The 71,898-nt window shown below is 45.0% G+C and overlaps 1 protein-coding gene and 1 pseudogene across 3 annotated transcripts; one reads left to right on the top strand and one right to left on the bottom strand.

Moving 5' to 3' along the window:
* Nucleotides 1-27,057: 27,057 nt before the first annotated feature.
* Nucleotides 27,058-66,433, top strand: KCNS3 (potassium voltage-gated channel modifier subfamily S member 3). 3 transcript variants are annotated; one of them, XM_023252081.2, is made up of 3 exons: nt 27,058-27,202; nt 52,115-52,306; nt 64,422-66,433. In XM_023252081.2, exon 3 carries the CDS (start codon nt 64,481-64,483, stop codon nt 65,954-65,956), a length of 1,476 nt encoding a protein of 491 aa, XP_023107849.1. In that variant the 5' UTR covers nt 27,058-27,202; nt 52,115-52,306; nt 64,422-64,480; the 3' UTR covers nt 65,957-66,433. The 3 variants fall into 3 exon arrangements, with proteins under 3 accessions (XP_023107849.1, XP_023107848.1, XP_011279616.1); XM_023252080.2 differs by having other exon boundaries at nt 27,058-27,206; XM_011281314.3 differs by lacking the exon at nt 27,058-27,202 and adding an exon at nt 27,836-27,969.
* On the bottom strand, nt 36,608-36,959 carry LOC101082053 (annotated as a pseudogene).
* Nucleotides 66,434-71,898: the final 5,465 nt, after the last annotated feature.

Below are 71,898 nucleotides of genomic sequence, written 5' to 3'. Positions count from 1 at the left end.
GGAGTTTTGTAACGACTTTCGGGGGTATTTGTATGCCTCCAGAGGTATCATAAACCAGATTTCAAGAGATACCTGCTCATAGGGACTACAGCTTACACACTCTTTTCCTTCGGTTTCTTTTAGGCCCCAAATGACAAAACTGAAATGGCAATCATAATAACGGCCACCACCACAACTAATATTTACCGTGTGCTTACTCTGCGTAAGGCACTCTTCTAAGCACTTTATAGCAAACAGCTATTTTGACCCCCTATCAGGTAAGAGACAGCTCCTCGAACGACCCTATAAAACAAGGACTAACGTTATCCCCATTTTGCAGATGGGGAGGCGGAGGCACAGAGAGGCGAAAACTTATCTAAGATGGTACAACTTGGAGGCAGCAGACCCAGGACTGGATCCCTGGTGGTCATGCTCCACCCCTGGCCCTTACTACCACTCCACTGTGTCATCCCACTGCTTTCGTGATTACAAAGCATTTTACTTACATCATCCTGTTCCTAATCTAAACCTCATTACACATGAAGTTGAACAGGGACCGCCATGTCCCTTTTACAGATGAGGAGGTTAAGGCTTATCATGACAAGATATCACAGCGCTTAATAAACGGCAAGGCTGGCATCAGAATCCTAGTCTGGCTCGTTCTGGCTAAACGCTTCTGTCTCCTGAGAATATCTAGTTGTGCCCTGAAGCCTGCCCCCAAAGGCATCTTTCTCAAAACAGGTACATTTCTTCAAGGTGGGTTTTGCCTGAAACCTTTCCGAATTTTTGAATCTAATCAGCGCGCACTCAGAAAACAACCAAATCCGCAGGTAGGGTAGGGTGATGAAATCCTAAACCCTTGAACAGAATTTTATTCTCCCTCATAATTCAAGATTTTGCATCCCCAGGACCCCCCCACGATTTTTACTGTGCATCTAATTACTTCTAGCAGAGAAAGTAGACGAAATGTAAGTAACTTCAGGTCAAGGAAACTAACAAACATCACGTGTAAAGGCACGGAGGTCTGTCCGAGCAGCAGGATTTGGGGGATCCGCTGTGGGCTGGTTTGGCCCAAGCACAGGGTCGGGCTGGAGGCTCAGGGAGAGCCAGACGCTGCGGGCTCGAACATCCTCCAAGCTGTCACGGAGAGGAGCCGACTCTCAGCCTGGGGGCAGCCCCTCACTCACGGGCTAACTGGGGGGCCAGCTCCCCGGGGCCCAGGCACAGCAACGGGCGTAGAACCTCCCACACGCGGAGTGAACGATGGGCAGCGTCCCACGTGGCTCAGTCACTAAATGCCCGAGTGTTTCCCGTTTTGCTTCGGCCAGTACTGCTTTTCGTACCTGTGACGGAGAAATCCAGCGCTCAGTGACCATGCTTACAATCTTCTTCCTACTCGTGTCTGTTTTCTCTGCCTCTCACAGCTCCTTTCCTTCAAACCCTGCGAACAATTCCTTCCCGGGTGTGCCCACGTCACCCTTGTCCTTCACCCCTCTGTCTCCCCAGCACCCCCAGCCTTCGGTACTTGCCCCTCCCTCTGTTCTGCACCACACCTGCCCAGCCTAGCAGGGGAAGCCGGGAGACTAAGCAGACACAGCCGGAAACTTCTTTGGTGGCAGGTTACACTCATTCAACGGTCGTCCTGTCCCATTGGTGAGGACAGCACTGGGTGAACCGGCTTGCAGTTAGGGTCTCTTTCATGGTCTGTGTGCTGCAGATTATTAACCATACGTGTCTCTGGCTGAGTACCAGGCCTTGTGGCAACACACAGGTGGAGGGGGGCCAAGGCGCCACATATTTAAACACAAGTAACATTGTGTTCTTTCTTGACCATCGCGGTCTTGTTCAATCCTCATAATAACCTTGTGAGGGCAAAATGCAGTCTCTGTTCTCAAGATGTTTCAGTGGAGCTGGGAGAGATAGGCCTATACCTAAATAAGCATATTATAAGCAAAAAATAAAAGAGAGAAAACATTTTTAAGAGGTGTCCAAAACCAACGGGAATAAGGGAGGGAGAGAGGAATTCTGTCTGAGGGGGCACCTGGCTTCGTAGGTAAGCCAGCATTGAACTTGAACCTCAATGGGTAAGTGGAATCTCGGTAGGGCAGAGGGGCATTTCAAGACAGGAAGAGCAGCAAAGCAGAGGTAGAAAGGCAGGGATCGGCAAAAGGCAGAGCGCCTGGGCATGTGGGCTGAGGGCGTTTGGGAACAGGTTATGAGGGGCCAAATGTCAAGCCAAGGGGTTGGAGCTATAAAATAAGGGCAAATACCTTTATTTTTTGTTTGCTCATTCTGGCAGAGTATGTGATGATGATAAATCTATGCACTGGACAAGAACTTGTGAGTTCATGGCATGTTTCTTAGCCTGCACCTGGTACCTGGGAGAGAGGCAGGACCCCTGCGCTTTGGGAGCTTATCCCCTAATAGTGGAGGAGTCAGATTCCATGACGAGGAGAAAGGACTGTGGCGTGGACAGTGAGTCTGCTAGGAACCCTAGAGATGAGTATCTGCTCATCTGGGGATGAGCAGTGCAGACTGAGGGGTTGAAGGGGTTCCTGAATATGAGAACTGAGGCTGGGTGGGTGGTGGAAAGGGAGTGGAGGGTAGAGCGTTCTTAGAAGAACTGAAGAGCAGAGAGAATGAGGGGCCAGAAGTGGTGGGAAGGGAGAGGTAGGTCTCGTTTTGGAAAGCTCTGGAAAAGCCAGTGCCAAAGACAGCTTTCTGGAAAACTGATTGTACCCGAGCGTTATGTTGCTCTCAAATACTCACTTCAGTGAACACCTGGCCCTAATACACCGCTTACCGCACGCCTGGCACTTCCTAGCCCTTCCAGCAAGGCTGTGAAGTAGCTGCCATTATCCCCATTTTACAGATGTGAAAATGAGGCTCCCAGAGGGGAAGCAAGTTGCCTGGGGCCTGTGGCTAGTAAAGGGCTGTTTGGTCACAGAGCTTCCCCGGGCCCTCTCAGCGGAGCCACCCTCATTCAGACAAAGGACCCGGAAGTACAAACTACAGAATGATGATCACGAGGGACGAGTAACTGCTTAGGGCAGGTTCGAAACACAGGGAATACCTGTGATTCACACTAGAAATGATCAGTTCCAGGAGAGGGGGAGGGGCAGATTTCGTCCTCTGTTTACAGCTGATTTAAGGAAGTACGAATGCCTCCCCCTTTCGATCTTTCAGTTTTCCTGTTTGGAAAGGGCCCATTCAAAAATCCCAGGGGGTGAAATAGGTATATAAAACCAAATAAATGCGTCGGTCACTTCCCCGGGGTCCCTGGTTCCTGTGATGGAGGCCCTTTCGGTCTATCCTACTCTGGGGCCCCCCTGCCCACCTCTCTCCGCAGCAGGCCAGCCAGGCTGGAGGTGCCAAAGTGGGCCCCTAGGGGGCTGGAGGAACCAGAGGCGCCATCATAAAGGGCTCTACTTAAAAGGAGCAAAAGGTGTTGGGGAAATGCTAGGGCCTTGTTGTTTGTTTGTGTGTGTGGATTTTAAATACCACGGGAATGACAGGCTCACGGTGCCGAGGACCCAGTAGCAGAAGCGCATCTCTGTGGAAACAGGAAAACAGGAACTGGAGGCAGGTGCTCTTTCCCCCTCTTTTGGAAGGCTCTGCCCGTCCCATTTGTCAACAAACTGCAGGTAAGTCTCCCGAGCCACCAGGCATCCAGTCATTGCTTCTGGCCACCCCATGGCCCAGGCTCACCGTGAAGGGCACGGACAGATGTTCTGGCTGCCAGGGAGGCCCCTTGCTGCAAAACAAGGGATCCATTCAGAAAACTTTATTTCCGGGTGAGCAGGCAATCCTGCAGAACTGGTCCTGGGCTGCAGAGAGGCAAGAGCGGAAGGAATGGAATATTCAGGGAGGCTCCAGCATGCACCTCAGGGGCTGTGCTCCTGGGCTCCAAGGTGACAACCCTTTCTGCCAGCCAGGCTTTGAACAGACTGCCTACCAAGGCAAAGGAACAGCTTTGGGCCTCTGGTTGCACGGTCTGAGAACTCGAGACAGTGAGAAGCCCGGTGGTTTAGTGAAGTAACATAGCAATGTCTCCAAAGTCACAAAGTTCATGAAGTTTTTATCTGCAACATGTTGGATCAAAGCTTACATCACAGGCCAGTATGAAGATGAAATGGCATTAAGTTTCCTGCACAGTGACTGATGGAGTAAATGCTAGTTTTTTCCCCTCAAGGTAAGGAGATCTGGTAAACGATTATCAAAAAGTTATATCAGTAAGCTTAGTGGAGGAGAGTTAGCAGTACATGATCTTCCCCCCCCCCCCCCAGTGGGTAGGGGGTAGATGGCCCCATGATGTCAGAGACTGGGCTCACTATAAATGATCCATCCTGGAGGCAGAGATCCCAGATCAACCACAGAAAGAAGCTGCTGCCTTTATTTCAGTCTTGAGATGATAGAATTATTTAAGTGTTTGATTATGTAACCCAGTAAAAAAAAAAGTTCAAACAGTATGGACAAACTGAAAATGCAAAGTAAAACTTTTCCTCATTGCCTAGACATCGGCCATACTGTTTTATACTCTAGAGGTTGCCTTATGAGTTTAAATGCCTTATGAAAGACAGAGAAATTGGCATTTACCTATTTCATCTCCTAATTGTTCTTAATGACTTTTTTTTTTATATCAGTAAGATTTATAACATAAATTTTGCTAGTTACAGTGAGTTGTTCTGAATGATGTGTTTGGAGCCTTATGGAAACAGTATATCCGTGACTCTGCCTGATGCATAGTTTAGAGTTCAAATGTATACTCCCTGCATGGCCTGGGGACTCCCAAGCACAGAAATGGCCATCTTAATCTTTAGAGGTGAAGAAGAGGACCCCACGCTGTTCGGGGCTTATCTTTGCCACAACAGGGAAGGTCTTTCTGAGAAGGAAGAAGATGAAGTGAAAGGCTAAAAGCCAGGCATGCCTCAAGGGGAGCTCTAACTGAAGTTTTCGGTTTCCTGAATGAAGAACTTTCATTGACCTGGTTACAACTGGGGATCCGTTGAGTGCAACCAAGAGACCTAATGCAGGAATAGTCTTACATTGTACACTAGGCTAAAAAAGCCAGAGATTCAAATGCTCCCCAAACAGCTCGCTTTCTGTTACCCACAGGCAGACTGTGGCTGGGTGCACCAACAAAACCATCCAGCACGGCTTAGAGCAGAATGATCTGACAGTAAAAGTAATGCCTGGCATCTGCCAAGAATCACAAGTAGTTAGAATCCTGACAATTTGTTTTAAAGTTTGTTTTTGCAAGGTCTAAGCTGTATTGCTGAGTGGTTATAAAATAAATCCATTTGCATTTTCTATGCAAAATGTGTGTCTCAGAATTTTATGGGAAATAGCGTCTGCTTCTATTTGCAAATAGCATTCCACCTCTTGTCATTTAAAAGCCTTTTTGACTAAATAGTATTTTAATGGCTATTTGATGATGAAGAGACCATAGTCTAAACAATCTTAGAGTCTGAGATTTCAAACTTCCCTTAACAATGCCATAATATTTATATTTTCTATACTCAATCTATATATATGTTCTTTTAAGGGGTATCACAAGGTCAAGCAATAAGAATTTCATAACAAATTCAAACTGCTTTACAATTAGTGTTCCTATCATTAAAAACAGTCTTTGTTAATCTTGGGGGGGAGAAAAAAAAACTCTACAAGTTTTCATTCATAATTCATACATTGTTTTTATCGGAAGAAAAATATATTCTTAGATTTAGAAATTCACCCACCTTTAATTGGCAGGCTTCAGGGGCTGTGAACACAGCTCACAGCACAACCCTGATGTCAGTCCCCTTCAAGGCCACACACCTGGTGAAGAACGGAGGTGGGTTTAAATTCAAGTGGTGGTGGGTCAGACTCAAGTCTAAGTGCTCTCCATAATGTTTTGTGGTTTCTCTAAGATATAAAGCTCCTTTTTGAAGGGCGAGCCACCCCAAAACAGCTGTTGCTTATTGGTCAAAGTCAACTATTTACAAGCACGTATCCATCCAAATGTGACATCTACCAATTATTCCATGGCCAGAGGTGCAGGTCCCAGTGACGTAAAACTCTACAGATGGCAAATGGGGCTGGTTAATGCTAAGAAAGGCAAAAGGTACCAGGGATTTATGGGAAACAGGAGGTTTGAGCTGCCGTCCTTTGACAAAATGAAAACCAAGCAGAGCTGCTATGACTCACCATACCCCTGAGAATCCGGAGCAGTCGAAGCTGAACTCGTCAACTGCATAAAGGTCAGTTTACTTGTCTCTGCTGTGCGCAGGGCTCCAGGGTCATGCATGCCCTCCGGAGTCAGGAAGTCTGCATCTGCGTGTGTGGAGCAAAGTGAAGGGGGGTGATGGGGCTCTGAATACCACTTGTAGCCCCTCTGTGTCCAGGGGGACATAGAGTCTTATCACCTACCTGCGGTAGCAGCTCCATGTCTGAAAACCAAAGCTCCTAGGTGAATTAACATGCAATAAAAGCACAGATCTGACCATTAAGTCTGTCCACGAATGCCTTCCTGTCTCTGCTTTGAGAAGTGCTGAGAGAAGTTTACCAAACAGTCAGAGAAAGAGGGGGTGGGGGCGGGGAGGAGACGCACAGACATATATGCATAGAGAGACAGAGATGGACAGACATGCACAGAGAGACGGACGCACACACACTCACACCCACACACGGGGAGAGAGATTGAGAGAGAGAGAGAGATGATCAGAACCCTGAACCCTGAGGTCCTGCGGCCTCTCTCAGCCCCAATGTTAGAGCCCGGTGGGATCACTCATGTCACAAGATGTGGAGCCGTGTTACAGCAAGAAGCCCAGCCTTTTGGCCTTTTATCTCTGCAGACAAGCTCTGCTTTCTGTTTGGCCTATGAGCATGGAACTGCCCTCAGTGGGGCTTGCAATCATCAGGAGACACCATTACAGCTGCCCTTCCTCCCTTCCCAGCAATAAGACAGGATCCAGGAGAGCCGTCCTGCAAGGAGGTGCCACCGTTTGCTGAGTCTTTCCTACTGCTTCCCTTCAGCTCACTAGGAATGTTCCACAGACACTCCATAGAGGCCCAGGTAGGGCTGCCAGATAAAATACAGGATGCCCTTGTTAAATTTGAACTTCAGATAATGCTTGGAATATTGCAATATTTGGGACATACTTATAGTAAAAGATTGCCCGTTGTTTCTCTGAAATTCAAATTTAACAGGGCATCCTTCATGTTTATTTCCTAAACATGACATCTCTGCTGAAAAGATTTTGGCTTTATTGAGTAGAAAAGGAAAGCTTTAGAATGAGCTAGAATAACTCATACATATATATGGACAGTAATATATATATATACTGTATATATAACTATATATAGCTATATATATAACTATATATATAGCTATATATATATAACTATATATATAACTATATATATAACTATATATATAACTATATATATAACTATATATAACTATATATATAACTATATATATAACTATATATATAACTATATATAACTATATATATAACTATATATATAACTATATATATAACTATATATATATATATAAAACTAAATAATTTTTTTTCTGACACTTTTGGTCAGATGTAAAAATTAAATGGGTAACAAGGAAAGACCCGTGAGATGTTTGGCCAAGACTAGGTGAAATCAGCCAGGGCATGAGTAACCCTCAATATGTTTGTGCACACTAAAACATCCCACCGGAATGGGAACTTTTCCACGGCAAGAATATGTCATGGATGAAAACCCTACTATTTACCAGGGATTGTACTAGAGACCAGGAATATGGGCATGAATAAAACAATTTCTTGCTCATGGCTCACCCACTGGTAACTTAGCCCCTACGCCATTGGTATGCATCCTCAGGAATTGCCTGGGTGAGATCTGAAGCTGGCCTCATACACAGACGTCAGGGATAAACCAAAGAAAGAGGCAGGCCACTCCAGACTGGTAGGTGGTAGTTTTCCTACACAAGAGAACTTACGAGGCTTCTCCTGGGCACCACAAGATGAGGGGATCTCCACACCCATCCTCCAGGATCTTAAAAGTTTATATAGAGGTCTTAACTGGGTTCAGTCACATATCCTGTCCAGAAGCTCTCAGCCACACATTTTTTTCTCAAGTCTACATCCTTAATACCAGCTCCTAGTGCAGGAATGGTGGGCTGCACATACATTCCAAGGACAGGGGAGGGGGCCTCCGGTTGTCCAGGTCAAGCTGGAGGGTCAACCAGCAGTCACATCCTCTTGATGATGTCCTTCAAATCAGAGCTGGCTGGTGGGACACACCCAGGAAGCATGAGCTCTGTGTGGACTTATATACGCTCAGCTGCTAACCCGGGTTGGGCATCCGGTGCTGGCAGAAGGCTCAGTGAGCAGTTCATGGCTGATGGTCCTTTTTCTTTTCTTTTCTTTTCTTTTCTTTTCTTTTCTTTTCTTTTCTTTTCTTTTCTTTTCTTTTCTTTTCTTTTCTTTTCTTTTCTTTTCTTGTTTTCTTTTCTTTCCTTTTCTTTCCTTTTCTTTTCTTTCCTTTTCTTTCCTTTTCTTTTCTTTTCTCTTTTCTTTTCTTTTTTAAAGGTTATTTGTTTTTGAGAGAGAGAGAGAGTGTGTGTGTGTGTGTGTGTGTGCGCACGAGCAGGAGAGAGGCAGAGAGAGGGACACAGAGGATCTGAAGCAGGCTCTGCACTGACAAGTTCTGCTGTTCAAACTCAAGAACCATGAGATCATGACCTGAGCTGAAGCCGAAGCCGGATGCTCAACCGACTGAGCCACCCAGGTGTCCCTGGTGGTTCCTTTCTAACAGCCCTGTGGATGATGAGGGGGCAGCTGTCCCCAATCAATGTGTTACGGGCTCTGGTTTTTAATTTGCTGCCAGCGATGCGCCAGACAATGGAACTTTAGCCTTCCCCCCCCACCTGTTTCACATTTAAGACACTCTCTTAGGATCCACAATTACAGAGCTGCCTCTCGCCGTAACCTGCTGAGCACTTTGGTCAAGTCCCCTCAGGTTGCTGGGCTTCTATGTCCTGATAAATGCAAGGAGGTAGCCAGGCTGGATGGTCTCTGAGGTCCTGCTAGCTGGGGCACCGTGTGATTTCTCATTAAAGATGCTTCCTCCCATGAGGGTGCTGGTTCCTGAACTACGACTTTGGGCACAGGCTTGGGAGGGTCTGGCTGCCATCGAACAGGGCTTGGGGACTGTGGGGACACAGAGGGACTTCTTCACTCAGTTTGGGACTCCTGGCTGGTCACATCTGCTGGAACGGGTGCTTCAGCATGAGTGGGGAGGAATTCCCAGAGTTTGGAACGTCCCTAAGCCAACGGAGGAGCATTTTTAGGGAACAGGAGAAAGCAGACCCAGGAGTGACCCCTGAAGGCAATGCCAGTGCCTGTTGGGGGTCTGTGGGGGCGCCGAAGTCATTCTGGTTGAATGTGCAAAATTGATGAACAACGGCAGCGACAACTTTGGAAGCTGTCCCAGCAGATGTGATTCGAAGACCCCCTCGGTAGGGATAGCTGGAAGTTCTAGTCCGACAGGTCTAACATCTCAGAGGTAATGGGGCTTTGGGGTCATAGAAAGGTGTGCTTGATTCCTGCTCTTGATATCCTCCAGCTGTGTGACCCTAGGGACGTTATTTAGCTCTTTTTTTTAAGAATTAAAAAAAATGTTAAATGTTCATTCAGTTTTTGAGAGAGAGCGCGCAAGCATTATTGGGGGAGGGGCACAGAGAGAGGGAGACACAGAATTGGAAGCAGACTCTGGGCACAGAGTTCGACATGGGACTTGAACTCACAAACCGCGAGATCATGACCTGAGCCGAAGTCAGATGCTTAACCTACTAAGCCACCCAGGTGCCCCATTATTTAACTCTTCTGAACTGAAGTTCTTTATCTGTAAAGTAGGGCTTTCCTGTGCCACAATGTTCTCCTGTAAAAAGCACCTGGCAAATTATGGATACACATTCAGGAGAACATGTAAGAAATTCCCTTCTCTCTTTCCATCCCCAACTCCTACCTGGAAGAATAGAGATTCCGTGTGTGTGTGTGTGTGTGTGTAAGAAAGAGAGAGAGACAGACATACAGACAGTTGAGAGAATTACTGAGTGTATTATAGGTCATTATTTCCAGTAGTTCAGGAATTACTTCATAGTTTAATACAATAATTTTTTTATATTAAAAAATGCCCGAGTAGCAAAATTTTAAATTATCTTGGGAAGTTATGAGAAAAAAGAGACTTATAGATCTGCATTCTTTTTGTGCTAATGGAAAGGTTACTGGAAGTAAATACAACAGAATGGTAATGTGATGATTTCTGTGCTCAAGGTTCTCAGTCCTTAAAATTTTCAGTCGGCAATCTTGTGTCGGTGCAATGGCAGAGACAAGCCACACGGGGGCGCCCGGGGCTCTCTAATGGGTTTCAGGAGGCTCTGCATCACCGCAGGTGGTGATGAGAGTGGCGTAGGCCTCGGACAGTCCTAGTCTTTGGAAGGACCCCACTGAAATAAAACGTGCCCTAAGCCCTGCGATATACACCAGCTGGCTCCATTAGGGAAGGCGACATGCTAGAATGAGGCTGGGGTTGAGAAAGACGATCTCAGGTCTGAGGTGGTGTGGCTCAGGGTCAGGAGACCAGGCCTCCCCTCTGCTTTCCTGGGTTGACTGGGCTTCTCCTTTGGCCCCTGTGCATCTCTGGGAACCAAAGTGGAAGGACCGAGTCCCATAGCAGAGGCGAGTGCCCACCACAAGCTCGGAAGCAGGAAGCTCCAAGCATTCAGTAGGACATTAGGTAAAGGTGAGATTGGGCGACTGCCAGAGTGGAGACCTTGCAGTCCTGTCCTGAGCCATCCTGAACAAGTAGGAAGGCCACCGGGGAGAGACGGCAGAGAGGCATGGCCACCCTTTGGTGCGGCTTGAAGGATGAGTTTCCCACGGCCCTCCTGGATACCGCGGAGGACCCTGAGGCATGCAAGTTTGCCCTCCTTGACAGCCATCTACGGGAGTGGCCTCAACTGCAAAAGGAGGTAGCTGGCAAGGGGAAGGAAGAGGTGGCAATCTGGGTTGGAACCTCCTGGGTGAGTGACACGTGTGGAAGGACCCTGTCAGGTCCTCTGAGGGGTGCACACCCCTCATCTCCACCCACATCGGACACTTGTCACACAAGAGCATTGCTGACCAGTTGGCGGGAGTCAGAGGAGCCATGACCACTGACAGAGGACCACAGCAGTGGCCAGTTCATTAAAAACAAGGAAAAGACCCCAAATCATACCCCTATACACACATACACACACACACACACACACACCCAAATGCTTGTTTTTTTCCCCCTCTTTCTCTCCTGTCTGCCCCAATATGCTGGAGATGTTGGTGCTAGAGAAGGTGTGGGGGAGGGCTGGGAAACAATCACACCTCTCCACTCCAAAGTGTGTCTGACTCCAGGTCCCTCCAGATAGCCTTGTCCTGGGCGGATTTCATAGACTCTGGTTCTTTTATTAAGGCTAGTGCAACCCAGTTTACAATGCCAGACTCGTATGAGATTCAGAGCCGTTCTCCTTGGCCTTTTGAGGCCACTGCCATGCTCAACAGCCTCAGAGAGAGGAGGGACAATGTTCTCCTTTTCCTCCTCCTCGTCCTCTTCCTCCTCTTCATCCTCTTCCTCCTCTTCCCCTTCTTCTCCTCCTCCTTTTGCTTCTCCTGCCTCTTCTGGTCTTCAATCCAGCAGAAAGTTGGGGCAGGGAGGCAGAAAGGGGGCGGTGGTGTGCTGGTAAATAATGACCAGCTCTCCAGAAAAGATTCCCTGATTTGTAGCATCTGCCTGTTTCTGTGGGATAAATGTCCCACCAAGCTGCCAATGCGATGTTGCTGGACGTGGCGTTGGGGAGAAGTGTGCGCAGTCCCCCAAGCTGATGTGAACTGGTGTGAGCTAGCGTGAGGTGGGCTGAGTTGCAGTGAGCACACCCCTGGATGACGGATAAAGGGCTCATCTACCTGAGAGGGCACAGATCTGGTCCTCTTTCTGCTGACTGCCTCTGTTGCTCTGGCTGCCATTGATGGGCTCCCATGTCCTCTGTGGGCTGGCTCCTGGGGGCCCCACTGCTCAGCCCCTGACAGGGAAGACCTGAGCCTTTCCCTTCTCTTCGGCTCCTGCCACCAGAGCCCAGTTCAGGGCCTCTCACTGGTGCCCCCCACTGAGCTGGATGGGCAGCCCTCCCACGTGGGGCACCTGTAAGATGGCCCAAGCCGAGCTATGTTCCAAGTGTCTGCTTGATGCATGGAGAAACCATGCATCTCTGACAACAAATCACAGGAGTGCAGGTGGTTTCATCCCTGTCTCCCCACCTTGAACTTTCTATGAATGAGTTTTCACTCTCATACCACTTCTGACACCAAATGTGTGTGTTTTCCATTCCAAGTCAGTCCCCAACTTTTTGTGGACACTAACTAGATGTCCTACAAGTCAATTCAATTCTAATGCTAACTACCTGGCTTCCTTCTGTCTTGTGATGACACAGAGAAGACGGCTATCTATGACCCAGAAAGCAGGCTCTCACAGACACCAAATCTGCCAGCACCTTGATCTTAGACTTTCCAGCTTCCAGAATCATGAGAAATAATTTTTTTTTAAGTTTAGTTTTGTGAGAAACAGAGAGAGCATGCACACATGTGGGGGAGGAGAAGAGAGAGAGATGTGGGGCTCAAGCTCATGAGCTGCGAGATCATGACCTGAGCCCAAGTGGGATGCTTAACCAACTGAGCCACCCGGGTACTGCAATACATTTCTGACCTATGCAGAGAATCTTATAAATGCACATATCCAACATGGGTGTTTTAGAGAAAGTTGGATTCCTTCAGGAGAGAGGAGAGCTTTTAAGCAATATAGCAGAGACATGAGCAGCCATTGGAATCACTGATGGTCACACAGGGAACATGGACAAGTTCCAGGGCGGTGGTATTGGATGCTAGCAGTTCCCTAAGGCCGTGGATTTGTGTGCATAAGTTGGGGGTGGGGGTGGGCAGGGGCCATGCAGGGGATGCATTGGTAGGAGATAGGTTGCCAGATTTAGCAAAAACCCCGAAAGGTGTGTGTGTGTGTGTGTGTGTGTGTGTGTGTGTGTGTGTGTGTGTATATATATATATATATATATATATATATATTAATGTGTGTATGTAGTATCTTAATAACCATGGGCTGAATACTTATGACCTCCCAAGCTTCATCAGCCTCCACTGTGATGGTATTTGGAGATGGGGACTTTGGGAAGTATTTAGGTTTAGGTTAGGTCTTGAGGGTGTAACACTCATGATGGGATTAGTGTCTTTGTAGGAAGAAGGAGACAGAGAGCTCTCTCTCTCTCTCTAGAGCACACACCAAGGAAAGGCCATGTGAGTATAGACAGAGCAAGAAGGTGGTTTTATATAGGCCAAGAAGAGGGTTCTCACCAGGAACTGAATCTGCTGGCACCTTGACCTTGGACTTTCTAGCCCCCAGAACTGTGAGAAATAAATGTCTGTTATTGAAGCCACCCAGCCTATGATATTTTGTTATAGCAGTTAAGCTAATATATATATCTATACATATATCCCAGTTAAATTTTTTTAGTATAAATACATCCCATCCAATGTTTGAAAAATCTCCTGAGAATCATTCTATCAGAAAACAATAATTTAAGGACACATTAAAAAAACAATAACATAGGGGCACCTGGATGGCTTAGTCGGTTAAGCGGCCGACTTCACCTCAGGTCATGATCTCACGGTCCATGAGTTCGAGCCCGGCGTCAGGCTCTGTGCTGACAGCTCAGAGCCTGGAGCCTGTTTCAGATTCTGTGTCTCCCTCTCTCTGACCCTCCCCCGTTCATGGTCTGTCTCTCTCTGTCTCAAAAATAAATAAATGTTAAAAAAAAAACAATAACATAATATGTGAGTCTTAAAATTCCTATGCATCCCCACTCATGCTAGAGCACAAAATATCTGAAAAATTAAAACATGGTGTGAGTTATTGGACACAAAATAAATGCATTAAAAATGTCCCCAGGTTTGGATACCCTAGTCTGCTTGGCAGTGGGTCAGTGGTTTCAGGGTTAGATTTTCTTGTATTTATGTATTTATTTATTTATTAAGAGTGTGTACATAAGCAGGGTAGGGGCAGAAGGAGAGAGAGAGAGAGAAACTTTTTTTTTTAAATATGAAATTTATTGTCAAATTGGTTTCCATACAACACCCAGTGCTCATCCCAAAAGGTGCCCTCTTCAATACCCATCACCCACCCTCGCCTCCCTCCCACCCCCATGTACCCTCAGTTTGTTCTCAGTTTTTAAGAGTCTCTTATACTTTGGCTCTGTCCCTCTCTAACCTCTTTTTTTTTTCCCCTCCCCCATGGACTTCTGTTAAGTTTCTCAGGATCCACATAAGAGTGAAAACCTATGGTATCTGTCTTGAGAGAGAGAGAATCTTAAGCAGGCTCCATGCTGATGTTAAGACTTGATCTCATGAGCAGAAGATCATGACCTAAGCCAAAATCAAGAGTTGGACGCTTAACCAACTGAGCCACCTGTGTGCCCCTCAGAGTCAGGTTTTAGATGTGAGTATTACTAGATGAATTCATGGTTGAGGAAGAAAAGAAAGGAATAGGCTTCATTTTTTTTAGAATGATGGTGATGATGATGATTTTTTCCCTTCATTTTGGTCTTCTCCAGAGTGCTAGCCCTGTTCTAGCAGCTAGTTGAGAGAATGCTTGGGAGCATGAAGTGTGTGGTTGTGCTTGATACTGTGTTTTATAAAGAAGAACCTGGAGACCCTTTTGAAATGGTTCTCTGAGTGGTAGCCTGCCCCAGGAGACAGGGCTGGCACTTCCTGACAAGTGTGAATTCTCCAGCACGTCTGAGAAATAAATAGCAGAGAGTTTTCCAACTGGGAGTTAGCTCTGATTGGGAATGGATTCTTCCAACACCAGGTGAACTGGGCTCACCAACCAAGAGAACTAAATAAATCAGGAGTGGTGTTCAGAGGAGAGTTTGGATGGTTTGAAAAGGGTAAGCTAGAATTCCCAGTTTCTCACCAGTAGCCAGTCTGTCCGGGGGTCTGCAGGGCTGTAAGGGATGCATGGAACATACACCTTTGCACTTGCTCAGGAGACAGATGAATAGAGACCTGTTAGAAGCAGTCTGACTCTACTGGAATGGCTGGACAAGGGTTCCACATTAAGGTCCACTGACCTTCATGAGCCTTTCATAATATACACTGGTACCTACTTCAAAGGCTTGGAGAAGATGGCAGAAAACCTTTGTGGTATTTGTGAAATTTTGGGAGCTCATCTAAAGGCAAAGTCCAATACTTTCTTCATCACGTGAAGCTTTTAGTAATGACATAGGTTGTTATGTTCATATCAAGGCTAAGTTGGGTGCTGTGGGGGCAGCCCTGGGCTCCAACTTTAGTAACCATTAATTTTAGCATTTATCGTCAGCCAGGTGTAGGTGCAGAGGCTTAGGACTCCTGTCCTGCCAGTCCTACCCTCAGACCATCACTTCCAGTCAGAGACCACAGGCTTCTGCAATGGCAAAGGGACTGGTCTATCAAAGAAGGAGCCATGGGAATATCACCCAGGAGGGAGACTGAGTGCACATCAGTGACAGTTATGTCACTCAGACCGACCCAAGATAGGGAAGAACAATGGTTGGCAAACTGCTCATTGAGAAGATTCCAAGATGCAGAATAGTGAGGGGTTGGGGTGGGGTAGGAAATAGGCCTTTCTGGTGGCGAATGCGATTGTGCTCCTGGTTGCTAGTAACTGAGATGCGACTGGCCAATTTAATCAGACTAATTTCCTGAGAGCTCACAGAGTTCATGAGAGCCCAAAAGATTGCACTTGGGAATGAGCAAGAATCAAGGGCATTCTGGAAGGTCAAGGAGCAAAAAGCAGAAGCATGGCAGCTATGTCAGAACTGCTGCCACGGCCGCCACCACCGCCATCTGAATCCGGTTCCACCGCCTGCCTCACATTGGCATGGCCCACTTACAACACACAGCTTGGGAGAAAATGGCTGACTGGCCAGACAGAGGGCTCCATTCCATGTGGTTAAATTGTTCTCTTTCCCTGAGGAAGGATGATCACCCTGGCAGTCTCCAAGACCTGCCCCCCAAACCTGTCTTTTGCTCTGACTAACCTGGGAAATCCAATGAACATAGAAAGTAACTACTACCCTTCCATACAGCCTGAAAGCACAGATGACTAAATACTTAGTAAAAGGCTAGAATAGAAGAAAAAAAAGCTACTTTTCGACAAATGGAGCTGACAAGAAAGCTTGTCTGTGTCAATTTGGATTCTGGGTAGAATAATTTTTTTTTTCTACTCTCACAATTGGGTTTGGGACTTGTATTTACACTATCTTATGGTCCATAGAACTACCACACCATGACATTAACCTAAACATGGTCTCTGACGATAACATGTCTGAGAAAATAAAAACCCTTTGGTACACAGGCTTGAAACCAGGCCTTACAGACATCTTGGATGAATGAGTTGTGTTCATTAGGCTGTGTGTGAGGCTCCCTTATACTGTTGGAAGGAACTAGAACAGGAAGGCAAGAGTATCTGATAAGGCACTGGGGACCTCTATCTGTGCTCTTTTCATGGCCCCACAAATGGCATAGCCAGTAGAGGGGAAAGGGAATACATGAAGAACCAGCTTTCCTAGAGTTGATAGAGCAAGCTGAGAGATGGCAGGAAGACCTTGGAACTTAGATCTAAGAGAGCTGGTGGAGGCCCTAAGAAGGGGAGGAAGATGGAAAGTCCACGTAAATTTGGAAGAACCCCAGAGCAAGGGTACCACTGCCCATTTTTGAAGCCATATAGAGATACCTGCTCCCAGCATGGCCTTTGAGAGCAGTGACAGCGGAATAAGCTATCTGAAAATGTGGCCCTCGGTGTACCTTACAGGGGCCACATGCCCCATGTAGTTTAGGAAATGGGACCAGGAGATTTAGACCCTGCAGAGATAGTGCAGGCATGCTGAGATGGAGTGATGGCCCCAAAGTGCTGGGGTCAGGTCCACAAGGGAACAGGGTGAGTTCAACAAGCAACTGAGGGCCCAGCAAAAACATGGATACCAGAGATGTGTGATGGGGTGGGAGGAGTATCACTCAGTGGGCAGCTCAGTCCAGCGGAGGCCCATGGTGATGCTATACTTCACTTACTCCCACTGCTGGGGTGATGCACACACAGCCCTCCATGGGTCATAGAGATACTTCAGAAAATAAGGGAAGGGGGTGGAGGTGGGGAATTTAACTCTAGAAATCACCAGATTTACCTGGAATCACCAATATTGTTTTCTGCTGCCATGCAGAAATGAGTTCTCAAGAGCTATCGGGGATAGAGAAATAAAGAAAATTTAAAAAATCGCACCTTTAAATCTGGGTTCTTGAAATTCACATTCAAGAATCCCAGTTCTTTGCACTGATCCTGGTATAATATTAATGTTCAGAAAACCTTTGTTGACTGCGGGAATGAATGAATGACAACATAGCTCTTCTGATTGTCAGGGAGAACATATTTGGAAGCCACGCTGCCAGGCCTCTAGCCTAAGGGGTCCCTCCTGTCATCATCTGGCAGGATTTGTCCCTGGGATGGTTTATGTAGAATAAGAATGTGGTTCAACTAGCTACGTACAACCTAGTGCTTTATTGTTAGGAGGAAAAAAGGGTGTGAAGTTTATGTGGGATTTATATCGATGCTTCTCATTAACCAACTGGAAATTTATTTTGTTTATGAGAAATGCCTCTTTATATACAGAATAGGAGCATGAGTGCTATAAACCAGGAAGGAAAGTGGAAGGTAATTCACACTTACTATTCCTTCTTGTGCATGGTGGGGCACCAAGCCTCAAGATAAACTTTTAAATTGGTATTATTATTACCCCTCATTTTATAATGCCTCATGTAGCTATGGCTAGTACACTTGACACTCAATAGACCTTCAAATGTTGGCTGAAGGAATTAATAAATGAAAGTTGAGTCACATGCTCAAGGCTAAATAGGTGGTAAGTGGTAGACCCTGGAAATACCTCTGAAACCTACATATTTCCAAACTCCATATTTCCATTACACTCTGACATTATAGGATTATAATTTGTTCCTTGGTGGTCATTTATTAAAATTCTCTTTCTCTATAGTCTTTCATGTCTTGGTCACCATTATATTGACTCTCCTAAGTACTTCGGTATAAGCACCTTTCTTCAAAGCAGGAGAGAGAGAGAGAAAGTGTGGAAGCCTCAGAGAGACTTTGAGGTGGACAAGATGGAAGGTGAGGGACCACACCTCCCACAGCCTCTATCTTCTCAGTCAGCAGGTGGCCAGGTCATGTGCTAAGGATGAGACCTGGGGATTGAGTTGAGATGGAGACACTCCAAGGCTTAGAAGGGAGACTTGGATGGGGTTCTGTGGGAAATGTTGAAAAAATAATAAAGACTTGCTGAGCATCAGAAGATATCCCCGAATAAATAGCTCACAAGTTTCTGAGGGCAGAAATTATTATTCCCAAAGTTCTACAGGTAGTAAACATTATTTTAGATCTCCTAAATTACCCATACATTTTTAGAGCTGGCTCTCGACATTTATTTCTCAGTTGATTATCTGATAGAATGCTCACTTTTTGAGAGCATTGATTATGTTTCTCCTTCTTTGTGTTTCCCAAAGTCCTTAACACTATGTGCAGCTCTGAGCAGCCTCTCAAAGGACTGGGATCAGAGCCAGAAGTTGAGGTCTAAGTGACATCAAAATATACAAGCAGGGACTGAGTCAACTGATAAGCTTGTCGAGAAGAGCACCCTTGGAGAGAGAACAAAGGCTTGGATAGAAGCTTAATTCACACTCTCATGGAAGTGTCCTCCATGAAGGTGAGCCCTCATAATGACCAACTTACCCCCCAGCTCATCAGGATTCTTCTTCTGACTTTGACACCGTGTCTGGGAGGAGATCCCCCTCTTCCTGCCTCTCCCCGAGTGCACCTCCATGACTAATGATCGACTATCAGGCTTTCTTGCTCTTGCTGTTTATGACTCAGCATCCTACCGTCAGCCTAGTATACAAGGTTATTGAAATTAGTAACTCATAAGAGCTTAGTGCTTTGATGAAGGAGAGACGTGGGGACTCTGCAATCTCAGGGAGCCACTGGAGAGTGGATATGAGGGTGTACCTGTGTGTGGCTGTGTGTGTATTTGAAGCATATGTGTAACTTCCTGAGAGTAGGTGCACACCCATGCAGGTGTGGGCATTTTAGTGTGTTTGTGTGTGAATGAGGGTGCATATGGGCCCAAGTCTTGTACAGCAGATTTACTGGCCTGAAATTTATCCGCTAGTTCAGAAGAAGGTAGAATTTTCCATACTTTGCAGTCACAAAATGACCTGAGCCCGAACATTGATTTGGATCTCCTAAAGGAAGTTGTGAAAATGTCTGCGATGTAATGCTGTACCACCACAAAGCTTGACATTTCAGAAGCTAAAAAAAAAAAAAAAAAAAAAAAAAAAAAGAAAGAAAAAAGATCATGAAGCATCTCAATTTTTAAAAAACCTAATGACATCTTCAAGAGCTAAATAAAATAGTATGCGTAATATTTATTAATACGAAGCATTTGTTGTAACAGTTGAGATAAGGATCACTTGCCTTAATACACACACTGACACACAAATAAACTATTTATTTTTCTCTTAGATAAAGGAATTGCAGGGGGCACCTGGCTGGCTCAGTCAATTAAGCCTCCGAGTCTTAATCTCAGCTCAGGCCATGATCTCATGGTTCGTGAGTTCGAGCCCTGAGTCAGGCTCTGCACTGACAGCGTGGAGTCTGCTTGGGATTCTGTCTCTCCCTGTCTCCCTGCCACTCACCTGCTTGTGCGTGCTCTCTCTCTCTCTCTCTCTCTCTCTCTCTCTCTCTCTCTCTCTCTCAAAAATAAATAAACTTAAAAAAAAAGAATGGCCATGATTGGCCGTATATGGCATTATATAATAGTTCCATGAAGTAGTGGAGGCCCCAGATTTATGACTCTTTGAGATAGATATCTGTTCTGATCACCTCCTAGTCACTTGGTTGGTGAAGGAGGGTTCTTGCTATAAACAGGATGAGCCTTGAACACATGACACACGACACAGGACAGATGAGACTGACAACTGGTTATTAGTCATGTGTACTCCTGGGGGTGGGCACTGAGGAGAAGGACGCCACAACCCACAGGGCCACTTGGGAGCACTTGGGAGCACAGGGGAACCAGCAGGGGCTCCAAGGAGGCAGACTTTGTAGTGACAAGAGCATGAGGCTACTCTTGGTTCCTGCAGGAGAATGCGATTGGCTTTTTTGAACAATTCCACAGGCTGGCAGGGAGGCAAAACCCATTAGGTTGAGGACCAGATGGGGTGCAACTGGTCCATTCAATAGGGGAACCAAAGGGGAGAACCAAAGGGGGGAACCAAAAGGGAAGACTTTCCCCACTGTGTGGGGGACATATCTGGCCAGAGCAGGGGAATCTTAACTAAGCCTTGGGGACCCTGTGACACTCAAAGATGTCAAGGCAGCACATGGAATCTCATAATAATTGGGGGATACAATACAGTATAATTATCCCCATTTTCTACGGGAGAAAGAGAGACACGGGGAGGGCCAAGGTGACACAGCTAATTTTACTCTGAGTTGGATACCAAGAGGCTTTTTTTTCTTTCCTCTATATTGCTCTATATCATATCATTATCTTATTTGAACTCTACTCCCACCCTGTCAGGGAGCATATAGACAATGAGGAGACTGAAGGTCAGAGAGAGAGGTGAGATACTCCAGGTCACACAGCAAGAGAGGAACAGAGCTAGGGTCAGACTCAGGGTGTGGAGTGAAGGGTGCTTCACTTGCTGGCACGCTGCCTCAGGGGTTGGCCCTGATATCAGGAGAGTGGTCACAGCCTGCTGGCTCCCACACTTCTGCACAGGATTGGGAAGGATACAAGCTTGGTAATCCAGATATAGAAACATCAGCAGGATTTCTGCAGCTCTGAGAATTCCTTAAAGATAGGACAAGAGACTAGACTGAACCCTCGGGTTTCTTTTTGTTGTTCATTCCTTATGAAGAAATAAGGAATGGAATGGGGCGCTTGGGTGGCTCAGTCAGTTAAGTGTCTGACTTCAGCTCAGGTTTTAACCTCACGGTTTGGGAGTTCGAGTGCCACATTGGGCTCTGTACTAATAGCTTGGAGCCTGCTTCAGATTCTGTGTCTCCCTTTCTCTTTGCCCCTCTCCTACTCACGCTCTATCTCTCTCTCTCAAAAATAAATAAACATTAAAAAAAAGAAATAAGGAATGGGACCATTGAATCAAGTATGTGCATATTCAGGGGCAAGAGTCAAAATATTTAACAACTGCTAGAAAGACTGTCAGTTCTGGCTGGGCCAGGCATTGACCCTTTAGTTGTAGGATGGTGGGAAGTTCTAGGGGATCCTGGAGAAGGAGCTGAGACAACAGGAAGGATACTGAGGGAGCTTCAGGGCATGACTGTTTACCAACTAGTACATAAATATTTCAATATTTCTATCAACCCTGTCCATACCCTATGACCAGCAATCCTGCTGTTGGGTATGTATACACCTCTCCCATTCTTCCCAGGTCCATAAGGGGGCGCCTGTGAGGTTGTCCAGTCCAGGGCTGTGGTGGTGGTGGAGAATGTGGTGCATTTTGGGCACCTGTCATTGGGGAGGGGACGATGTGCACAGTGGAAAAGAGGAGCAGACCAGAGGCACACAGAGCAATAAGGATGGAGGTCAAAACCACCACAGTGTGGAGTGAAACACTCGAGAAGATTAAGATAAAGGACAAATTCCATTTGCATAAATTAAAAATGCATGCATTCAAAGCAACCTTGTACAAGGACACATGGAAACAGAAGGTTATCAATAAGCACATTAGAATGGCTGCCTGTGGAGAGTGGGCTGGCAATGCATGTGTGGAATGGGGAATAAAGGAATAAATAAATAATAAAAACAGGAGAGAGGCTTTGTGTGTGCTGCTGCTGACAATACGCCATACTTGAGGACGGTGAGGGATTTAATCCTCTGTGACCAAGAGAAAAAAAAGGAAAAGGCAAGAAACATGAAGTCATTGCAGCTGCCCAACATCCATGGGTAGTTGCAGCTACAATTAAAGAGGAAGAGGAGGACGCATTTGAGAGAGTGCTCTCCCAGCAGACAGTAGGGCACTGATTTTCCAACTTGCTCCTCCAGAAAGATCTTTTGGTTCCTTCTTGTCACCCTACCATTGCAGTAAAAAGTTGTGATATTTTTTCAAAAGAAATTTTAATACAAAATTCCTTCCGTCTCAGAGACTAAATAGACCATTTCCACCACCACCCCCTTGGAAAGAACTCAGTCATGTGCTCTCCCCTAGTGGCAAGTTCTCCCCCACAGGTTTGGACATGTAGACTTTATCCTGGGCATCCATCAAATGGGATGACCAGACCCTGGTTTGCCTGGACTAGTTAGGTTCCTGAAACCCTGGATTTTAAGGTTTTTAAAAGTGGGACAATCCTAGGGAAACCAGGAAGAGTTCGTCACCTTATGATCCAGGTGACCACTGGGGATATTATTACTGAAGAAACAGAAAAGATCACGGGGTTGTGCCTAGCAGTCTCTACCATGCAGCAACTGTTCACTTTTCTAGTTGGAAATAAAGGCTAGACCCTAAGTTCCATTGCAGGAATGAAGGATTATTAAAATAGGTGTATAACACCCCAAAAGAAGGAAAAACCACGAGGTTGACTCATTTGGTCTTTGGTACCTCTGGGTTTGCTTTCTTGTACTCTCCTTGAGGTCTGAAGGCCTTAGTTCATCCATCTATCCATCTACCTATCCACCTATCTATCCATCATCCATCCATCCATCCATCCATCCACCATTCATCCACCTTTTTATTCTTTTTTAAATTAAAAAAAATTAAGTTTATTTATTTTGAGAGAGACAGAGACAGTGTGAGTTGGGGAGGGGCAGAGAGAGAGGAAGAGAGAGAATCCCAAGCAGCTTCCATGTTGCCAGTGCAGAGCTCGACACGGGACTGGAACCCATGAAACTGTGAGATCATGACCTGAGCTGAAACCAAGAGTTGGATGCTTGACTGAGCCACCCAGGCACCCCTACCTTTTCATTCTTAAAGTAGGCACTGAGCATCTGTAATGCACCCAGCTCTCAAGATACTGAGATAAATAATACCACATAGTGCCTGCCCTCAAGGAGCCCACAGTTTAATTGAGAAGACTCAATCCAAAAAGGTGACAATATTATAAGAATATGACTGTAACTAGAGGTTTGTACAAAGTATAAGGGGACCCAGTAGAAGGAACAACTAAATATGATTTGTGGGTCAACGAAAGCTTCAAAGAACTAGTGATAATGATACTGCGGTCAAGTTGGCATTTGCCAGGCAGAGGAGGGGGCATTATAGAAATAGGATTCAGGCAGGAACAAGGCTCAGAGAGCACACAATGAGCACAGGGGAAAGATGGATCTAATGTGTCAGGATGGAATGTAAGAATGGACCATGCGTGCGTCAGGGCAGGGGAGGATTGTGGGTATGAGTGAGACAGGAAGAAAAGTGTGAAGAGCTTGAAATGTGACTGAAAAGGTAGGTTGCAGCCAGATTATGAGCACATCCCTTGGAGTGTTTTTATAGACAAAGCCTTTACTATGCTAAAGTGTATTATGAATATGGACAAGTGGAGCACAGTATGTGTTTGCCCAAAGTCTTTTGACCATGACACAGGTGTTCTATGGAACTCATCTTGGGAAATGCTCAAGGGTCCTCAGAGGAAACCTCCAATTCCCTGAGAAGAGGATTCCTTTGCGCCTGAAGACTTAAGCCATATTCTGTTACAGAGATTTTTTCTTTAATAATTTATAAATTTTGTCCTTTTATCTATAGAATTGCAAGGCTTTTAGAACTGGCAAACACCTTGGGGGTCATCTTGTTCAAATCCAAACAGAGAACCTGAGAGGAGATATCGCTGAGCTGATCAGAGGCAGAGAAAGATTAGAATTCAAGCTTTGGTCTTGAACACCACAAATATTTAAGGTACTTTCAATCTAAAAATAATATAGCAGGACATTTAAAGTAAGCTTACAAATACTTTGTGAAAGAAGAGAAATCATTGTAGCAATTATCTGAAATAAAAGCATTCTAGCTAATTAACTAGACTCAGTCTTTTTTTTAATCTTTTTTAAGTTTATTTATTTTGAGAGAGACAGAGACAGTGCAAGTGGGGGGTGGGCAGAGAGAGGGACAGAAGAATCTCAAGCAGGCTCTGCACTGCCAGCACAGAGCCCGATGCAGGGCTCCAACTCACAAAACCATGATCATGACTTGAGCCAAAACCAAGAGTTGGATGATCAACTGACTGAGCCACCCAGGTGCCCCAACTACATTTAGTCTTGACCTGCCTGGCATCCAAGCAGAGATTGATGTGATGGTTTATATGTTTTCTCTTTACCTGATGGAAGAAATAAAGTATATCACTTCCCATCAGAAGCACATGGAGCTGAGCAGTCCTATGACGGAGCCTTCAGTAATTCACTGCACAAATATGCAGACCCTATGAAAGGTCCTAGAAATTCAGCCTTCAAGGAGCTCATTGCCTGGTTGAAGATAAACAATGAAAATTCAATATGGGTGGGTGCTACCTAAGCAAGAAGCTAAAGGCATTGAGGGAGCATGGAGAGGAGGTACACAGCCCAGGGTGGGTGGGGGTGCGGGGAGGTGGGTGCTTTCCAGAGGGTAGTGATTAGAAACTGAATGGTCTCCTAAGAGAAAGTGAGTTGCTTGAGCAAAGAAGGCTGCAGGTTGGGAAGGATATTCCAAGCAGAGGGAGACCACTGTGAGTGCAGGGCGACATGAAAAACACTGGCACTTTGGGGGAATTGTGTTTCACATCCTGAGATGGGCTGGAGTGACACTCAGGCTGCTGTCTAAAGGGAAGCCAATAAGTGGAACCAATGGAATCAATGTTAGCCACTATTACCAATGCTTCCTCACTCACCATCTTCTTACCAGAGGTGAGAACACATTCATTTTCACACGTAGACCTTTTTCCATTTAAAAAGCAAATCAGTACTTCCCTTACTTCCAGCGGTGACATTCAGCTGGGTTTCTGTCATTTGGATTTTAGAGACAACGAAGGGTCAGGAAAAGGTTTGGGAGGGAAGAGGAGAGGGAGAACATGGACAGTGGGTAAGTGGGTAAGAGAGAAAGACCTTAAAAAGAGTGTCCAGAGCAGGAAAGAATATGGAAGCCTAGAAGACAAACTGCATTGGGCCCACATTTGCTTGAGATGTCTTCACTGACTCTGGGAGTCTCTTTGGAAACTATGGAGGAGTGAGTACTATCGTCAGCTGATGATGAACCCCTTATAGGTTAATGCATGGCTTGCCCAGATGCTTTTCTATGTCCATGGATAATGAAAAGGGGATGGGGTCATATCATGTGGCATAAAGACATTTAGACGGTGTAGGAAGGAGATGGGTGTGTGGGAGGAAAGAGGCAGTCAAGTGGATCAGAGCAGGCACTGTGGCAACAGAGACTGAGGTCAGAGGAAGAAGCCCTAGTAGGAGGGGGCGGTGATGGAGAGCATGGTTTTCTGTGTGTGTGTGTGTGTGTATGTGTGTGTGTGTGTGTGTGTGTGTGTGTGTGTGTATGAATGCATTTGCCACTTTGCCTGGCCCAACCTTGGTAAACTGTCAGGGGTGAACTTTGGGGGAATAGACATGTAATTTATGGTCCATACAATGCTTTCCTGTTTATTATTCTATATGCTTCACACGATCATCTGTAAGGGAGGAAGTTTTCTTCTAAAAGAAGAAACACCATGTTCACTAAGTGACTTGCTTATGGGGCTCCCCCTAGGGTACTGCATGATGAGAACCCCAGTCTGTCTCTTAAATCTGTGCCCCTTCTACACCCCACCCCCATATGGCCATAGTGGAGGCCTGTCCTTTCTGTCTCCAGATTTCACAGATGCCATGTGGGGGTGCTTTCTGACCTCCACCATGGGTGCCTTCCCTCCAGTTCACAGGTGCCATCCAGACCCATGAGAAAGACCTTGCTCCCTGACTCTTCTGCACTGCAGATGCCTTCTGCAGTGCTTGGAAGATTCTGAACATATTTCATTCTCAAGTAAACAATGTTGGACTTTTTGGATAACTTAGTGATTTAAAATGATTAAATAGCTAACTGCTGGGAGAGATTTGGAAGCATTCTTCTTAGGTGCTGATAAAATATAAATGTATTTTTAGAATAATCTTAGATCTTACCCTAAACATCATGATTGCATATGCAAATTACCTTCTTCAGAGGCTTGCAAACAGCAGTGTAGACAAATGCTTTGGATCCTCTTCCACAACAGGGGACAGGCTTGGGGGAACCAAAGAACAATGGGATTAGGGACAGAGGGCCCCCAATACCTGTTCTCCAGTCACTTGCGTCCCCATCTTGCCTTCCATGAGCCAAATGAAAATGCTGGTGTCTGAGGAAAGACTGTGTTGTGCTTTCTCTTCTCCTCTGCCATTCCTGCTTGCTACTATCCTTATCCCTGTAAGGAGCAAATTTCACCCCCTTTTAGCCTACCAGATACTGTAAACATTGCTCCTTTTGATTCCTATTGTGGGTTTTGATCAAACAAAAACAATGTGAAAATCCAAAGACATCAGCCGGTACTTGGATGAGGTCAAAGAAGGTGTCTTTCACCTTTTCCGTACATCCCTTTGCCCCTGTCCTCTCTCATGTGCCTGGTTCAGGGCCTGGAACTTCACTCTGTGTGGTCTTGCTAGGTGCTAGTCAGAGGCCAGTGGTCAGCAGGTGCTGGGTTGGGGGCGGCTGCTCCACTGCGTGATGTGGGGCGGGAACCCAGGAACACTGGGAGCCTACAGCTTGGAGCAGCTGGCTCTGAGGAATTATTGCAAGTCTGCACAACTTAAAAATCTGCAGTTTGGGGGCGGGCGGGGGAGCGCGGGGGTGGGTCCCCGAGCGTCCCATTTCTCCTCCGGGCGGTTCACTGAGTTCTTGCTCACTGCAGAGGGGCCCGCGACGCCTTCTGGACCGCACGCCGCCCTCGCTGAGGCCCGGGTTTGTTCCTCAACCTCGGCCAAAGGCATCTCCCTCTGACCTCTCTTCCATCCTTCGGGAAGGAGACTCGACTCGTCCCCCTTTCGCTCAGTGCATGTGACTTGGTAGGTAAGTCGAGGAACGGAGCGTGAGAAACAGTCTTGTTCTGCACCGTGCACGAGTCTTCGGGCAGCGGGGCGGCTGGTAAACAGGCAGGACCGGGGCCGTTTTTTTCTTCGCACTTTGTTTTAAAACAAGTTGGGGCCTCGGCACTTCCTAAGAGAATCCCGGCCAATGTACAGAGTGTCGCTTGGGCCGCGACTTCTGGAGAGGCAGTTGCCGGAGGCGCCAGGGCCGCGGAATGAGGTGGTCGGTCTCCCGCTGGGTCGCGGCTCCAGCCCGGAGGGCGCGCAGGTAGGAGGCACTGGGCGCGCTCCTGCTCCCACCCGGACAGGGCACGCGGCTCCGGGGGTGACTCTGCACTCGGGCCTGGGCGGGGGCGCGCGCTCCGCAAGGCCGCCTGTCTTTCCGTGCATCCGCGGGTCGCACTGCCTGAGTCCCGCAACCTGCAATAGCCGGCGTCTGAGCGCCGGGCCCTCCGCCTGGGGAGCGCGGGCGGAGGGCCAGAAGCCAGGCGGCTGCCGAAGCCCGACCAATGGGGCGGCGGCCGAGCAGCCGGCCCCGCCCCGTCCCGCCCCGCCCCGCCCTATTCGCGGCTCCCAGGCGCCTAGCTCCCGCCGGGCGGGACGGACCGACGGACTCAGGCGGGCCACCCCGCTCTCCTCGCCGCCGCCGCGGCGGGCGCGGGGCCGCGCGGCGAGGCCTGATTCCTGCAGCGCGGGCAGGCGGCGTCGCAAAGCGGAGCGAGCTCGAGGCGCCGGGACTCCTGCAGGTACCTGCTCCTGTCCCCTCCTCCGCGCGCACTCCGGCGACTTCCCCGTGCGACCCCGCAACTTTCCCCACCTTTTGCTGCCCCAGCAGCCCCGCGGGCCAGGTCACGGGGGCAAGACCGCGCAGGTCTAGGCCCGCAGGGACTTTGCATTCTGCTGGGCGCCTGTCTCGCGGCGCCCCTCATCCTCCGGTCCTCGGAGCCCGCCGTCGCTGGTAGTCCTAAAGATCCGCCTGTTGCTCGAGCTGCGGGTGGCGAAACTGGCTGGGCCCCTCTGAAGGCCTTGGGAGGGTATCTAGGATCCTCTTTGGGACGTGGGGTGGGTAGCTGCGGGGTAGAGGACGGACCGGAGGCGGGAGAGTCGGGGAGCGGAGGGGGGCGGGGGGGAAGGCGGCACTTTGCGTAGGGCATCCCTGGGGCGTTTCCTTAGCCGGGAAGCCTTTCCTTCTCTTCCTCGAGAGGAGGCGCTTTCCTGGCGAATGTAAGTGCTTCCCCGGCCGCCTGCTCCGCCTTCTTTCCTGGCAGTCCTCCCCTCCCCTTTGCCCTACAGCGGTGCAAGGCGCCCCGCGACAGTTGCAGGGAAGAGCGCACCCAGGGCCCTTGTCCTGGTGCGGCGCTGCGCCCACGGACTGCCGGGGCGCTCGGGGTGGGAGACGCTTGGGGCTTGCAGGGCCCATGTAGACTCGCCCGCCGACTCCTCGGTTTTGCAACGGTGGTGGGGGGTCGGGAACTTCCCTTTCCCGCGCTCCTCGGGGTAGCTGCCGGACCTGTACATGTGAATGGGCTGGTGAGCAAGCCAGACCTTCCGGCAGGAGCCGCGGCAAGCCGGGCTGGGAGCCTTTCGCATTGCAGGGCTCGGTCTCCCCGCCCGTCCCCCCCTCCCCCTGCCTTCCCCGCTCTGTCTCTCCCCATGTCTTTTGGGAAAGGAGCACCTTTTGCGTCCTTGCTGTCACACACATTTCCACAAGGGAGACCGAGCCGGTAGTCTAACTCCGGCAGTCCGCGGCAGGGGTGGAGGACAGCGAAGAACCGCCTCCACCCACCTGAATAACCCCGGGGCTCTGGTTTGAGGCCAGAGCGTGAGCGGGTGGAGCGGGGTTGTGCCTGGTCTTCATAGAGAGCGGACTTGAAGTTCGTCCCGCTCCAGGATTTTGTATTTCATCTTACCCTTTGAGGAGTGGGGCAGGTGAGGAAAACCAGATCGGAAACCTTCCCCTCCCTTTTTCATGTATTTGCTTAAGTGATTTGCATAACTATTTGCATAGAACCGTGTGTGTTTCCCCCTTTTTTAGACTACTTGCAAATACCTTGCCCAGGTAAACAGGAAGCAAGCATTTTCCTGAGCACCTGCCCCTTTGCTAAAGGGAGATGCCCTGGTGCTTCTCTTCCCCACATAGTTCAGGCTGAAAGAGGGCGGAGTTGATTTTGTGGTTGAATTTGGTGTAATATGTCGGTTTCCCTCCTTCCCTGGGTGCTAAATTCCGCGGGGACATGGATTCATCACTTTGCCTTTACAACCAGCTCCCCCTGGGCTAGGCCCTGGGCTCTGCTCTGGGGGATGCGCAGCACAACATGAATCTCTGCTCTCAGTCTAGTTCTGTTCTTCCTTTTTTTTTCCACCAGATTCCTTCCTTCTCTTGATCTGATACTAAATTTGTGTTTTTCACAACTAGGGATTGTCAATATTGGGGTAGGGAGGAGAAGGTGGTCCTGAAGTGCTTAAGAACTCTGAATCCAAAGCAGGCGGTGAATATTCTAAGGAGATTTGTGGGATCTGTTTTAATTCCGGCTTGTGTCTGAGCCATTTTTACCTGGAAAACCAGCCTGAATAAGCCCATTCATCAGTGAGGCAAAGCCAAGCTTTTGCTGGTCAAGTGTATAAAAATAATTAGGGTAGGGGGTGGAGGCAGTCTTCGCTCTGTTTAGAAATATTAAAATATTAAAAATCCAATACTCTGATGCTTGGGTTTGCCAGCAAAGCACCAGCTAAGTATTTTTCCTTCTTCCTTATTGTTTTTTTAAAGAAAGATGGAGAAGAATGGGGACTCCAGACACCTCCTCTATCTTAAGTGAATTTTGCCCTTTGCTGTAATTCTTCCAGGACTCTGCGTCCCTCTCTTCTACCCGAGATCTCAATCTGCCCTGTGTCTGGCATTTGGGGTTGGAATGTGTGCAGCTTTGAGAGAGCAGGCACCACAGGGTTTCCTCCTCCTTTTTTTTTTTTTTTTTTTTTTTTTTAATAGAGAACATTTATTGACTGCATACCATATGCCAGCTACTCTTCTCGGCACTTTTCCAGGCATTATCTCATTTAATCTTCAGAACAACCCCATTAGGGAGTGAGGCTTTCCTTCTTCATCACAGTGTTTCTGGGGAGCCAGCACTAGGTGGGAGCCCTCTAGGTATATTCTGAGTCCCATGGAAGATCAAAAGAGGAGGCTGGGCTTGGGGGTCCCACTAGCAGGCAGGGGCGGCTATCCAGGGTAGTTCCAGGCAGAGGGGAAGGTGGGTGTCTTTACTGCCCTTGCTTCTCAGGTTTCTGGAAGGTAGATTCTCCAGAGTGCCACTTGGGTGAAATGCCCACAAGGATGTGCGGTCCAGTCCTGGTTTCAATCTCTTTATGGCTCCTGGACTTAAGTCACTTTTCATCTCTTGACTCTCAGTCTTTTTAGCTACAAGATCTAGATGTCTAATATTTGTTACTACCCTCTACTAGGCACTATGCTAAAAGCTCTCGATGTATTGACTCATTTCATCCAGATGGCAACCTTTGGAGTTGGGGGTCTATTATTACCTATTTTAGTTTTTAAATATTTATTTATTTTTATTGCAGTATAGTTGATATACAATATTATATTAATTTCAGATATACAACATAGTGATTTCACAATGCCATACATCACACAATGCTCACCACGATAAGTGTAGCAATTATTACCCCATTTTAGATGAGAAAAAAAAAGAGAGAAATGAAATGACTTGTGCAAAATCACACAAGTAGGACTATGTGAAGCCGACATTCTATCCCTGGCAGTCTGGGTGCAGAGCGACTGTGAAATTATGCACTCCTCATTCATCCCTGCAGCCCCAACACTGTGCCCTATGCCAACCAGATGTGACTCGCTGTTACCGAGTGACTTTTTGGCCTCTGTCTCATCCTTAGAAGGAACCTTGAAAACTGCATTAGAGAAATGTTCTTTTGGCTTTTGCCAAAAAAGTCTTCTTTCCAATGTAATTGGGAAAAAGGAAGACAGATCATAAAGATCACGGGCTAGGTAAACATTATGGCTATTTCCAGAAAAAGTGCTTCTTATCCATGAGAAATCCAGAAAAATCGTAGAACACTTTGTCTTCTGAGTCAAATCCGTCAAGAAAGCCAATAAGTAACCAACCTACGAGAATCTATTGTGTGGGTGCCATGTGCCCAGTACTGCAGATACCAAGGGCAGGCAGAATAAAAGATGTGTGTTCTCTGAGCCTGAACACACAGTGGACCTGGAAACTCAAGGTTAACAAGCAGGAGACAGGTCAATACAAGATGCTAAATATTTGCCTGATGAAAGTCACAAACTGTCACATTTGTATAGCCTACTATAGTTTGCAGAAACTTTCGCAGGGTTATCTCCTTTAAGTTCTAGTAACAGAGTGTGATAAGCAATGGACAGGTGGTGGTTTGGAAGCCCAAGTTGCAGATGAAGAAAACAAGGCAAAGTGAGCCACTTGGAATTGGTCATAGCAAGGGGTCTTCTGACTCCAAAGGCATCATCTGTCTGCCTCTCCAGTAAGGTCGTGGATGTGGAGGGTCCTTGGAGGTGGCTGATTGTGAATTTCATCCTGAAACTGGCTTTTGGGCACTGCTCTTGGCAGTCAGGAGGCACAGGGAAGGAGGAGAAAATATTTATTGCTGTTGTTTTATTTTTGCATTCAGGAGCCTGGTATGGGAAACGTGGAGAGAAATCCCAATTACGAATTCAATAACAATGTTGAGAATGTGCAATCAAATGTAGAATCTGACTTAGAAGAATTTCCGTCCCTGCCTTCCTTTATCATTTTTCTTTCTCTTATCATTTCTTTGTGGGCAAGGGGGTCTTGCTCTCCTTGGAATCCTGCAGAGCCTTGCACCATGGTTTGCTTGGAGTAGGTACCCTTTAAAATTATCTTTAATTGCACACATGTTGAATGATAAGGGGCTAACATCTGCTTTTAGCTAATAATGTTACAGATTAGCAGTTAATGTTGATAGCAGCTGGCTTCAGTGTGCTTGAGGAGGTCCCTGGTGAATGAAAGCCTCTTGCTCATCATCCTGAGCAGATCATCTGGGCTCAGCTGACCTTCTAGCAGATGCTTATCAATGTTGACTTAACAATGAACTTATGTAACCATATGTATCCTCTTTACATATAAAAATATGTATAAGCATTCATTCCACAAGGATTGGAGTACTTACCCAGCATTAGGCACTGTTAGGTGCTAGTATGCTGTGGTAAAAAAAACAGACATGTAGGGGTGGGAGGTGGATGGGGAGACAGATATTAAACAAAGAAATACAAACATTTAGGGGCGCCTAGGTAGCTCAGTCGGTTAAGCGTCCGGCTTCAGCTCAGGTCATGATCTCGCGGTCTGTGGGTTCGAGCCCTGCGTTGGGCTCTGTGCAGACAGCTCAGAGCCTGGAGCCTGCTTCGGATTCTGTGTCTCCCTCTCTCTATGCCTCTCCTGCTCATGCTCTCACTCTCTTTCTCTCTAAAAAAAAATAAGATGAAAACATTTTAAAAAAGGAAACAAACATTTAAGGATTGGCAGGTGCTCTAAACAACTTCCTAGGAGAGAGGAATAAGAATGGGGAAGGCCCTAGTTAAGATGTGGGAGCTGGGAAGACCTTTCTGAGGAAGAGACTTTTCATTCGGAGGGATGGACAGGAGTTGATCAAATGAGAAGTTTATCAAATGAGAATTCCAGGCTGCGGAGGGATGTGAAGCTTTGAAGGCAAGGATGCACACTGAGCCTTGGAGGAACTTCTGGAGAGCGGGGTCGGGTGGCTGGGTTGAGGCTGGAGAGGAGGACAAGGGCAGATCATGCCGCACCCTTTATGCCAGATTGGGGACCTTAGAGTTTATCCAGGGGTCTGTGGGAAGGAGCTCATGGATTTGTAGGAGGAGGGTATCGGGAGCCAATTCATATTTCTGCAAGATCACCTGTGAAGAACAGATCAGAGAGGCTCAGGCGTGGCAGTTGGGAGCCTCCTTGACTGGAGTGTCAGAGAGTTAGGACCTAAAGCCAGCTCGGACCGAGTGAAAAAGAGTGCGAGGGGAGGAAGTGGAGGCCACATCTGTGCAGGTTGGTTCTGAAAGGGACTGGAGAGACTGAGCGGGTGCCGGATGAGGTGTGAGGCTATGCCCGTCTGTGTGGAAGCCACCCTGGCCGAGGGTAGGGAACTGCACCCACGTCCTCAGTGAACCAACATGTCCACGTCTCTGTGCTTGGAGTTATATGGCACTTGCACTTCTAGAAGATTAGAAATGTGAATCCTGTTCTGGCTTTGTCACTAACTGCTGGGGAAATTTGAGCTTATCTCTTGTCCTTCTCTGTGTGTTTTTGTTCTTGTTTTCCTCACAGCCTGGTGATTTTATGATTTAAAAAAAAATAGGTGATCTGTCTATGGATACTTTTCTTCAGTCGTATCATTCGGATGTGTTAATTTGGATCGTTTTCATAAATTGAATTAGGAGAACTATGAGTGGGTATGTGGAACATTTGTGGTGAGATTCGAAGCATTTGCTCTTTGATGATTACCAACTGCCTTAAATGGAGAGACACCAGTGATAGGCCTGGTGGTGTGGAGATGCTGAGCCCCACCGAGATATGTGGGAGTGAGGCCTGGTGGAGAGCCCCGGGTATGGCTAAGCCAACTTTCTGTGTCTCGGTGGAATCCCTCACCACCTGCTCTTCATCACGTGAGACTCTTCCTCCTTACCCATGGGTATCTTATGAAAAGATTCAGGAGAGATACCTGGGGACCCAGGTTTACCAGAATATGCTGGACTAAAGACCAAGAATGAACATCACAGGTAGCCTGATGGGGCCTTGAAAAAGTGATCAATTTGTAGCTGTGTGGAATGAGAATATAGATAGGACCATGGAACTGAAAGATACCCCCAGATCAGTTAAGACATTTGCTGCTTCCTGATGACTTCTTTCAGGAATGCTGACTTCTCTCCTGGGAAATAATTATTGTGGTGAGATAAAAGAATGCCAGCAGACTAAAATTTGGGGTTTGAACATACCCTGTTTTTTGTTTGTTTTGTTTTGTTTTTTGGTTTTTTTAAGAGAGAGAGCATGAGCGGGGGAGGGGCAGGGAGAGAAGGGGGCAGAGGATCCCAAGAAGGCTCTGTGCTGACAGGTCGACAGCAGCAAGCCCATCTCGGGGCTTGAACTCACTGACCATGAGATCACGACCTGAGCCGAAGTCACATGCTCAACCGATTGACACCCAGGCGCCCCAAACATGCCCACATTGTGTAACTTTCATTCTGCTGTGGACTGGTCTGGCTTTCTTAAGCCCTGACTGACGTGCCAAGGTGACCCTAAAAGCATTTCCTGGGATTTACTTAAGGTAAACAATTTAATTGGCCAGAGGGGTGGGAGAACTTGGTAGCTACAGACTGTGGTTGGTAGGTCTGGACTGAGAGGAGGTGCCTGGGTTCTGGCAAAAGGTTATATCAGTATGCTTGTCTTTGAGGTCAATAAATATACCTTCTGTGCCGTGTTTTTCTTGTGGGTTTTTAAAATTCCCAGTATTCTAAGTGTGGTACCCTCATGAGGCTGCTGACTTCAAACCTCTTCCTACCCTCCTCCTCTTGGTGATTAGACAATGCCTGGTCATGATTTAGCCCTGGGGCTATTTCAGGGTTGACTCTTCTCCTCCTCCAGGCTAAATGTGTAAATGCAAAGTATCTTTGTGTGGCAGTGTCCTATCTACCTAATCTTTATCTATCTATCTATCTATCTAATCTATCGATCGTCTACCAATCATCTCTGTCAAAGAGTGAAAGGATCTCCATAAGCCTATCTTTTCTCACCATCTCCTTAGATCACAAATCTACAGGATGGACTCTCTGGATATGCAAAAATAGGAACCTCATGGAAGTTCATATGATGCCTGAGAACTTCACCTTTTATGCAGTTTCCCCAGACTTTCTGATCTGATTAAAAAGCACATGTCAGTGTCGTGCATCTTTGTGGTGAGGGGCACCAAGTTTTCTTCTCCTGGTGCCCCCCAGACTTAAAATGTGGATGCTCTAGTGCATTTTGCCTTCTCTTCCAGTGTCCTTTATGTGGGGCTTAGAAACCGAGAGTACAGGATGAAGTTGTGCCATGTGGTCCTAAACGAATGGGTTTGCTTTTAGCTGCTTTTGGCCAGTTGCTGCTGTCAGCCAGAAACATCATTTAAAATTGCACAAGCCAGCCCTGTTTTACAGCCCTTCCCTCATACGGTAGGGTTCGCCACTCAGAGATAAATCCTACGCAAGCATTTATTAGACACCGGGGTTAGGTTTCAGAATGCCCACAGATGCAGAGGCAAGTTGTAAAGGGTGGGAAGCTAGAAGGTTCGTACTGGAACTCCAGGATTGGGAGGTGTAGAAGAGAGGTGGCCGTTCTCTCCCCTGGCAGCAGGGTCCTGCTCCACACACCGTGCACTCAGACACGTGCCCCACAGGTGTGCTCACTGGTGTGAGCAGCTCAGCTGATGGCACAGAAGTAGACAAACCACAGACAAGTAGTAACTGGGTATAGAGTTTCAGTTTGACAAGATGCAAAGAGTTCGGGAGATAGAAGGTACTGATGGTTGTATGTTAGGAATTAAAAAAAAATTTTTTTTTAATGTTTATTTATTTTTGAGAAGGAGAGAGAGACAGAGCGTGAGGAGGGGAGGGGCAGAGAGAGAGGGAGACCCAGGATCCGAAGCAGGTTCCAGGCTCTGAGCTATCAGCACAGAGCCCGACGCGGGGCTCGAACTCACAAACCACGAGATCATGACCTGAGCTGAAGTCGGATGCTTAAACGACTAAGCCACCCAGGCGCCCCAGAAATACTTTTAATACCACTGAACTGTACCCTTAAAAATGGTTACTATGGTAAATTATATGTGCTGTGTATTTTTTCACAATAAAAACAATTTGATGAAAAAAAAAAGAAATTGAGATTCTAATCCTATGAAAAATAGCATTCTCAGATGTTTTGGTCTCAGATTCTTTACATGCTTAAAAATTATTGAACCCCCCCCCACCCACCCACCCACAAAGCTCCTGTTAGTGTGAATTATAACTATCAGTATTTTTTGGATACCATTAGTTTATTATAAAAGAGAGACATAGAAATTATACTACATGATGAAAGATTTCACAACTTCAGTTATGAATGGGCAGCTTTACATGTAGCATTTTTTTTTAAGTTAATTTATTTGGAGAGAGACAGAGAGAGAGAGAGAGAGAGAGAGAAAGTGAGCACAAGTGGGGAGAGGGGCAGAGAGAGACAGAGAGAGAGAGTCCCAAGCCAGGCTTTGTACCGTCAGTGCAGAGCCCGATGCGGGGCTCCAACTCATGAACGGTGAGCTCATGACCTAAGCTGAAGTCAGATGTTTAACTGAATGAGCCACCCAGGTGCTCCGATACCATTTCAATAATGTGTTTTAGTTTACATACTTTCCAAGAATGTCACCATCTCTAAATAAAAAGTCCTTGTCTTCTAGAACTAGTTTGGTGCCTCCATATTCTGGGTTGAAACCTTGATGTCCAACTTCCACACCAACTGGGTGAATCTCTCCACCCTTTCCTTTAGAGCCCCATCCAACGGCTTCTGCTGTTGCTTGCAATATTTTTTCCTTGAGATTTTTCTGGAAGCATCATGCCTCCTTTGGTTACAGTTTCATACACACTCCTTTCAACTAAAATTTGGTCAAAGAAGTAAAGAAACTTTCTAAATGCCTGCCCCACCATCACTCTGGCTGCTGCAGTGCGTACTCTCATTTATCAATATATATGTTAGAAATTAAAATAGTTATATTTTAGGAGCACCTGGCTGGCTCGGTTGGTGGAGCATGCGACCCTTAATCTCAAGGTTTTGAGCTCGAACCCCCTGTTGGGTGTAGAGATTACTTAAAAAATAAAATCTTGGCTGGGGCGCCTGGGTGGCTCAGTCAGCTGAGCATCTGACTTAGGCTCAGGTCATGATCTCACAGCTTGTGAGTTCGAGCCCCGCGTCGGGCTCTGTGCTGGCAGTTCAGAGCCTGGAGCCTGCTTCAGATTCTGTGTCTCCCTCTCTCTCTGCTCCTAACCCACTCGCATTCTGTCTCTGTCTCTCTCAAAAATAAATAGACATTAAAAAAACTTAAAAAACAAAAATCTTGGGGCACCTGGGTGGCTCAGTCGGTTGAACGTCCAACTTCGGCTTAGGTCATGATCTCATAGCTCGTGACTTTGAGCCCGCGTGGGGCTCTGTGCTGACAGCTCAGAGCCTGGAACCTGCTTTGGATTCTGTGTCTCCCTCTCTCTCTGCCCCTCCCCTGCTTGTGCTGTCTCCCTCTGTTTCACAAAAAATAAAATAAAAATTTAAAATAAAATCTTAAAGAGGTTAAAATTTAAAGTATTAATTATTAATTCATTTAAAATAATAATAGTAATCTCATTACATGTTAATATAAATGACATATCTTTATGAAAAATTGTTTTTTTTTCAAAACAAAAACAATGCAAGAGTAGCATTATTTTATATTTTTACAAATGTATTTATTGTCTGGTTTAATGGAAGGCAGGGGGATTCTTAGCCTTGCTTCTCTGTGTAGTCTGTGATCTCACACATCATATACTCCCTGGAAAACTCCTCGGCCACTTATGAGAGAATGAGAGTAAACAGGAAAATAACATCTTCGTTTATTATGAAAATGAGTTTTTTATCTCATGGACCCTTTAAAGGGTCTTAGGAACCCCAGGGGTCCCCTGACCACACTTTGAGAACTACTGCTATAGAATAAATCTGCCACCAAGTTAATTTTTTGTTATGTTCTTTGTTTTAGTCTCTTTTCATCAAATGTTATAGGAACTTGAACTTTAGCAATTCAATGTGTTGCTTATCTGTGATTTCAAATAAAAGAACTAGGTGACTAGGTGGCTCCTTGGGGGGGGGACACATTATTTTTCTCTTGTTTATGTAACAAACAAGCAACAAAAAAACCCTGTTTGCACCATTCTGTTGTTAACTTTTTTAGAAGCTACAAAATTGATCTAGCGTGTACCTGTTTGGAATTCCCCTTGCTAAACTGACTTGAGTAGGAAACTCAAGACATGGAAAATTTTGAGCGTGAAAATCAGCTAAAGCAATCCAATGTTTCCTTCAGGGTATGCAAAGTTTGCTTTTTTTCAAGTGTTCGTTCCTATTTTCTGTGGAGTGAAGACATTCTTTCAGCTTCTCTGGGGAAAGTCTGCACCTGTCCCGGGGTGGTGCCCAGAGCTCTCTCCTGGGGCATGGTCCTGAGCTGTGCTCTCTCATGGATACTGTGCTCTTCAGAGAATCTCCTTTTCCTCCCTCCAGCTCTGCCCCACCTCCTTCTTCCTTGTCTTGAGAACTTGGAAACTCAAGGAGGAGATTGCGTTTAGGAAACAAACTGGAAAAAAGAGAGGTGTGAGATCTAATTTTAACAAGTCCAACTGAAAGCTTTTTGGCTTGCATTGTCTGGGGAATCTCATTATTTCTATTTTTTTTTTCATGTTGATGAAGTATGGAATTAGTCACAGCAGATAGTCCTGGGGAAAGCTTTAAAAAAATCCTCCCAGGATAGCTTCTAGGAGCTGGATGTGGATGTTTGTGAAGAAGAACATTTCTTTCTACCTTCCAGATAATGGATTGGATACTAAAGGAACTATCGTATTTATTTGACGGTATCTTTTAAAACGTTAAATGCAACTTTTGTTTTTTCACCCCATGAAATAGCCACTGTGGCAGCTTACTACAGCAACAGACACTTGGCTCTCTGGGTTTGTTGTGAATGTGCTGAGGAGTTATGATTTGCCAAAAGCAGTCTGTTACTTCCAGCAGCAATAAGCGCTTTTCTACAATCCTTTGGAAAAGCCCTAATGTGTCTGGCGCTCCCGGTTGGAAGAGGCCGCTGAATGTGTCCTTTCTGGAGGGGCTCCCCGACCAGACCTTTCCTTTAGGAGTAGTTTCTGCTTGCAGACCTTCAGAAGGTCCCCAGTTCCTGCTTGTTTCCAGGTGTGCTTTTTTTTTTTCAGACTTCTCTTTGACCCTGAGAGCCACCGATTGCCTTGGGACAAAAATCCTGTCTGTTTAGTGAGCCAACCCCAGTATCTCCTGCTGGTATCCCAAGAACCCTCATAGATGTGGGAACTATCCAAAGGTCTTATTTCACACCGGCGTGTAAAGACTGAGCTTGTAGCCTTTTCTGCTGCTTTTGAGAGGGGAGTGGGGGGTGAACTCAAGGATGGTGCTTGCTGAAATGGAGCCAGGGATGTACTGAGAGGGGCACGGGAGACCAGGGCCCTGCCGGCTTCCCCGTGTTGCAGGTGGTTCCGCTGAGGTGTGTGCACCTGGCGGAGTGAAAAGAGCATCAAACGGAGAGGAGAATTTCTGTGTAGAATTCCAGCTCTGACTCACATGATAATGATAATGATAATGAACACTGTGTAGCACTTGCATTGTGTGCTGGGCACTGTTCTAAATGTGGTATACATATCAACTCGCTTCATTCTCATAGCAATTTAAGGTAGGCATTATCATTTTATCTTAAGTGAAATTATATTTCTTGTTCTATCTATATCATCTCTATCTATCTATCTATCTATCTATCTATCTATCTATCTATCTATCATCTATTTATCTATCTATCATGTACTTATCTATCGATCAACAGACAAGGAAACATCTAAGAGATTTTAATAATTTACCCACGTATACAACTAGAACTTGGCACGACTGAGATTCAAATCCTGGCAGGCCAGGTACAGCCTCTGCTCTTGTCTACAAATTTGAATCTCAGCTCTGCCCCTTATGGTGGGAAAGTTATTTAACCTCTCTGGCCTCAGTTGCTCATCTGCCGAGTGGGGATGATAATAGCATCTACCTCAAGGTAGATGAAATATTTAAAGCAGCGCCTGGTACAACGTAAGCGCCGTATAAGGGCTTACTAGAGATTATTTTTGTAATGGAGACTGTAAAGAAGACTGAGTGTATATACTTCATAGAGGTAAGCACAGGAAAAAATTTGATTCTTTTACTGATTGCGTGTATCTACAACGACTTTGTAGATATTTTGAAGCTCTTGGTGGAAAGAGCCTGAGTCGATGAAAACTCGTATTCGTCATCCCACACTTATTTAGGGGGATAAGACAGAAGTACAGTTAGTTTTAAGGACATGAGCCTCGTGTGTAAAGACAGCCAGCAGAGCACCGCCAAGAGGAGCAAAGTGTGAGCAGCTTCCCCAACACGAGCCTCCCCAGGAAAGCTGGGCTCGGGCACTGGGCTCGCTGTCTGTCCTGTGTGCTTAACACTTCTGAACCTCATCCAGAATGGCGGATCATAATAATGCCAGCCTTTCTGGGTTGGTTTGGGGATTAAAGAAGTTCGTCCACTCATTCATTGTCTCCTGCTAGGCATTAAGGATGCAAAGGTTAAGAAAAAATAGGCCCCGCCTTTGTGGGGCTCCCAGTGCTGTGGTGGAGGCTTCTGGGAAATTGTTCTACTCCAGGTTAGCAAGTTAAATACTCAATGGAGGCAGGCAATGGCGGAGGGGGCCAGTGGCTGGTTTTAGGGTAGAGAGAGATCTGGGGTCAGGGCTCGGTTCTGGAGAATATGATAGAGAATATGAGTCTTGAGGGGCATTCTGAGCAGATAGATAAGTGAGAAGTCAGGGGTACTTTTGGAGAATTTCAGGTAATTCTTTATAGTCCTAGAGTTGAGTTCGGTTGTGGAATGTGAGGATAATGGATGAGGAAACATAATGACAGCTAACATTTGATTGAGCATTTACTATGTACTAAGCACAGATAGCTTTATTTTTGTTATCTCATTTTTAAAGATTTTCTTTCTTTTTTAAATGTTTATTTTTGAGAGAGAGAGAGAGAAAGAGAGAGCATGTACACATGCATGAGCGGGGAAGGGGGAGAGAGACAGGGAGACAGAGAATCCAAAGCAGGCTCCATGCTGTCAGCACAAAGCCTGATGTGGGGCTCGAGCCCATGAACCGTGAGATCATGACCTGAGCTGAAGTCGGATCCTCAACCAACTGAGCCACCCAGGTGCCCTTATTCTCATTTTAAAACTTCATGATGGCTCTATGTGGTGTGTGATACTTAGTATCCATGTTTTACAAATGAAAAAACAGAGGCTCGGAGAACTTCAGTGATTTGCTCAAGGTTGCACAGCTAGTGCTGTTGAAGCTGGGATTCAGACTCAAGCAATCTGGATCCAGAGTTTATTCTGAAGGGCAAGGGAGCTATCAGAGGGCTTTAAGCCTGCACATTTTAGAAGGTAGTGTGAACTTGAGATGGGCAAAAAGGTAGGGGATGGGGGGAGGTCTAAGGCAGGGAAGATACTAAGAAATGTATTGTAATAAACCATGGAAAAATACTGAGTGTCTGAATTAAAGCAGAGGCGGGAGGGACAAGGAAAGGAAAGGAATTTGAGAAATGTTGGGGAATAGAGGATGAAGGGAAGTGTGGACATGTTTATTTTAAGGTCCCAATGGGACATTCAAATGGACACGTCCAGTAGGCAGTTACAAGAGTTTTAAATGTAGTGGGGAGATCCGGGTTGGAGATAATGAAATTCCCAGGGAGAGGAGTAGAGGGATACGAGGAGCCCCTGGGGCTGCAGTGACCCAGATCTGAGGCCTGCAGATTGTATCCGGCTACAGATTTGTTTGATTTGGCTCACAGCAGTAAAACATTAAAACCAATAGTTGCCAACATTTAGAAAATTGGGAAAGTTCACATAAAAACAAGATTTGTGGGTGTTCTTGGCAAACTGGGCAATCCGACCACCTGATGTGCACAAACAAGGGACAGCAGTCCCCTTTCAGCAGGGCCGGTGCTCTGCAGCTTGTCACCGTGGCCGGATGTCCTCTTTTTTTTTTTCATTTCAGGCACCTGGCCCCTGCAGGTATTTTATTTTGTGACCCCAGATTTAAGGTTTGGGAAGGTGAAGCCGGTGTGCCACAGGAAGCCAAGAATGAGTAGTCAGACAAGTGGCACCAGTGAACTGGGAGGGGCCGGGAGGTGGCTGGGAGGTGGGAAGTGGACAGTGACACATGCCTTGGACATGTAGGTCTGGTGCAGAAGTCATCCTGAGGTGCCCTCAGCAAAAACACTTCGTGGAGTGTCAGGGCAAGAATTGCACAAGAGGAAGGAAGGGTGAGTGTAAACGATGATTTTAAGAAGCTGTGTTGTGAAGGGCAGTTGGGGTTGGGAGAGTTTTATTTTTCAGTATGTGAGTGAGTCGAGCATATAAGGATGTATGTGATATAAAATAGTACTTTCTCTGTCCTCAACTCACAGTTTGGAACTACAAGGAATCCAGGCTTTGCTTTGGTGGTTCTTACTGAAACAGAGTGCTCCAGGATGTGGAACGGAATGAGGTGCTTTGCATGTCTGTGAAGTCCGCCCTGCCAGCCACAGATCTTCCCAGGGCTATCTGCATTTTTGCTAGTCTGAGTAACAGTGCCTTAAAAGGGGCCCCTGTGCGTTTCAGCAGAGCTGGCTAAGTTGAGCAGTGTCCATGTGGTGACTTGCATTTACTCATGTGTTTGTATGCTGTCCATTTCCTCCTGCCGTTTGCCAGGTGGAATCTGTGTGATGGTCTTATCAAGTAGCATCACTTCTCTGGCAGCTTGGGTTCATGGGCCTTTTATTGGTTGTATGCCATGTGCCAATTTTCCCATTTACTTTTTTGTATTTGTTTTATGATATAACTTGACCTGATAACCTATTGTGTGTGTGTGTGTGTGTGTGTGTGTGTGTGTGTGTGTGTGTGAACTTGTCTATCTCGCCTTTTGATGAAAACCCTTTTTATTAAGGAAGAAAATGCATCTCCTTCTGCAGTGGCTGATAAATCAGCTGCCTTTCTTCTGTGGTGACCACAACTTCAGAAACACATTTGCTGTGATTTTTCTTTTCTCCCAATAGCACAGTAGACAGACAGACTTTAAAATTCGACATAGGATAGAAGCAGCCAGTAGCCAAGCTATGTGACAAATGTGCTAACTAATGAATTCAGCAAATCATTTTTAAGAACCTACTGTGTGTCAGACGAGGTTATAGGCACTTGGGCTATGGTGGTATTTAAGACATAAAAAGTCCTGCTTGCACTGAGCTCATATCTGAGTGGGGGAATAAATAATAAATATGATAAAAAAAAACCAGTATATGTCTTTAAGTCTATTTTAGGGAGTGATAAATGCTAAGGAGAAAAAATATAGCAAGGAGTGGGGGGATAGGAGTTTCGTTGGGGGGTATTTTAGGTAGGGTAACTGAGGAAGGGCTCATTTGGAAGGTATTTGAGTCCAGGCCTGAAGAGAGTGGGGAAGCCATACAATCCCCTGTGGATAGAACATTCCAGGGACAGAGATCAACCAGTGCAAAGGCCCCGAGGCAGGAATGATTAAAGAATAGCATGGACACCAGTACGCCAAGGGGAATGAAAGAGAGAAAGGAGAAGGAGGTGAAATCAGATAAATAAAATGGAGGAAGGGAGCTTTTGCTCTGAGCAACATGGAAGTCACTGAAGAGTTGAACACAGGAGTACATGGTGTGATGTACATTTTAACAGGATCCCTAGCTAATGGAGTCTTAATCCTTTCTGTGCCAGGGACCCCTTTGGCAGTCTGGGAGCCTAGGGACCACTTTTCAGAACAGTGCTTTCAGATACAAAAAATAAGAGCCACAGACTATAAAGGAACCCAACTGTATGGAAATGCATACAGTTACCAAAACAGTTAAACCACCTTATGATTTAGTGATATGTGTGCTTCTTTATCAGCTCCTTAAGGATGACCTAGCAGTTGGTCTGTTACCACTGTGATTTCAAAGAAACAATGAACTTGTGTGATTATTTTCTGAGGCCTGCAACAATTCTGCTATGATACAGGATTGTCTGGAATTTCTAGTGGGGTGAAGTCACTGGTACTGCTCTTATTGCCCTGGGCCACTGCCTGCATTTTTAAGGGGGGATTCCTAACTTCAGTGAAAAATCAAGATTTTTTTGCCACCCCCTGTCTAAATCCAGGGACCTCTTGAATTCTCCCTACCGACCCCTGCTTTCCTGCTCTGTTAAGTGGAGTTGCAAAAGAGAAGTGGGTGAATTCATGGAATGTTGCCCACGGTTCTGGCCTGATCAGTCTGTGCTTCCATAGACACTACTGGGGTTCACTGTTTGCCACCTTTGATCGCTGCAGTTCCCGGGGGATTGCTGTACCCAACACCAGCCTCTAATTTTTGAGATGTTCTGGGAACAACGATAACTCCAAGAGGTTTTTTTGTTTTTGTTTTTGTTTTTTTTTTTTATGTCTCCCTGACTGGTTCCTTGTGGCTAAACAGTTCAGGAGACCTGAGTTATGGTCCCTGTTTCAGCAGATTTTCTGTATGGCCACCTGTAATCCTTTCTCCTTTCCTAAAGGATATCACTCACCTGGGTGATTCCTGGCTCACAAAGGTGTGGGTAGTGCAGGTAGAGTTCTTTATATTCTATATGAATAGCTCTAGGTCATAGGGCTCCATTAGCCAGACTCGACTATTTTCTGCTCTCTGTACGTAACACAAGCTTTCCAGTCCCGCGGCTTTGCGTACATTCCTTCCTCTCCTTGGAGAACGGCCTTTTTACACTTACTTGTCTCCTTTACTTGTTTATGTCTGACCCCACTCTCAAGGCTCAGCTCAAATGCCACCCATTCCTGTCATTCTCCCTACTTCCCGATCCCAGAGGGACCCATTACCTTCTCTGAATTTCCATGGAACTTTCTTGGTACCTCTCTTCAGGGTACCTGACATCTCCCGCCTGTACTACACTTATTTATTTACCTACGTACCCTCCTATAACCGCTTCTAAGCAACTCTAAGCTCTGAGGGCCAGAGTCATGTTGTCCTTTGATTTCTGTAGTCCCTGGGACAGTGCCGGCCACAAAGCAGACGTGGATCTACGGCAGAAGCTTATGATTCTCACAAGGAGTCCATCGGCCGAGGGTCCCACCTCCGCCAAGTCTGTACGTTCACTTGATGTCCACCCCCTTTCCTTTCCCCAAGTCCTGCCTAAGCCTACTTTCAATTGTTTATTTTTCCAAATAGAAATGACTGTTTACACAAGTGTTTCTTAATGCTTGCAAAGAAAGTCACACAATGTTGAGAGGTACGGAGTAGAAAGCAAAAACCACCCTGAATTCGATCACCCAGAGAGAATGCATTTAACATTTTAGTGTATATTCTTATAGATTATTTTTTTTTCACTTTGTAAAGTTAGACATATTTTATAAGGATCAGATCATGCCATATATTGTATTATAAGTATTTTTCTCTTTTTTAGCATATTTTGATGATTTTCTCATGAATCTAGAGGTAGTAGAGCATCGATTGCAGGTAACAGGATGGCTTTAGAGTGTTATTGCTCAGATTCAAACCATGAGTCTATCACTTAGCTGTTGACCCTGGAGAGTTAGTTAATTTCTCTATCTACCAGTTTCTCCACCTGTAAAATGAATCCAATAAAAATACTACCTGTTCAAGTGTCATGAGGATTAAATGGTTCAGACGTGCAAACACTCAGAGGTATTGAGACACCTGATTCAGTATACGGGACCTCCTTCCATTATTATGATTTTGGTGTTTTTAATGGCCACAGACTGTTACATTACATGGCTACCTCCTAATCTGACTATTTCCCTGTTGATGGACGTTTAGCTTGCCTTCGAATTTTTACGCTTATGAGTAACCACTGATGCAGTGAACATCCTTGGATACCCATCCTTGCACACTTGTCTAATTCATTCCCTCAGGATACATTCTCAGAGGTGGAACCACAGCTTTGTAATACACATTGCTACAGTGTCCTCCAGAAGGTTTCCGTTTACCTGTTCCCAATCACAATTATCCTGGCATGCTATGTTTCTCCCTCTCTACGCTACAGAACTGCTTGCTTTGAGTTGCTCTTTTTGTCACTGTGTTAGTGCAGACACTTGATGCATCAGCCATTGAAAACATGGGGACGAATGAGACAGAGCACAGGGCCTAAAGCTCCTGGGTGGGCTGATTTGCCTGCCTGTTACCTGGCTGCAGCCTGAGCCCCAGATTTCAGCCAGTCATGCTTTAGGGGGTATCTGCAAGTGGGGGTGTCTGGTGGAATAGTGGCAGCCATATGGGCCACTCAGGGTGGTCCCAGAGCCTTGTTAACACATGGGGATGACCTTGCTGCGATCAGTGACCATGAGATTTCTCTCCCTCTTTTGAAGTGCACACCCTTCCACAGGGCTTTTCCTTACTCTCCGTTCTGAAGATTGCCTTTGGAGGTGACTCAGTGACTCAGCAGCAGCCTGCTGTCTCCCTCTGTTCCCCAGGGAGGGTTGTCTAGGAACATAAAACCCGAGAAGAGGAAAGTGGTATTTAGTTACCCGTGGTTCAAGCCTTAGGGATTTCTGGAGATGGTATTGCATTTGCTCATTCTGGATGGCCAAGAAAATATCATTTATATTAACTTTTCAAGTACAATTTAGAGCCTTTGCTTTGGAAGGTACTTACTGGTTTCCTCCCTGAAGACTAGAACTTGTATAATTTTATTTTCATTATTATTTTTTATAAATTTATTTTTAATCCCTGAATGTATTAGACCCTGAGAAGTTTTCACTTTCTTCTTGGGACACAGCAAATTTAAAAAAATTTTTTTTTCAACGTTTATTTTATTTTGGGGACAGAGAGAGACAGAGCATGAACGGGGGAGGGGCAGAGAGAGAGGGAGACACAGAATCGGAAACAGGCTCCAGGCTCTGAGCCATCAGCCCAGAGCCCGACGCGGGGCTCAAACTCCCGGACCGCGAGATTGTGACCTGGCTGAAGTCGGACGCTTAACCGACTGCGCCACCCAGGCGCCCCGAACAGCAAATTTTTTAAAAAGTGTTCGTTAATTCAAGGATTTCTCATATTAATGTATATCTTGAAATTTGATAATTTGGAAAAACTAAGTAAGTCAGGGATATTCTTAGTAATCTGCTGTCTGAATCAACTGGAAAGTGTTGTATTATTCTGACTTCTTTGGATTATAGGATTTAAATATAACTACAATTTTTCTGGGACACTAAATCTGATTTTAGACTGATTGTGATATCTTAATTTTATTTAAGCAAAACCCCAGACCACAACTCTCATTAGCTAATCAAGATAGGAGTAGCATCGAATTTCACCTTTTGTTATTATTCCTATTATTTCATTACTCTTAGATTTTATTGAAAATTAGTTTGTGATTGATAAAATAGTGGCGAGACTATGAAACTAACATGTATTTGCACTTTTCCTGGGACATTGACGAGTTTCCAAGATTGGGTTTCCAGGAGTGGGTTTGGTCAGGGGCACCTGGGTGGTTCCATTGGTTCAGCTTCTGACTTTGGCTCAGGTCATGATCTCAATGTTCGTGAGTTTGCACCCTGCGTTGGGCTCTCTGTTGTCAGCATAGAGCCTGCTTTGAACTGCCTGCACCCTTCTGTCTCTGCCTCTCCTGTGCTTGATCTCTGTCTTTCTCTCTCTCAAAAATAAATAAACATTTAAAAAAACAAAGGAGTGGGTCTGGTCAGCGGGAGGACCCGTACCTGCGAAGAGCTGTAGTAAGCCATCTTTCCAACTATATTAATGCATTGTGCTGTGTGTCAGTTCTGCCCCCCAAAATGTTAGCAAATATCATATAGATTCTCAGAGAAAATCACTAACCTTTACTCCAGACTCCAATTGCCCGAAGCACGCTTCGAGTTTCAACAAAAGGTTAACCCTCCTTTTATCTTTGCTCACTTGCAAAGTTTCGCTTGTCTGACACCAGAAATGCCATGACTGAATTCTAAAAGAACAAGTGTCTGGGGGAATATCCCTGGCCCCTGTCAGCAAAGTATTAGTACCATCTGCCATTCTGAGCTTTCTGAACTCCCAGCTTCCAGACAGGTGTCTGAGGTCTCCTTAGAGCAGGGGTTCACAACTGGGGATGGTTTTGCTCTCTGGGGGACATTTGACAATTTTGCTTGTCACGACCTTAGGGGAAAGTGAGATGTGCTTCTGGTGTCTAGTGGGTAGAGGCCAAGGATTCTGCTAAATATCGTAAAGTGCATGACACAGCCCCCCACAGGAGGGTTACCTGGCCTCAAAATGTCAGTAGCGTTGAGGGTGAATAAACTCTGTAGAAGTTTGCAAGGTCAGGATGTCTCCAGGGAAGCTGGCTGGCTGTCAGGATGGTGCTTGATGGTGCTTTTTACCTGGTGACCTTATCACAGGTCAAGGTCAAGCTCTCTCTCAGCCCGGCAACTTCAGAAACTCACTTTCAGAGTACCAGACGCTAGCAGATTGACTCTCATAGGAACTCACAGAAAACTGAGTGAATAAACCTCTTCCCACCTTATTACGTTCCACTAATAAATAAAACCAGTGGATAGAGTGGACACGGTTGTTGGCAGCATAGCTCATATGCTCTCCGTTGGCAAGGTGCCTGGGAACTGAAATTGCCAGGAGGTGCCTCAGGGAGCCTAGAATCTGAAAAGGTGAGGGTTTGGGGTATCTAATGATAGCTGAAACTCTAGGTCTAGACACTTAAAAATCCATGCGAGATGTGCCCATCAGGGCTGGAATGTGCAACATCTTCAGGATTACACCTCTAGAAAGTGCTGGGATGGCTCTTGGCAACCAACTTTGATCTCTCACACTTTCCTCCTCTGCTTCCCTTGCTGACCAACTGCCTTTCCTTATCCATATTGATTCTTTTAATTAATTTACTCTTTAGTCTCATTGCCGTGGGGGAGAGGAATTGGCTCAATAAAAATGTGTCAACCACCGTTGTGTAACAGGGATAATTAATACAAAGACTGATACTTTAACACTGTCCTTAACTGGAGGCTTCTCAGCTAGTGGGTAGCACGGAGGCGACAATATTTCAGAAGAACGTGAGCAGGGCAGTAACAGGTACACTCAGGATTCTGTGCAAGTCCGTAAGACACAGACCTATGCAGCAGTGACACTTGGAATGTCTGCTTTTATCTCTCAGGCACTGATTTTATAGTTTAATTTGAGTCTTAAGAGAAGGGCATAGGGAGCTATTATTACCCCTGTGCACTGTCTGCTTGTCCATGTGATTTTCCTCGTTTTGTTCCAAGACTGGATGTCAGCTCTCTGGATGATGGAAGAGTTGATCTTCACTTTTTCCCTCTACATAATGGAGAAAGTCATTTTGTATATTTCTGAGTGCTGTGGTCAACCCACTAGGAAATCTAGGTGAGCTGGAGGGTCTATCCACAAGGATGCTGGAGAGGATCTCCCTTTTTACTGCGAAGAGAGTTCTACAGAGGCGAGCAATGCCTGAGCGAGCTTGATGTGTTTTGCCCCAATCCTGCTGAATCACTCAGCAAAGTCAGAAATCTGCTTCAGTGCTAAGTCACAAACAATACTCTCTTCTTTTGAACCATTAGGCTCTGACAGAGGTGGTAGGAACATGGAGGGTAGAACCATTTGGTGGGGCTGTTAAGCAGGAAGGGGAGAGTGTGTTGGGTGCACACATTTTTCTTTCCCAAATTCTGCTGGTTTGGGCCATGTTTTACCCACTTCTCCCAGTCCTTCACTTTCCCTGACCACTGGATGTGGATCTCGATTTTCTATGCTGATTGACATCAGGCAGACTTACCTGAGTTTGAATCCTGGCTCTGGCATTTGGACAAATAGCTTCCCTGAGCCTCGATGTCCTACCTATAAAAGGGGAGTCACAACAATTAACACTTACGGTGGTTAAGGTGATACGTGTGTGAAACTCCTGGGAGGTTCCTGGCATGTTGTACTGGACTCAGAAAGTGCTGGTTATCATTTTACAAGGGAAAGGTCACCCTTAGAATGTGAATGCCCTAGGAGGAGAGTGAATTGGCATAAATTCACACTGAGAGGTATTGACTGGTATATCTTTTCCAAAAATCCAGTTTTGTTTTTTGTTTTTGTTTTCGTTTTTTTGACAGGAGTCATAGTGATGGGAAATGAAGCAGAACACTAGAATTCTGAGTTTGAGTAGGGAAAGAGAAAAGGCAGCCCGGGACGTTAAGTAATTTATCAGACATTGATGGAGGGCCCCACTAGGTACCAGTTTCTGTAAAAAAGATACACTTGGCTCACCTCACAGTCTGTCCCTGGGCCAGCCCTTCTGTGATGAGCCAATGCTCAGCAATGCTTGGGGTTTCTTAGAAGTGCTGTTAATTTTTTCTCTTCAGTAATTAATATAGTCACATCAAAGCGGCTTGCAGTTAATTAATTATCTCCCAGCCAGATTAATCTTACCTTCCCTTAAAATGTGCTACATTTGGAAAGGCATCTGGTAGGCAAAGGAAAGACTATATGTATGTGCTGTACCCTTTAAAAAAGGGAGAGCAGCATTTCTGCATTTTAGTGGAACACAAATATCTGAGGTTGACCCAATGATGTGTTGCTAGGGGGCCATGGAAGAAGAAGGGGAGGAGGAGGAGGAGGAGGAGGAGGAGGAGGAGGAGGAGGAGGAGGAGGAGGACAGATTTTAGCTCCTGAATTGATATTATTTATCCCTGTTGAGATTTCTCTACCTCTTCTGCTAAGAGTCCCATCTCAGAAATTCCCTTTGGGTAGAGCTGCATTTTTTTTTTTTTCTGGGTCTTTCCTTGTTATCTTTATTAGAGGTGAAAACACACCAAAGTGTTGCTCTGGCCATTGTTGGGACCGGTGTGTTCCTGCTTTGCTCCCTCACCATTGCCCCCTTGATGTTGGTGGGACGCCATTACTTGTTTATTACATTTGGTTCTGGGCCTGGGAGCTCCTGGGGGGTGGGAGGAGGGGCAGCCACTGCATCTTGTTTGTAATCCCAATGCCTAGGATAATTCCAGGCCGATCTTAAACTATAATGAATGCTTGTTTGATGACTGACGTAGCTAGAGGCACTTCATTCATTTTCTTTCTGAAGCTGGGAATCAATCTTTTCTTCTTCCTCCCCACCTCGCCTCTGGCCCCCCTGCCCCCCCCCCCCCCCCCTCGCTTAGCACATATCATTGATCTGAAAACATGAAAATCAATGGATGGATGCTTAGATCCTAGTATAAATCTATGGGAATGTATAAACATGAGGCACAGCTTACCTTGTTGGGAACTGGACATTTTTGTGGTTTCTTTAATTTATTCAGAGAGAGAAATGTAAATTTGTCCTTTTGTTTTGATACAAATTTACCCGCCCCCCCCACGCACATACACACACATACACACGCACATGCACACACACACACACATGCACACACACGTTTTAACTGGAGGACTCTGATCTAGCTTGTGTAGTCCTTTCTGATCTGTGAAATACAACAATGGACAAATAAAGCAAAATCGAATTTGGCCAGTCTTTGAAATTGATTTCAAATTAGAGCAGCACTGTTAATTCTATTAGGGCAGTCACACTCAGAACTGGGTCTCTGAAATGGATTAAAATGTATTCATTTAGAGGCTTATAAGTATATCCTTGATGAATTAGCTAGGGAAATAATGCTCCCAGAAGAAATTATGTGTGGGAGGTGAATGACCGCAGCCCTGTCTCTAGTGCCTCGTGTTATCTTTGGAGGTTTTATTGGCTTTGGGGTCTGTGGAGAGTCCCAAGTGTCCACTACAGTCAAAATCTGAGAGTCTGTGAGCCTGAGAGCAATTGTGAGTCTGGTCCTGGGACTATGATGCCTCTCTATCCATGTGTGCAGTGGGAGTGATGATGGTTCCGTGGTGGGGAGAAGACCACCCACTTCCTAAGATGAGATGGGCCTCTAAGATATAGGTCTAATCAGTAAAACGCCCAGATTGCTGAGTTTGAGATAGAACATGTTGGGTGTGTTTCTTCCTTGGAGCCAAAACTTGACCTATGGTTTCTTCGGCAGGTGAGAGTGATTTCCCAGTGATTGCTTTGGCCCTTACAACCAGAGAACAGGATTCTTCCCTCCTTTTTGGCCACTAAATGCCTGCGCACACCACCCATTCCTGCGAGGGAAGAAGGGCGGAGCTTCTTGGATGATGATGGACATTCCACTGGACAGGATGAGGGCAGAGAGTGTGACATCAACACCACAAAGGTAAGAGCTTCCACTGATCTTCTTCTCTGGCCCCCTTACTTACCAAAGGGAGGGCAGAATGAGCCTTACAATGTAGTGACAGAAATGAAGGTCAGACACCGGGGAGACTATTCTGACTCAAATTCACCGGCAGTTGGGGCACGTGACTGAAGGAGGAAAGGAGAGAGCCAGCCTGGGAGGAAATAGGTTGGATTCTTTTGGGGGATGCACGAAGGCAGCTCTGGAAGAATCCGTAGCCCACATTGCCCATCTCCCCTTTTGACATTGATAGTTCAGACATGAGGAAGTAGCACTAGTATTATTGAGATAAAATTCCATTTGTGTCCATTTAAGTCAGTCTGGCTTAAAATGGACTGTGGAGTTGGGTTGGTAAGTCTGGGTCAGGCTGCAGATTGGGGGCTTATCGGAAGTAGCTGGGATGGAGACACATTTTGTGTGAGCCGCATAATGTTAGGAACCTGTTGGATCAAGTCTAATAAAACTTGAGCTATCCCTCATAAAAATCAGGATTTCTGGGTTCTCCTGGAGCACCAGCCCTCTGCTTCCACAAAGGACAGTGGACAACAATGTCCTGGAGAGTTCACCACAGTCCCAACCAGCCCACTTTATTTGTTGAACTTACTTGTTTGGCCGCTGGAAGCATTTCATTTCACCTTGTCTGGTCTAGATCATTCTGCTAGCTCTTGGACGAAAACAGTGATAGCCTTTTAATTCTTCCAGATAAAAGAGTATCTTTCACTAGACCATGGGCAGAAATTAGCATAAACGGCTGAGACTGTAGAGGTGGCAATATATGATTCCCTCCATGGAAGAGCTTAGGGTCTAGTGACAGCCATGGTCAGGTCTGTGGTGGTGAGGAGAGCTGTGAAAACATTATACTGTCTTGTGGTGGATGCTAAAATAATAGTGCCCTGCGGGCTGTTGTAAGGTGAGGGGATGAGGAAGTGGGGGGAGAGGACCTATTAATTTGGCTCAGGTGTGTTCAGATTCTCCAGAACTCCCTCCCCTGGACTCCAGAACTTCACCAGTACAACCACTAGTGTGTGGGTTCCTCCACATAATGTGACTGTTGATAGGCTCCTGTCTTGTTGTCCGTCCACATTTTCCTAGTCCACGTTGAAAATCTTTCATCTGTGATTCTTTGCTTTTTACAAATAGGACAGATTTCTGGCCACTTGTCTCACTAAATCACTCAGTCTTCTGAGCAGCCTCTGCTTGGAGATGAGCTGTATGAGTTACAGGATCCCTGGAGAGGAGCAGCCACACTAACTAGAGGTCCAGATGGAATGAATACAGTTCTAAGAGGGACTGTTCCAGGTGGAGGGAGCTGCCTCGCTTCCAGAAAGCTCTTTGAAATTTCACGTATTCTATACACTGGCTCTGGGCATGACCTTCTAGATGTCTCAGAAGTAGCTATTTGTTTTTCAGAATTGCACTATTTTACTGGTTCTAACAACACTGAGTCATGAGGGCCTAAAGCAAGGAACCCTAGCATTTCCATTCCCAAATCCACATAGGGTGGGCTATGCAATGCCACTGACATTTGACCATGCCCTCTTATCTTCTCTGGCCCATTATCTATTACCGATGTTCTTTTCCTTACATGTTACCCACACCAGTACACAGGGAGCTTGCTGAAAGAGAAGATCAACGAAGGTCAGCGAAGGTGCCTGGGGAGGATACCTCCATTCATGGGTGTGGATTGACTTTAGATTTCTAATTCTGTTTACATCTGCTTGGTTTTATTTGGAATATTCTCACATGCCACGGGCAGAAATATGAGTTAGCAGGACCTAACCTTTTAAAAAACATTAGTGATTTTTAGGGCTTCTGGGTGGCTCAGTCTTTCAAGCATCTGACTCTTGATTTTGGCTCAGGTCATGATCTCATGGTACGTGAGTTCAAGCCCCACATTGGGCTCTGCGCTGAAAGTTTGGAGCCTGCTCGGGATTCTGTCTTTTCCTCGCTCTCTGCCCCTCCCCTGGTCTCTCTCTCTCTCAAAAAAAAAAAAAAAAAAAAAAAAAAAAAATTTAAAAAAATTAGTGATTTTTCTTTTATATTTAATGGGATAAAATGCAGCTCTTAAAAGAATGTTCCAAAAAGATGGCAGTATTAATTCTGAAAAATGCCCTATTTGCTTTAATTTGATAGGAGGACTTAACGTAGATTTTGGACAAGTGGGAGGGCAGAAGGAATCTAGGTTTTTCTTTACATTTGTGGGATTGATTGAAAAAAGTGGTTCTGCCCCATACAAATACCGACTTGTGTTTGTTATGCTTTTGTTATTTTTCCGAGCAAAGCAAGAGCATTGTCAAAGCCACTCATGCGCTTGTGTGCATGTGTATTTGTCAGCCTTGAAAAGACTCTGTTCCGAGAGTATTTTTTAAGTGAGTTTGAGAGCATAAAGCAAAAAGAGAGGGAAGTGGACTAAGAAGAGGTGAGTAAGAGGTTAATGGCTTTGAAAAGCCTTTTACAGGGTGCCACTTGGAGAGAGGATCAATGCAGGTTTTCTTTTAAGCTTCAGTGGGTATCTTGGATCTTTGACATCTTTTTCTTTCTCTTCAATCCTGTAAACACCGAGAGGCACAAGGTAGCCAAATACAGTAGATAGTGTTCTCACCATGAGTAATTTGGGTTAGTAGTAGGCAGGGGGAGCGATACAGAAGCCAATGATCTTCTTGAGAAAGAGGACAAAAATAGCAGTTGATTTTTCAGCTTTGCAGCCAAATGCCTTTTGTGCTCCCAGATGTGCCTGATTGGAGACTCCATGTGTCCTCGGTATGCTTATACCCAATCCCCCAGTAAGGAGTATAGCGTTCTTTAATGAGGATGATAAAAAACGGTGAATTTAAAAGTCAGCCAGTCCCTCCTGCCTCCCACTTAAATTTAAATACTCATGTTTGAGGCATAGTGGAAAGAGTCTGCCACACAAAAGCTGGATAATGTTGACCAAACTCTGCATCTCAGGTGTCTCTATTTGCAACGTGGGCTATAAGATCTACCACTAAGGCCTGTTAGAGAATTCAAGGAGGTTCTTCATTCATTCCATGACGCTTCCTCATTCCCTCCTAGTGCCCGGGTACTGCATGAGTTGCTGGGAATTCAAGGGTAACCAATAGTGTGTGTGAAAGCACTTACTACACAGTACATGGCCCAAAAAGGTGCGTGGTAAATTTTTCTTGAAACATTTTTGATGGAGAATTTTAACATGTACCAAAATAGGGAGAATACTACATTGAACTCCTGTACCCATCACACAACTGCAACAATGATCAATCCATGGCCATATCTCGTATGAGTAAGATACACCTCCCCCACCCCCCACCCCTCCCGACTCTGTCACTCCCCATGGATTATTTTGAAATGAATCTCAAATGTATAATTTTAGCCATAAAATTTTAATATATACTTTCAAAAGATAAGGGTTCTTTTAAAAAGCATACTTACAATACCATCAGCACGTTGAGAAATTAACAATCATTCTTTTATATGATCACGTATCTAGCTGGTACTCCAACGTCCCTGTTTTTCATATTTTTTTAAGCATTTGGCCTGTTAAAATCGGGAGTCATACAAAGCCCACACACTGGATCTGTTTGATATGTCGCTTATCTGGTCTGTGCCGTTTGTCTGTACAGTTTCCCACAGTCTGGATTTCGCTGTGTCACTCACTGCACATGTTCCCCTGAAATCTCCATGTGATTTCAAGTGGCAGATCTAGACTCTCAATAAAATTCAGGCCTGATTTGTTGTTGTTGCTGTTGTTGAAATACTGCAGAATTGTGTATCATGAGGCACATGTGTATCATGAGGCACATTGTGTCTTGTTTCTTTCTGTTACTTCGGGCTTGATCAGTGAGCTCAGGTATTGCCATTCTGATGTAGCTGTGGTAAAGTTCCCCACCAGCTTTTTATCTGGGTGTTAGCAACCCAGATCTGTCATTTCATGATGACCTTGTGAAATAGGGAGATTTTAATTCTATCATTCCTTCTCCATAAGATGGAACCCTATTTTAAAGAATAGTTTTATTGAGATATACTTCATTTACGATACAATTTACCTTTTTAAAATACATAATTGGGGTGTTCTTAGTATATTCATAAGGTTGTACAGTCATCTAATTCCAGAACATTTTTATCACCCCCAAAAGAAACACATACCTATTAGTAGTCACACCCTATCTCTCTTCCTCCTAGCCCCTGGCAACCACTAATTTGCTTTCTGTCTCTATGGATTTGCTTACTTTGGATATTTCACATAAATGGAATCGTACAATATGTGGCCTGTTTTGGTTTGGCTTCTTTCATTAGAATAATGTTTTCAAAACATTATTATCTACAGTGAAATATGTTGTAGTATCAGTAATTCATTCCTTTTTATGGCCAAATAATATTCCATTGAATGGATAGACCATTTTGTTTATCCATTCATCAGTTAATGGATATGGACTTTTGGGTAGTTTTCCCTCTCTGGCTATTATCAATAATGCTGCTATGGGCATTAGTGTGTATGTTTTGTTTGTACATATGTTTTCAGTTCCTTTATAAATATACTTAGAAGTGGAGTTGTTGGATCATATGGTAATTCTGTGTTTAACTTTTTCAGAAATGGGCTAAACTCTTTTCCAAAATGGCTGCACCATTTTACAATACCCCTGGTAATGCACGAGGGTTCCAGTTTCTCCACATCCTCACTAACACTTGCATTATGCTAAAATGCTTATATTATTATTACTTTTTGATTTTAGCCATCCTAGTAGTGTCAAGTGTTATCTCGTGTTTTTAATTGGCATTTCACTAATGAAGAATGATTTTCTGTCTTTTCACGGACATTTTGGCCATTTGTATATCTTCAGAGAAATGTCTATTGAAGAAATCCTTTGCCCATTTGAAAGTAAGTTATATGGCTTTTTATTATTGAGTTGTAAGAGCTCTTTATTCTGGATACTAGATCGTTATTGATAATTTATTTGCGAATATTTTTTCACATCATGTGGGTTGTCTTTTCATTTTCTTGATTCTTGTCCTTTGACTTGATAGTGTCCTTTGAAACACAAAATTTTTACTTTTGAAGTCACTTTATTTTTCCTCTTATTTTATTATGCTTTTGGTGTCATAGCTAAGAAGTCACTTTAATCCAAGCTCACAAAGATTTATGCTTGTATTTTCTTATGAGCGTTTTATAGTTTTGGCACCTATATTTAGGTTTCTGATCCACTGATTCATTAACTTTTGTATACGGTGTGAGGTAGGCATCCAATTTTATTCTTTTGCATGTGGCTGTCCAGTTGTCCCAGTGCCACTTACTGAAAAGTCTGTTCTTTCCCCATTGAATTCTCTTGACATCTTTGTTGAAAATCAGTTGACAGTAGATATGGACGTATTTCTGGATTCTTAATTCTGCTCCGTTGATCTCCCTCTCTTTCCTATGCCAATTCTACCCTGTCTTGATTACTGTAGCTTTGTAGCAATTTTTGAAATCATGAAGTATGAGTTTCCTGACTTTGTTCTTCTTTTTCAAGATTGTTTGACTATTCTGGGTTTCTTGCACTTCCATATGAATTTTAGAATCAGCTTGTCTGTCAATTTCTGAAAAGAAAAGGCAGCTAATATTTTGATGGGAATTGTGTTCAATCTATAGATTACTTTGGGGAGTACTGCTATATGGGGATGTCTGTACATTTATTTTTGTTTAATTTCTTTCAACAATATTTTGTAGTTTGTGCACAAATTTGTACCATTTTTGTTAAATTCATTGCTAAATAATAACTTTGTGATGCTACTATAAATGGAACTGTTTTTTAAATTTCATATTTCTGTTTACTCATTGCTAGTGTACAGAAATACAATGGATTTTTGTATATTGACTTCATATTCTGCAACATTGCTGAATTTATTTATTAGTTCTAATACATTTTTTGTGTGTATTCTGTAAGATTTTCTATATACATAATCATGTCATCTACAAATAGAGATAGTATTTTTGGGCTCTATTGCCGGGTACATCTATATTTGTCATTTTTATGTTTTCTTGATCAATTGACTGTTTTATTTTTATATAATGCTCTTTGTCTTTGGTAACAATTTTTGTCTTAAATTTTATTTTGTGTGGTTATCAGTATAGCCACTCCTGCTTTCTTTTGGTTACTGTTTTCATGCTTTTACTTTCAAACTGTGTTTTTCAATCTAAATAAATATTTTCTAGTGTACTATTTTAATTGTTTCTGTTACAATTGTTTTTGAGTTGTTGGAATATTTTTATAAAGAAGAATTTCCCTCTTTAACTACTATATGGTTCTCCTAAGGTATAATTCATGCAGGAAAACAAGATAAATGTTTGATTTTCTTTTTTGTCTTACATTCCAGAGTAACGAGTTGGTACTTTAGTACCCTTCAAAGGTGACCAATGTATTTTCTTTCTTCCTTTCTTTCTTTCTTTCTTTCTTTCTTTCTTTCTTTCTTTAAAAATATTATTATGAACTCAGGGATTTTAACATACTTGATGTGTTTCAGTCTATTGGAGATTTTTTCTTTTTGATGCACAAATCTTTGGCCAGTGTGAGTCTCCAGTTGGTCCTGAGTCCCTTTGAATATTCCCTTGTCCTTCCCTACCCTTGTCCTTCTGTTCCTCGCTTTCTCATGTAACAAGATAGTCCAGGCTTATTTTGTGTATTTCTTACCCCAGACCTGGGATTGGCTATTTCTCCAAGAAGCCCTTGTTATTTTAGTGAGAAATTGTATTTTGATGCCTCAATCTGCACAAACTCGAGATGTTCATTGCTCTTGACTTGGTGTCTTCAGTTGGGTTCCCAGGGAAATAGACTAAGACAGAAATTTATGTGCAGAAAGTTTGTTGGGAGGTTCCCTTGGGACAAATACTAGTGGGAATTGAAGGAAGTAGGGTTGGGTAAGGAGAGGCGTTGAACTGGGATGAAGTTGTGACAGAAATCTTAGCTGATCCTATGGGAACTCTGGAACTCGGGTGCCCACCTTGAGAAAAAGGTGCTGGGTCGTTGTAGCTTCCCCATACATAAGCCACTGGATGTGAACTTGCCTGGTGAAAGAGTGTGACCTTGGGCAAGGCAGCTCTCTTTGGCTGAGGGTGATTCCCAAAGAGGGACTTAACTGAGAGCCCTTTAGCTATTAACACTTCCAGCAAGTGTGAGAATGAGTGTTTCAATTCTAAAGGGGAAATATAAGTGATGCTTCAGAGCATCCACTGGAGATAGTCATTCTGTTGTAGGTTTTTTCAGTGGAAATAAGATTTTCTTTTAAGAAAAATTAAATTATCAGTCCATAATGATATTTCTAGTTCAGATTTAGGATCATTGGGTTTTTATTTCATTTATTTGATTTTATATTTATATTTCTTTTATTTTGCCCTCAAAATCTTGGGGGATAATGATATTAATATAGTCATTTACTTGCTTTAACCTATGTGTATGCATAAAAGTTTCAGAATAATTATACCAACATGAATACTAAAAATATTTTAAGATTTCTATACTATATTTGTCCTATGGTGTATACCACTATGGATGTACAGTCAGATTATTGAAATTAAATTAAATTTAGAAAACCTTGAGGGGCACCTGGGTGGCTCAGTTGGTTGAAGGTCTGACCTGGCTCAGGTCGTGATCTCGCAGTTCATGATTTTGAGCCCCACATTAGGCTCTCTGCTGTCTGCCTCTCAGCACAGAGCCTGCTTTGGATCCTCTGCCCCCCTCTTTCTGCCTCTCCCCTGCTTGCACTCTCTCGAAAGTAAATAAACAAATGAAAAAAAACCTTGGAATAATTTATCTCTCTGAAGTTACTGACCAACTTGATATACAGTAAGGTTACATTTTTAAGGATTGTCTTTTTTAAATTTAATTTTGTTTCATAATTATGTAAAATATTTACACAGTTCCAAGTCCAGCTTCCAACACTGTGCCCTATATCCTGTTCCCTCTCTCCCCATATAGGGAGGCACTTTTTTCATTTTTGGTTTATCCTTTTGCCATTTCTTTTTCTTTACATAAGCATGTGTGTACATGCGTGTGTGTGTGTTTGTATGTATGTGTATATGCATGTATATGATGTACGTACACACACATATTTTCCCTTTACTTAAATAATATATCCTAGAAATCACTCCATTGCATATATATACATATATGTATATATACATGTATATATGTATATATATATACATATATATACATATATATATATATATATATAGAGAGAGAGAGAGAGAGAGAGAGAGAGAGAGGAGAGGGAGAGAGAGGAGAGGGAGAGAGAGGAGAGGGAGAGACACCGTAGTTTATTTGGCCAATCTTCTATTGATGGCTGTTTGGATTGTTTCCAGTTATGCAAGTGTTTTTAATTTTTGTCTGTTTCTCTTTGGGAGAGATTTCTAGAAGAGAGATTGCTGGGGCAAAGGGTAAATGCCTGTACAGTTTTGCTACATCTTGTCAAATTCTCCTCCAAAAGGGTTCCCCTTCATTTTGCATCGCCCACCTCTCCTCACCCACTTCCCCACAGACTCATTAATAGAGGATGCAGGCCAATTTTTGGATTATAAATCACATGAACATGCATAAAGACAATGCTTTAATGTATTTTAAGTTTATGTATTTATAAATACACATAAATGTGTATATGTTTACATCTATAAATAAATGTATACATTTACATATATAAATAAATTATAAATGTATAATTTATATTAATCATAAATGTACATAGATATGTGTAAATATACCTTTGATCTGGTGAATGTGTTCTGGGTAGGAGTAAATGAATGGCTGTTAAATAGATGCTGGTCTGAAATAGGAAACTTGGAAATAATGATGTTCAGTATCTGCCTTTCTTTATGTTGCTTTAGATGTGTGAGGCAGAGTGCTGTAGAAAGCCCTGGAATTGGTGTAAGGAACCCCAGCTTGCGCCTCTGTTCTAACCCTTAATAGCTGCATTATGTCCACTTATCTCTTCTGATCCTGCCTCCTCATTGGCAAAATCCCAGAGTAGTAGTGAGGGACACATGACAGAAGGGATGTTTGTGATTGGCAAGGGGCTGTCTGCATGCCAGGGAGCCTAGCTACAGAAGGTAAGGTGAGAACTCTTTCTTCCCTGCCCCCTGCTGGCTGCTGTGGGATGGACACAGCCAAGGAAACCAACCCTGTCCTCTGACCTCTGTGTCCTGGGACATCTTGGCTTGCCCTCTGAGCTCAAGCATTGGACCTGATCTGGAGATGCTTCCCTTTTCCTCTCTCCCGAAAGCCTCCAACAGGAGCCCCTTCTTTTACGATGTGTGTTGGTTTAATGATCAGACTTTGAGGCATGAGTGGGCCTCACGAAGGGCTCTCTTTCACCAGCACAGAGCGAATGCAAAGCGAGGAGGACAGAATGGGAAGACTGGCATCAAGGGTGATAACACGGTCCTGTAGAAAAGTGCCTGTGGAATGATCGGGAAGTGGATGACACACCCCCTGAGACCGGCTTATGCACGTGTGTCATGAAGGCAGACCCTGGCATTCTATTGCTGGGGCTTTCCAGAAGAGCCAAAGAGATGAAAAATAAGCCACCCGAAGAAAATGTCCATTAAAGTCTTAGTGCCAGCTTAGCTAAAACTAGGTCCTTGGAACGTTTTACTACTATACTTGCCATGAGCACAAGCCTGCTGTTAGAGATCTGAAGTTCCATAAATATTTGGACCAAGCCAGGAGCTCTGATGTAGGCCCTTCAAAGAAGATATCTAACTAAAAATAGAAAGCAGAGGCAGAAAAAAACCCAAGTATTTTGAAGAGGTCAGCAAATCTATTAGATGGCATGTCAAGCTATGCTGTGGTCTCTGGTTTCATGGGAACACACTCATGGGAGCACATTCGGTTAGTGTCTCGAGAGCGAATGCCCATGCATACTTTATGACTGTAGGCTTCCTCCTGGGCTGGATGGCAGAAGGCTGGACTTTAAGGCTGTGTTCTCTGGTGCATCCTTTTCAAAGGAGGAGTCTCTTGTCTCACCCACAGCCTTGGCTTTTCGTAAACACAAGGGGCAAGAAATTCCTTCCTGATCTTTTTGCCTCCTCTAGTAGTGGCCCCGTATCATCCACTTACTGCAGAGTAGAAAACACATTCTCGTTTTGCTTTTCTACTTTCTTGTCCTTTTTTTTTTCTTTCAAATTAATCACCAAGTACTGCTGATGACATTATAAACTTTCCTTGACTTTTGTCACTTCCTCTTTACAGACACCACCACTATGTGAGTTGGGGTCTTCTCCCTTCCTCTCACCTGTTCTGTTGTAGCCCTGTCTCTTTGGCCCTGAACTTTCACCCCAAGCAGACCCCTGCTCCACTGTCAGTGGGGTCTTTCTAAGTCACCGTTGGCAAAGACAGCTGTGTCCAGTCATTGATTAAGATTGTTTAGGGGCACCTGGATGGCTCAGTCGGTTAAGTGTCTGACTCTTGATTTCAGCTCAGGTCATGAAATCATGGTTTGTGGGTTCGAGCCCTGCACTGCGCTCTGTGCTGACAGTGCGGAGCCTGCTTGGGATATTCTCTGTCTTTCTCTGTCTCTCTCTGTCTTTCTCTGCCTCAAAATAGATAAACATTAAAAAAACAAAAAATAAATAATAAAAAAAGATTATTTAGTGGTCTTGCTTACAGGTAAAGTCCAGACTCTGTAGACTGATATACAAGATTCTTCCCAATCTTGCTTATGCCCAACCCTTGGTGCCCACTGTTGGGAATGCCCATTCCCCTTGTTTGGTTAACTCTGCTTGAACTGTTAATGTTTGAGCCAAATGTAACCAATGACAAGGGTCATTGCTCTTTTCTCAATAAGCCCAAAGATGCTTGACTCATTTCTGTTATAGCTTTTCCCACATTGCATTATTGGACTATAATAAGGAAGAAAGTGGATGGAGGAGAGGGTGTATATAGTGGGAGTAGCATGGATTTGCATTAACCCAACCTAGGTTTAAATTCTGGCTCTACCATTTACCTATACTGTGATCTTTGACTCAACCTCTCTGAGCATCCATTTTTCTGTACACATTCTGTAAAGTGTTGGCAGGATTAAATGGCATCGTGTCTATCGAAGTATCTAATAGTACCCTGTAGGAATTTAGTATATGACAGTCTCCTACCTTTCTTTTTTCTGCACCATTTGCTCTGAGGAAGTATCATTGTATTGGGTGATAGTCAAAGCTATTACTTTCTCCCTGAGAAATGGATCTGGTACATCCTAATTAGTGTCAGAACTAGAAACAGGCAGTATGTGCTGGGCCAGTATAGACTGGGTATCTATGGGGCAATTGGGAGTGTGTGGGGAACTGTCTGTGAGGGGAGGGAGCAGGAGAGAGAGGAGAGTGTCTGTATGAGGAAACTGATAGTGCAATTAACTTATAGAGGTTTCCCCAAGTCACTGTCTTCTCTGTGGATGTACCTGAAACATTATCCCATGAAGTGTAACTATATCTTTAAGATGTGGGGTACTTAAGGGCAGGGAGATAATTATATGCTCTTGATAGTCCACATCCAAACGTAGGAATAGGGCTTTCTCTTAAAGGAGTGAAACATGGGAGCAGAAGGGGAAAGCTACATCTTTTATAAGAGCTGAGCTGAGCCCCCAGTCACGTGTGGGTTGGGGGCGAGGGTCAGAGCAGAGAAGAGAACTGTTTGTGAGGGTGCATGACTGAGACCTGGGCACAGGGAGAGGTGAGCTACAAGTCAGGCCGCAACCAGCCTGTCACGTTTGAACTGAGCATTGCCAAATGCGGGAGCCTCGTGGTTGAGACTGGGGATGCTTGTATTGTGTAAGTGATCCACAAGGCGTTGCTTTTTGGGGGCCTGGAGGTAAATTTTGTATGCTTAAAAAAAAATAAAGAACTAGGAACGAAGGTTCATCAAACTTAGATGGCAGTCTTCTTTTTCCTAAAAAATGGATCCATCAACCCAACAATCTGTTTCGTGTTCATTTTCTTCCGGTTAAAATGCGTAATGCTTTTTCCTTCTTATTTCATTTCCTGCTTTGCTCTTCACGTAGCCCATCATCCTGGAAAGGGCAGATTAAAAATAAGCGTGGCAAGGCACAACGGGGCAGCGCTAATGCCGTCTTGTGCTCCTTCCAGGTGCAGCGTGAACTTCCTCATCTCCCTTCCCATCCAGCTCCCTGTCTCCTGTATCCACCATGGTGTTTGGTGAGTTTTTCCATCGCCCTGGACAAGACGAGGAACTTGTCAACTTGAACGTGGGGGGCTTTAAGCAGTCCGTCGACCAAAGCACCCTCCTGCGGTTTCCTCACACCAGACTCGGAAAACTGCTCACCTGCCACTCGGAAGAGGCCATCCTGGAGCTGTGCGATGACTACAGTGTGGCCGATAAGGAGTACTACTTTGATCGAAACCCCTCCTTGTTCAGATATGTTTTGAATTTTTATTACACGGGGAAGCTGCATGTCATGGAGGAGCTGTGCGTTTTCTCATTCTGCCAGGAGATCGAGTACTGGGGCATCAACGAGCTCTTCATCGATTCCTGCTGCAGTAATCGCTACCAGGAACGCAAGGAGGATAACCACGAGAAGGACTGGGACCAGAAGAGCAACGACGTGAGTACCGACACCTCCTTTGAAGAGTCGTCCCTGTTTGAGAAGGAGCTGGAGAAGTTTGACAAGCTGCGATTTGGTCAGCTCCGGAAGAAGATCTGGATTCGAATGGAAAACCCAGCCTACTGCCTGTCTGCCAAGCTCATTGCCATCTCGTCCTTGAGCGTGGTGCTGGCCTCCATTGTGGCCATGTGTGTGCACAGCATGTCAGAGTTCCAGAACGAGGACGGAGAGGTGGATGACCCCGTGCTGGAAGGTGTGGAGATCGCGTGCATTGCTTGGTTCACTGGCGAGCTTGCCATCCGGCTGGTCGCTGCTCCCTGTCAAAAGAAATTCTGGAAAAACCCTCTGAACATAATTGACTTCGTCTCCATTATCCCCTTCTACGCCACCTTGGCTGTAGACACCAAGGAGGAAGAGAGTGAGGACATTGAAAACATGGGCAAGGTGGTCCAGATCCTCAGGCTTATGAGGATTTTCCGAATCCTCAAGCTTGCCCGGCACTCAGTGGGACTTCGGTCTCTAGGTGCCACCCTGAGACACAGCTATCATGAAGTTGGGCTCCTGCTTCTCTTTCTCTCTGTGGGCATTTCCATCTTTTCTGTGCTTATCTACTCTGTGGAGAAAGACGAGCAGACATCCAGCCTCACCAGCATCCCCATCTGCTGGTGGTGGGCCACCATCAGCATGACCACTGTGGGCTATGGAGACACGCACCCAGTCACCTTGGCCGGGAAGCTTATCGCCAGCACGTGCATCATCTGTGGCATCTTGGTGGTGGCCCTCCCTATCACCATTATCTTCAACAAGTTTTCCAAGTACTACCAGAAGCAGAAGGACATTGATGTGGACCAGTGCAGTGAGGACCCACCAGAGAAGTGTCACGAGCTACCTTACTTTAACATTAGGGACATTTATGCCCAGCGGATGCACGCCTTCATTACCAGTCTGTCTTCTGTGGGAATTGTGGTGAGCGATCCCGATTCTACAGATGCTTCAAGCATTGAAGACAATGAGGATGTTTATAACACAGCATCCTTGGAGAATTGCACAGCAAAATGAGCAGGGACATTTGTGCCTGTATCTTGTGTCCCTTCCTGACGTTAGGTTAACACAGCTTTATAAACCTCAATGGGTTCGTTAAAATAATTTAATTCTCAGGGTGTACCTTTCAGCCATAGTTGGACATTCATTGCTCCAAAATGATAGAATCTTCTTTATTTTTCTCAGTAAAGTGAATTAAATGCCTTGTTCTGAAATTTATTTTTTACAAGAGAGAGTTGTGATATGATTTTGGAAAAAAAAAAAAGGTAAATGGGACTGGGTGGGATTTATTGCTACGGCTTATGTATCATTCTGTGTTTGTCATCTACTCACATTGAGCTAACTGTAAATTACTGACAAGTAGAATCAGAGGCCCGGCTGACTGAAGACTCCATGCATGTAAGATCCACAAAATGAGACAATGCATGTAAATCCATGTTCACGTTCTAGACATGGAAATTAGGAGCCTAATAAACTTGCCTAATTCAGTGTGGAGAATGTCTTGGTTGTACGTTTTTACGTCAAGTAAGTATATTTCAGGATGTTCAAACTTGGTCTGGAAGGGAACTGCTCTTTTTGGAGCATCAAGAGTCCTTTCTGTTAGTTTCTGAATTTTGGATACACATCTACCATGGGCTAGTTCTTCTGTTCAGTAGACTGGTGGTGGTGGTGGGCGGCAGGCAGAAGGATCATGTCCGTGATGAAACCATGCCGTCCAGGGTATATTGATCACACGTGTACAGGTTTGGGACATACTCAAGTTGCCATATGTGAATGAAGCATGTGCCCTTACAGATATGTTTCTAGTGTGTATTTTGTGTTTTATAATTTCTCCTGTTCAGATAAAACCTCATCACCTGAAAAGTATGCAGAGCAGAGTAAATCTCCACATTCACAGGCAGAGATAGACTCCATGAGTGGAAGGAAGGAGAAATGGTGTCCAAACACACAGATATGATTCACTATGGCCAGAGGAGTGAAACCGTAATCACTGGGAAAAGCTACGCCAGGAGCTATAAAATAAGCCACCACTTAAAAATAGCCTTCGAGACAGTAATGTCTGCATCTTATGTAAAAGCCCCTCATGATGAAAGAAGACATACATACTCATTTCCAGAACAATTCCATCCCATGTGGAGAGAATGTAGTGAAAAATCTTAATTTTGGAGATGTATGTGACTCTAACTCATGCTGTCAGACCGAGTCCTTTCCCTGAGATCTTTCTGAATGGAAAAGCCGCCTGGATTTATTACCCTACTTCCTATGTCTGTAGACGCATTTCATTGAAAGAAGGACATTGCCTGTGGGTTATCTGATGAAGATAACTCTGACTCATCTCTCCTCTTAACGTTTCCGTGACTTCTGAGACAGATATAACTGAACAGAGTTTACAGTCACTTTTAAATCTGGAGGTTTATTCATTCATGTGTGTCATCCCCTGCCCATTTGAAAAATCTTTCTTTTCCCCCAAACGCCTTTTTGATGTTGGCGTAAATACAGTTTTGAAGCATAGCAATAGAATTTGGGATCCAGTTTTATTAAAGATTTCCCAATTAGTAGTGAAGTAGCTGAAGACTGCTTGTATAGTAATAGTAATAGTAATAGTAATAGTAATAGTAATAGTAATAGTAACAACAATAGTACTAGTAATCATAGTACTAGTAATCATAGTAATACGAGCAACAATAGTAATAGTAACAATAGTAACAGCAATGGCACTGGTAATGGTAATGGTAATAATAGCAACAGCAATAATGATAATTGGCTGCTATGTAAGTGCCCCGCCTGTATCATCTCACTGATTGCTTACAACATCACCATCGGCAAGGGTTTGTTCCTGTCTGCATTTTAAGACAAGGAAACTGAGGCTTGCAAGAAAAGTGCCAGTGCACACAGGAGTCGTGCCGAGGACCCCAGGATCCAGGTTCCAGAGGCTGTGCTTTGAACACTACATCACACTGCCTCTGGCTCCACTGTGTTGGGGAGTAGATTTAAGGACACATCAGGGCAAAGTTCATCTGAACAGACAAAGAGCAACCAACTGTTGGACTCTGATCTTTCCAGGATGTGAGTCGAAAGGGGAAAATGCTGGCTATGTACCTGTCCTCTCCTGACCCACAAAGCAGGCACATTTGTTTACAGAGAAGAGTTTTCTAGAATTCCCTTGAAGCAGAGGCAGACTGTGAGGGTGCTTCCTGGGCACGAGTGGCAGGCACAAGAGTTCAGGAATGTCTCTCAGCGGGTGGGTACTGAAGGAGAGCTAGAATCCTGTACCTTCTACCTGAGCTTTTCTGGTTGGAGCAGAACAGGAGTTGTTTCTGCCTATAACTCGAATTAATTTCCTGATGGTGGCTTGCCAGGGCACTCAGCAGCGTGTGCCTGCGAGTGGTGGTAGCAGGCCTCCCTCTGGGCTCACTGGCTGGAAGCCTCTGCCCCAGAACCTTCTCACCTCAGTCCCCGCCCTGCTCTTCAGTCAAAATCCCTGCCGGGTCACTGGGCCTCTAGTGACACAAAGCTGCAGTGCCTTTTTGGGTGTATGCCTCTCTTAGCTTTCCCACAGTCCGTGCAGGTCACCTGTTGTTCATCCCACGTGGTGATATGGCGGGTTCCTTCTTGCCTAAGGGTTGATCCAGCTGCTAAACGCCCACTGCACAGGTTTGCTGGCCTGTGAGTGGGGACTGAGGGGCGGAGGAGGAAGCCAGTCAACCCGATCGACCTACCTCTGGCACCGCCTGTTGTGGTGTGATCAGTTCTGGGCATTGGGGTCCCTTTGAGTGGGACCAGGCCACTTTGAGAGAGTTTGGTCTTTTAGTTCTTTCAAAATCCTTGTCCCTACCCTGTGACCTCTTCTTCCATGTCCTCAGATTTGTTTTACTGTCTCAGCTTGCCCAGGCTAACACTTGGCATTCCCTGAGTGCTTCCTGGGACAGGTGCTCAGGGCGGGCACTGGGAATAAAAGACAGAGATATGGTCCTTGCCCTCAGGGAGACTTTGGGCTACAGCTGACATGTATGTGTACGTGCGTGTATGTGTGTGAGAGAGAGAGGGCTTCCTGGAGGAGGTCATACCTGAGCTGTTTGGGAACTGTAGTCTGAGATCCTGGTGAGTTTGGTTCAGTTTTAAAGATAGAACCTTCACTGCCACTGGATGGGTCCCAGCTGCAGACGGTGCTAATCTCTGCCTTTGAGGCCTCTCTTTCCCCGCTCTGGCAACCACCACCCTTCTTTAGTTAAAGGATCTTCCACCTTTAGATGTGATGGTCTCCCCACCCCTTTTTTTCCTGTGGAAGTTTAACCATGCCTATGTTAGTCACAGTTGCTTTTGTATATGCCTGAGCTCATCCCCTTGTGTTGGTTTTATATTTAACTTAGAATTTGGGGGGCAATTGGTATTATCCCCATCTAGAGCAGGGCACAATGCTGTGCATTGTCTTGGGGTTTATGTGCCCTGGTTAATATTGGAAAAACATTTTCTAGCATTCAGAAAAGGATGATTTGCACCATATGACATTGTCATTATTCTATCAGTTTTTAACAGTCTAGAATAACAGCAGCTTCCATATGATTCAATGCGATATTGGGGGTTTGCCTTATGTCAGCAAAAAGGTATTTCTCACGTTCTTAGGCAAATTTGTGACTGGTTGTCTCTGCATGTCTGCTTTAAGGAAGAAGTGGGCATCAGGAAGCTTGGGGATTGGGTATCAGCACCAGGGCTAACGAGCTGTGTGATCAGGAGGCCCAGCAGCCAGCCCTTCTCTGAGCTTTTGTTCGGTTGGATTTAAGTGTAATAATCACCAGAATCCTTTCTGTCGTTGACATTTATGTAATCTACTTTGTTTCTGCAAACTGGCTAGTTCCCCTCTAACTTTGTTTACATTAGAAATTTACATAGCAAATCAGATTTTAACCTGCCAATGAATTGGTCTTATTCTCTGTCAGTGGAGTCCTAACCAATGAAATCTTCTTGTTGAGGACACAGGGAATTGGCTTGCTCTAAAATTTAGGTTACAGGGACGCCTGGGTGGCTCAGTTGGTTGAGCGACTGACTTCAGCTCAGGTCATGATCTCACGGTTTGTGAGTTCGAGCCCTGCGTCGGGCTCTGTGCTGACAGCTTGGAGCCTGGAGCCTGCTTCTGATTCTGTGTCTCCCTCTCTCTCTGCCCCTCCTCCATTCATGCTCTGTGTCTCTCTGTCTCAGAAATAAATAAACATAAATTTTTTTGTAATTTGGGTTATTAAAGACATTTGCAGAGCTATTTCTTTCACTTTATCTGGTGACGAGGAGTAAAGGCCCCTGAAATTGCTGGAGGGTGATGTGGGTAAAAGTTCTCCTGAACATCAGTAGATCCATGAACTTGATTTGCTTGGAAATCACCCAGTGGCTTAACCTTTGGTCGTTTTGGCATCTGACAGTTTGCCCTTCTCGGGAAGAATGCCAAAGCATTTAGGAACACAGGGGAATGGAGGGGTGAGCTGAGAAAGAAGGCACACAGGAGGGCTAAGCCCTGCTTAAAGCCAGGAGTGTGACAGCTCAGAGGCACCTGGGAGGTCATCTGGCCCCCCTCCCCACTTAACAGATGAGAAAGAGGAGTGACTCACCGGAGGCCGTGCAGCTCGAGGCATAGAGAGAGACTAGATCCAGACAGGACCACAACCACAATGCATTGCTCCCTCCCTGCCTCCTTCCCTACCTACATTTTATTAGAAAAATTTCAAACATGTACAAAAGTTACGAGCATAGCATCATGGAACTACATGTACCTACCATATGTGAGCGTTAGCATCTCATTAGACGCTCATTTCCTCTCTTGCTCAACTCATTTCCTCTCCAGTGTATTTTGCAAGCAAATGTCAGGCATATCATTTAATCTAGAAGTATTCCAGTAAGTATCTCTAAAAAAATACTCCTTCTAAACACAAATGCAATGCCATTAATTAAACTAAAGATTAACAATTCTTTTTCTTAAGTTTTTTTTTAATGTTTATTTTTGAGAGAGACAGAGCACGAGTGGGGGAGGGGCAGAGAGCGAGGGAGACACAGAATCTGAAGCAGGCTCCAGGCTCTGAGCTGTCAGCACAGCTGACATGAGCTGTGAGATCATGACCTGAGCCAAAGTGGGAAGCTTAAATGACTGAGCCCCAAGTTTGTTTGTTTTTTTTACAGTAAACTCTATGCCCAACATGGGCTTTGAAATTACAACCCTGAGATCAAGAGTCACATACTCTACCAACAGTCAGCCATGTGGCCCCAAATTAACAATTTCTTCTATAATATTTTTTTCTAATGTTTATTTTTGAGAGAGAGAGACAGAGTGTGAGTGGGGGAGGGACAGAGAGAGCAGGAGACAGAACCCGAAGCAGGCTCCAGGCTCTGAGCTGTCAGCACAGAACCTGATGTGGGGCTTGAGAACCCACGAGATCATGACCTGAGCTGAAGTCAGACGCTTAACTGACTGAGCCACCCAGACGCCCCAACAATTTCTTAATAGTATCTAATATCTGGTATCAGAAGGAGTTGCATAATTGCTAGGCTCCAGTTACTTGGCATTTCTGAACACCTGGTTCAGGTAAAAGAATTCCACAAATTATGTGTTAAAGCATCACAGGGAAGCAGGGAGCCTCAAGGAGTAATGAAAATGATTTCTGCTGAGACCCTCAAATTAGTGAGACAGATTACTGTTTCCTCAGTTTTTAAAGATCTCTGGAGGCTGAGAGAACACACCTTACAGTTTACATTTAAGCGAACAGTTACCAAAAGTGCTTAAAAATTCATTTGTCTTTGCTTCACACTCGCTGAAGGTAGAAGCGGTTGCTAACTGCCCCGGAACAAGGAATGTCTGTGTTCCTCAAACCTATCAATTTCCATTCTGTACTCTCTTCTCCTGCTGTAAAGAATCCCAATTTTGAGAAATGTATTTGCTTTTTGTTTTCCCCAGAAAAACAAGGAAGATATTTATTAGG

Source organism: Felis catus, chromosome A3 (assembly GCF_018350175.1).
Source record: "Felis catus isolate Fca126 chromosome A3, F.catus_Fca126_mat1.0, whole genome shotgun sequence".
NCBI classification, from domain to species: Eukaryota; Metazoa; Chordata; class Mammalia; order Carnivora; family Felidae; genus Felis; species Felis catus.
The sequence above is the reverse complement of the archived record's forward strand: the minus strand, read 5'-3'. Positions and strand labels throughout refer to the sequence as shown.

Coding starts and splice junctions, on each gene's coding strand:
- KCNS3 (XM_023252081.2), top strand. CDS start 64,481: ATGGTGTTTGGTGAGTTTTTCCATCGCCCTGGACAAGACGAGGAACTT.